The sequence below is a fragment of the Balaenoptera physalus genome (genome assembly GCF_965194825.1).
Source record: "Balaenoptera physalus genome assembly, chromosome: 7".
In the NCBI taxonomy this organism is placed as follows: domain Eukaryota; kingdom Metazoa; phylum Chordata; class Mammalia; order Artiodactyla; family Balaenopteridae; genus Balaenoptera; species Balaenoptera physalus.
In genome coordinates, this window is record NC_138886.1 from 81108675 (window position 1) to 81180763 (window position 72089).

Genomic DNA, 72089 nt, shown 5'->3' on the forward strand with positions numbered 1-72089 from the left:
GACACTCTCATTAGAGTTAGGGCCTAGCTTAACCCAGTATGAGCCCATCTTAACCCTTCCCCTAATTACATCTGCAAAGACCTTATTTCCAATTAAAGTCACATTGAGGTTCTTCTGGTAGACTTGAATTTTGGGGGGACACTATTCAACCTACAATTCCCAATGTTTTACTGGAAACCGTTAGGAAAATAAGATTCATTTAACAAACCTGCTATATTTACCTGCTTTGAGGACAAACTGCTTGAGGATCACTGCCTATTCTTCTTAGCCTTCCCTGCACCATTAGAATAGTTGTTGTGGATCCAGGAAATCTAACGTCTAATTTGAACTCCTGTCCTCATCATATAAGATAAAAAAAAAAAAAAATGATGTCCATAGAGGGGAAAAGACTTGTTTAAAGTCATGCCCATGAGCAGCAGCAGTAGATCTATAACTGAACCCATATCCTCCCCTTTCAGCCCACACTTACCTTGAGCAATTAGCATTTGGGGGTGGCATGAATTTACCTCCTCCAGGGAAGAGCAATAGTATCTATTTTTTTGGGGGGGGGCAGTGCCGTGCCGCATGCGGGTTCCCCAACCAGGGATCCAGGGATCGAACCCCTGGGCCCCCTGCACTAGGAGCGCAGAGTCTTAACCACTGGACTGCCAGGAAAGTCTCTCTCTTTTTTTTTTTTTTTTAGTATGTTTAATTAGGTAATATAACATCCCCCTTCCTCAAGAAAAAAGAAAGGTCTAATGGTGGGAACTTAAGCATGGTGATTGGCGCAATAATTCTGTGCTTCTAGCAGAAGGGCCTGGGAGCAGAGAGCTGCGGCGGTGGTAGTTAAGGATGTTTCTTGGGCAAGCAACACATTACATGGCCCAAACGGCCACTCCTCAGGCCAACGTACCCAGCACAGTGTTCTATGCATCAACAAATGGCCTTGACCCTGGAGTCAAAAGAAGCTGCATTATTTTTTCCAGTCCTCTGTCCCGGCTGTCACCAGCTAAGAAAAAAGTAGCTACGAGTAAGGGAAGTTTATTTTCTTTAAGATGGGAGTTGATCATTTGTTTTCTTCCTGTTCTTAGCACTAGGGATGTTAATTACAGCTCTGAATACTGCTTAACAAGAAACGCAGTAAACATGTGACTCTGAGCTCAGTTAATGAGTATTATTATCTTTTAAAAATTCTGATTTCGGCAATTACACACTAATCAAGAGGAGTGTTCAGATGTGAGGCTCAACCCAGGGGGAATTTAAGAGGACAGCTCATACCTGTCTTGGAGAGCTGAATCGTGAGTTTACAGTCCCATCTTGAGTTCAGTTCACACCTCTCTCTCTCTCTCTAGTGGTAGTTTAGAAACAAATTTCTCACATGTGTTTCTCTAGATTATTCTTTGGAGGAGCTGAAATGAGGGCAGGAGAACCAAGCTAACAAACTCGAACTTTCTTTTGTCTTCATCAGTAATTCCAGAATCAGAAGCCCACGTTTCTACCTTCCCAAAGCTTCCAGCCATTTCAGCACAATAGCATGAAATGAGATGTGGCTAAAAGCAAGAAACATTGAGTGTTCCTCTTCTCCCCTTTCCCCTCCACATTGTTGTCTCCCAGACACCAGCCAACTGAAAAGGAAGGAAAAAAAACACTTGGGTCATAGGATCTTACAAGATTGACCCCCCCCCAATCCTAAACCACAGGTCTTCACACCCTGACTTACTTTTCCTGGGTACCTGCTCTAGGAAATGTATAGGATCAGAGAGCCCTGGACTGGCAATCTTTAGCTTTATTAGGAACACTAATAAATTTAATAGAAAATTAATAGTTAATTAATTAAAAAAATAAATTTATTATTTTTGACTGCATTGGGTCTTTGTTGCTGCATGTGGGCTTTCTCTAGTTGCGGCGAGCGGGGGCTACTCTTCCTTGTGGTGCACGGGCTTCTTGTTGCGGTAGCTTCTCTTGCTGTGGAGCACGGGCTCTAGGTGCGCGGGCTTCAGTAGCTGTGGCTCTCGAGCTCTAGAGCGCAGGCTCAGTAGTTGTGGCACACGGGCTTAGTTGCCCCACGGCATGTGGGATCTTCCCAGACCAGGGCTCGAACCTGTGTCCCCTGCATTCGCAGGCGGATTCCTAACCACTGCACGACCAGGGAAGCCCCAGTTAATTAATTTAATGGACCAGATTAATACTAATCAACTTCGGAAGTGGCAGGCATGAGGGAACCTGGCGCATAAATGAGGTCCAAAGACTTCTGCAAAAGGACCCAAAGGATGATGGGAGGAACCAGCAGCCCATTTGGAATGAGGCATGCGCCTGAGAACAAGGAAGTTCTTTCATGGCCTGGGAGTAAGGACTGCTGGCAGGAAAGGGAGGGGCCACATAAAGTCCACAAAGCCCTTCTGTGATACACACTTTGCTGCAAAGTCTGGTTGGAAAGTGAGAGCAGGGCCAAGATTCCACAGAGGCCAGAGGTCCAGGCCAGGTCCTCCCCACATCCCGTGTCACCTTTCTCTGAGCATGTTTCATGCACATGAGTCCCGTGGTAACCCCAAACCTCAGGTTGTGAGAAGCATGTCTGTTTTAATCTGCATTTCCCAAAAATAATTTGACCATGGAGCATTTTGCAAACACCAATTACTGTTCCATGGATTGGGGAGTCTGAAAATCTCATTTTGGGAAAGGCCAATTCCAGTCCTTTTCCAAATGTAACTCTTCTCCTCTAGGAAGCCCTTTCACTTGCTTCAACTCATTCACCTCCCCCTTCCTGTTTTGCAGCCTTTGATCATATAGGTAGGTGCCTGTATGAGTCATGTTCTGAATCAGTCTCTAAGGGCAGCTGTATTCAGCTTGCCTGGCTCTGTGGCCCAGCCCTGATGGGTCTCCCAGAGATGACTGAGGAGAGTGGTGGGGTTCAGCAGTCTGCCTTTCTCTCAGCTACAGCCCCAAACAGCTTCCGGGAAGAGCATCACTCACTATGGACACTGCATCCTCCTCTTAAAGCTAGAATCTATGGTTCCAACTTCAAAAAACTGATACTGTTCCCAGGGCACTTTCACAGTCATTCTCAGGGCCCCTCCACTGAAGCAGACGGGGCCTGTCACCAACCCTGTTTTACGTAAGAGGAGCTGGTCACGTTGCTCACATCCACAGTCACTCAGAGCAAAAAGACCAGCACGCCCCCTCATCGTCAGTCTGGTTTTCTCTCCAAGTACCACACTACTTCCCCCGGGCATACCCACTCCCAACTGGACTCCAGAGCAACTGATCTTGGGCCAGGGCTGGGGGCAAGGAGCAAGTAGGTCTTAGTGTTTGTGTGTTTGCCCTTGACCTGCCTTTACCCTTGAGGGAACTCCTGTGTTCTTCTGCTCCAAGCAATCCAAGCACCCCAAGCTGCACCCCACTTCCAACCAGTCATTTGGGGCCTTTTTCCTGCTGTCTCTTGGCTATATAAACTCAAACTTTGCATTGGAATAATATTTATTTATTTTTTTTACTTGGCAAAAAGTCAAGTGCCACATTTTTAAAAACAAAATCTCAAACAATCAAACGCATTACCCATCACAGAAGAGGGTCTGGCAACAGTACAAAACATCCTACTTAAGATTTTTTATACAAGTAGGTTTAAAATGAGTTCTGTGAGAACTAAGAAATCTACAGCTTGTAGTTTAATAATAGAAAAAAATTAAGACAATTAAAAGATCTGTAGCATCCAGCATTTTGCTTAATTCCCTGTTTTATAGCACCTATTTCTCTAGGTTAGAAGATAAGAATTCTAGAACCTGTGGTGTATGCCTTGTACCACAGCAAGATAGGGTGGACCTGCTGTCTCCCCTCCCCACCAGCCCCCATCACCAAGGAGAAGACACTCTTTTTTTTTTTCAATCTCCCCACTTACTCCCAGAGCAGAGGGGGATAACTGGGAAAGCAACTTAGAAATTAGAGTGCAGGAATATGACTTCCTTTCCCCAGAATGGGCTGCTGACAGAAGCAGAGTATGTGTTTAGAATGGTGGAGGAGTTTGTGGGTGGGAACAGCTATTATCTGCAACATGATGCATAAAAAGCAAGGAGTAACTGGACATCACGGTCAGTTGCCTGCAAGTTTAAAAACCTCAGACTAAACAGACAGTTCAAGTGAGGAACAAATTACTAATCACATAGATGCTTTTACATGCACACCACTGTTGGCTGTAGGCCACCCCATCACCATCCCAGGGCTGAGACAACAGAGTGGCTCCACTGTATTAAGAAAAACAAACATTACACACAGGAAGCACTCACTACACACAGATAAATCCCCTGTTCATCCCCACCCTCCAGAACTGAACTGAATTTAGAAGACAAAAGCAAAACCCACTGGGGAGATTAGAAGAAAGGCAAAGAAGTTTCTCCCCAAAGCCAAGGGGACCGAGTATGTGAATTTTAGCAGACTTGAGGCCCCCAGCTCCAGGCCCCTGAGAAACCAGATCACGTCTTATTTGAGAGGAGGGAGAGGGAGGTTTGGATGGAGATTCTTTTTACCAAGTCCTACCAAGGCTTCTGTAGCCTCCAGAGCTGCACCTTGGATGGAGACCCTGATGTTTTGGGGGAGTGGCCATTGATTTAACCAGATGGGAAACTGAAGTGGAAGTGACACATACACAGAAATGTTCTCACCTGGGGGACACACAGATGGGAAGGCAGGTGGGAGATGGATTACTTTGGAGTCCTGGCATGAGTCCCCGGGAAGCTTTCAATCTAACTCAAAGGGTTTCCTACCGGTGATTTGTTTTCCTTTCTATTTTTACTTCCTATAATCAGTGTTGTTAGACTTTACAAAACAAGATAAAAACTAGTCCCAAAGCTGGACTCTGTGAATATAGTTGTTTCTTTTATAAATATTCTAATTACAGTAATCCTCACTCCAGATAATTTCAGTGACAAACGGTACTTGCAGGCACACAAGTTCTCACACACACACACACACACATAGAGCCCCCAAACTTTCACAGAAAGTCTGACAGCAACCATATAATTATAAAGGAGCCCTACCTCTCAAGAGTGAAGTAAGGGTGAGAATGACTATGTCAACCTAAAGAAGCCAGAGAGGGGAGACTGTGTGTCGCTTAAAGAAAAAATATAAACAGGAATTAACAACAATGTCTGGTTGAGAAGCCAGAAAGAAAAAAGATAGTAAAGTAAAATTCTGCTTACCAAAAGGGAAAAAAGGAAAAAAAAAAAAAAAGAAAACCCTTTAGATTTCTGTACAGAGGTTCTTCCTGCCAAGTGCCTAAACCATAGGCAAACTCTGGTGTTCCCACTAAAATATGAGGGACTCACACAACTGGAAAAAAATCAAAAGAAGAAATGGAAACTGAGGATGGAAGTTAGTGAATTTCTGTGCATTCTGGGAGAGACTTAGTTGCCGTTAACTCCAGAGCCCAGCGTAGTTTCCATGGAGCCCTGAAGGGAGGGGTCCTCCTGCCACGAAGAGCTTCGTTCCGGACGAGTCGTAGCAGTGCGTGTAGACAGCGTTGGGGAAGGAATCAGTGTCCGAAAAGTAACTCCTCCAGGTTTCGTCATGATTCTGTGGGAAATAAGAGACTCTGTGAGCACTCGCCGTGGGGCAGAAAAGGGAAAGAAGGGACAAGAATGCTTTCTAGGCTCCTTAAGAGGAGAGGGTCCTGTATCTATACAGGAGACTGGTGCTCACGGGAGTTGGAGCCCCATTTTTCCAAATGAACATTAGGGAGGAGCCAAGCAGGCTGAAGAATTGCTACGCAAACCTAAGGTCTTCTCAGGACTGCTGGAACCAAATGCTTTAATAATTCACTGGCAGCCTCAGTGGGAGGTTCCTCTCCTTCCAGCTCTATTTTCACCTGGGGGTTACCCTGGGCCAACCGGTGTGTCTTACTGGGCCTGTTTTCCCACAGACATGCAGACACAGAAACAAAACCAAGGGAAAGTGTCTTTCTCTGCTCCAAGGAGTGTCTCTTACTAGTGAAAAACTATGTGGTAGGAGGTGTGTCAGTGGGGGTGGGAGCGGGTGGGTAGAGTGAATACAACTTTTCTGTCACTGTCCAGTAACCATGTGAGGCACGGGCTTACTCACCAGCCAGCCTCTGCCAGTCGTTAGTTTCAGATTCTCCCCTGCTAGTCTGGGCTTGGACCCATAACAAGCTGAGCGCCTCTCTTCCAGGAACCTCTGAGCTCGGATGTCATAGAACAGCAGGGAGCCCTGCCCTGTGCCCACAGTGATGATGTGCTCATAGAAGCTCACTGACCGGATACCTGAGAGAGAGAAAAGTAAAGGGCAATCAGGTCTGCTAGCCTGAACTTCTCTGACACTGAGTTCACATGGCACCCCTAAATACCACAGCGCCTTTCCCAAGGCAGACTTAGCTCACGCACAAGCCAGAGAACCTTGATGCCACACTGCCCATCCACACACTAACAGGAACCTTCCCATAAGCCTCAGAAATACCAAATGCCTGATGATGCCCAAGATGCTTTGGGCCCAAGGCCGTAAGTACGCCCTGAACTTGCTTGCCTCCCCTCGACTCACTCTGAAGTCACCTTTCATAACTCTAACTTCTTCTCCATTATATGTTTCCAACCCGTACTGAAACTGAGGGTAATCTGCATATTTACAAATCATTACATTAACAAGGACTTTCTTGTATTTGACCTAAAACCACTACCGTGGCACTGCAAAAGGTCTTTATCTGGTATTAAGTGTGTTATGAGAGTGGCAAATGGCCTAGAACTGAAGCACTCAAAGGAGCACTGTCTCTCACCTGTGAATTTAAGACAAGTCACCTAATCACTTTGGGTCACAGGGAAAATACATCTGCTGCATCTGTGGATCAGATAAGTGCATGGGATGTGAAGATGTCTCTAAGTACAAAAGAGGTGCTCGCTAATATTTGTGAAATCAATATTTCCTTATTAGGTTTGAAAGCTACTCCTGTAACAGTAACCAAAATCTCTTAAAACTTCATTGCAGACATCATTCCGGCCAAGACTATTTATTCTTTCCCTTACTACTTTCCTTACACACATTATTCTCTCTGTTCTGAAATGTATTTCAAGAATAACTGAAAACAGATCTAAAACAATGGCCAAAACTGCAGCATCTACACGAAAATAAATACTACTTGAAAGAGAGAAGATACTGTGCCTTTTAGGATTCTCAGGATAAAGTGGCCACATTTTTGCATGAGAAGGGGGACAATGTCAGATGAAGAAGAAAACACACTCTGTTAGTTGGACAATCTGGATTCTGGTCCCTGGCTGTTCCCCCACCAACCTGTGTGGTGTTTGGCAAGTTATTTAACCAGTCTGGGTCTCAGTCTCCTCATTTATAAAATGGGGTGTAAACTGCTTCCCACAGGGTTCTTGGTAAGATGAAATGAGATGTCAGACAAAGGTATTCTGAAATCTTAAAGTACAGTACAAACGTAAGTCTCTCTTTTTATTCCTCAATGAAGAATGAGGGTGCCCTCAGAGAGAATATGCTATTAAAGATTGGGAGGCGGGGGGGCCTGAAGCCTAATTCACCCAGTGGGTAAGAACTAAACTGAATATTTTCTTCAGCTTTATTGAGGTATAATTGACATAGAATACACTGCACATACTCAAGGTATACAATTTGAAGTTTTAACATATGTATATATCCATGACACCACCACCACAATCAAAATAACATATTTATCACCCCCAAAAGTTTCCACATGCCCCTCTGTAAAATCCTCCTCACCCCACCACATCATCCCTTAGCATAAAACAATTTTATAGTTCAGGTAGGGTCCCAGCAAAAAACTACCACAAGGAGTAGGGCTCTGTGGAAGAAAAAGGAAACCACCAATACGCTGACTATTGGTTTCCATCAAAGGCTTCTGTGGCCACACATTTGTGTGCGGTGTTTGAAGCTTTGCTGCCGTATGCAGGTATTCAATCTCCCCTCTGTGTCACCAAACACCTCCACCAGGTTCCATAAAGATCACTATATTTGTTTGGAAACCAATATTGAAACTGAAGGTCAAAACCCATTCACAACGCAGCTGTAAGCCTGAGGGGCACACGGGGGCCTCTTACCACTGCCTCGCTCCCTGGAGCAGACAGACTTGACATTGTATGATGGCTGCCGTGGATCCAAGAAGGAGACATGAGCTTGGGAGCCCACTGCATACACGGACCACTCACTACCATAGGCCAGGCACACATTCTCACGGCAATACGGCAATTTGGTGGAGAGGAGCTGAAAACAGAGAGAGAAGAGATGCACCTATGGCATTACCGGAAAGCACAGGGCAGGGCATTGTTCTTAGATGCCCACCTCTGTGGGCTTTCCTCATATACCAGACAAACAAAGTCACAGACAAAAAGACATGTCCCAATTAAGGAAATAACATCCTGTTCCACCCCTACGTATGTAAGAGAAAGAAAGAATGATGATAATAAACAAGATCTAGGTACTGAAGAGGGGCCAGTTAGGGAAAAAGGTCAAGCTTGAATTAAATAATCAGAAGCAGAGAGAAAGGCCAAAAGCCACAGGCTGTTTCCAGGGATAACCCCAGGGCACTAAAGCCAAGGTCCCACTCTGTTCTCTGCCGGGAAGAGCCACTACCCTTCTCACTGATCTTCAGGTAAAGGGGCTGATTTCTGGCTACCCTCAGCCTAACTCCCCAACTGTATGGGAGTTGTACACTATAGAAAGCACACTCGTGGGACTGCTCAACCCCAGGTAACCCCAATCAGCCTTAACCCTGGATCCTTGTCATTTAGCCAATCCTCAGTGGCTACTGCACGTAAGGCACCAAGCAAGGTGCTCAAAGGCTGCTGTGACATGAAGGAAATTAATAATTCCTGGAGCTCTGCTTCCTCTTGAAAAAGAGTCTATCATAGAAGTTATAAGCAGCAAAGGCCTCTGGGACAAGAAGAGGACAAACGATCCACGGGTAGGTTTAACTTTAGGCGAAAGGTGCTTGCAAATATTGTAAATTAAATCCATATGTTACGTGATTATTTTAGAGATGATTAATCTTAGTTTAATTGATCTTCGGTTGCCAATGGTTCCTAACATTTAGGTTTTTCCTGCCCTCACAATATTGCAAATAGTCAGTAATCCATAAGCAAATACTTAAATGCATTGTGGATTGGAAGATTGCTAGTTAAAGGAGTCTCTCAGCAAGTCTTTGCAATGTGAAAGAATCACCCCCTCTGACTTTTTTTTTTTCCCCCCCAGTTCTGGACATTAGTTTAATCAGTCATTTTCACCTTCTCTGAAGAGCATAAAAATTTACTCAGTTTGCCAGTATCCCTGTCATAAAATTGCTGTAAGTTGTTCTAAATTAATTATTTCACAGGAAATAGATAGATCTCTTATTGTTGGGTAATGGAAATGCGTAGATTATCCTGTACGTGTTACTCCAATCAACTGATAACATAGTTTCTGCTGGGTTCCCTCTGACTTCTTTAAAAGATCTTTAAGAGGGGCAGGCCAGACTCAGAATTTCACGCACTGTGCAATCACATGCCCAGACCCTTGGAGAATTCGTGCTTTAGACAAGAATGAAAAAGTTCAGGGAGGATTAAAGTATTTTAACTATAAGGTGAAACTACTAAGTCATGTTCACCACACCTTAGACAGTGTATTTTCAGCCTTCCAGAGATGAAAGTAGCCATCCAGAGATACTGCTCCCAATTCCTGCAAGAGCAATGAAAAACAGGTTATACTCACAGCAACTAATATATAACAGTAAGCAGCGGAAGACCCTGAAGGTTGGGGTCCTCCCATTACTCACTCCTATCCTATGATGGTGCCAGGGGATTATCAGCCCATCATCTTACCCTACAAAATGCAGCTGTACAGCATATTAAAGCAAGGCTGCTTCTTGAGAGAACCCAAGAAGCAAGTCCTGCTTTGAACATAGACAACCATGGTTAAAAAAGCCCATACTATACAAGCATACACATGACACCCTGTTTGATAGTTAGAGCAGAGCATGCACATGAAAGACAGTTTTGTAAGTCTCAGTGTGAGAGTTTCTGTAAGCAGAGGGTCTAAGCTGGGAGAGATAAGTCTACCCCTAAGCCATAAATACGGATGAGAGATAGGAGGCGGCTAAGGGAACTAGCCCTCACATTGTGGCCTGATTCAAATTTTGGGAAAAGAGCCTTTCTTCTCTTCTGGCTCTGGGTCTCCATACTAACACTCTACTTAATAGCCCAGCAGTTTCAGATCTGACTCAAATGATTAAGTTAAGACTTGATGGCAGTGTTGAGAAGAGGCAGTAAAGAATGAAAAGAAACTGAATACAAGAGAGAAGAAAGTGACTGCATGTAGGAAAATCACACCCAAAATAGAGCACCGACAAGATCGTGTGCAAATGAGAGACAGTCAAATCAGAGTGGCCCTGGGGAAACTCTGAGAGGCTAATAGATATGAACCATCCAGAGAATACTCAGTGCAAGGGGTGGCTTTCATAATTTCAGTTATAATCTTTCTCAAGAGAGAGATTATAACTAAGCATCCCTCAGCCTTCAAGAGATGCTCTGTGGGCTCAGAACTGAGTTATGTAGTAAGCTCTGACTTGGGGAAGGAGAAGGAGAAGGAGAGTGCACCTCCCAAGACATAAGCCAAGAAGCTGAAGCAAGAGGAACAGGCGTCAGGGAACCTCTGGCAAGCTCATACCTTGTTCTTGTTGTTGAAGGCCAGAGCTCGGACCTTGCAGTTGTCAGGGTTTGTGTCCTCCTTGGGGATGTCCTTTAAGGCCTTGTGAGTGATGTGAGCATACACAGGGACCCGTGACACATTGTGCCTTGCGTCACTTTTGGTCAACACATCATCTGTCACCTCCCAGAGTCCCATAGAACCATCGCGTGAGCCTGTAGGGCAAGGAAACCACAGATGTCAAACATATCCAACTCTCCATGAGACAGTCCCACAGAAGCCAAATGGGATTTCTTAGTCTAGCTCTTTGTGCACCATGCTCACATGTGCTGAAGCTTGGCCAGGTGGCCCACACCGAAACAGAAAGCGGTATGTATTTTAATAGCCACACTAAGAGGATGATTCAACTGAGGTGTAGGAGTTAAAATATAACCTTTAAGTATAATGTAGTTGGTGGGACTTTTGAAAAGAGAGCATAATACATTTGATAAAGCTCAGTAATTTTCCAAGACAAATGCTTAGGTCACTTGGGCACGCGTGCACAGGTGATTTCTACTAGGCAATAGGGTTTGGGAACTTCCACTCTAGATCAGTGGTGCTTAATATTTTCTGAGTCATGTATCCCTCTGACAGACTTAGGAATGTTAAAGACCCCTTTCTCTAGAAAAATACACAAAAAAACCTACCTTGCACACTCAATTTCAGGGAGCTTCATGGGCCTCTTGAAGGAACCATAATCCCTGAATTAAGAATGACTGTTCTGGGCTTCCCTGGTGGCACAGTGGTTAAGAATCTGCCTGTCAAAGCAGGGGACACGGGTTCGAGCCCTGGTCCAGGAAGATCCCACATGCCGCGGAGCAACTAAGCCCGTGCGCCACAACTACTGAGCCTGCACTCTAGAGCCTGCGAGCCACAACTATGGAGCCCACGTACTGCAACTACTGAAGCCCGTGCGCCTACAGCCCGTGCTCCTCAACAAGCGAAGGCACCGCAGTGAGAAGCCCGCACACCGCAACGAAGACCCAACACAGCCAAAAATAAATAAAATAAATTTTTTAAAAATGCCTTAAGAATGACTGTTCTACATTAAGATGAATGCTTAAAAACATAAATAGTTTTCCTTAGGGAACATAATGAAGTACTTAAAAACAAGTCTGTGGTATAGTCATAAAACAGTATATCAAGAACCAATAAAAAGGGTTTCCCTGGCGGTGCAGCGGTTAAGAATCCCCCTGCCAATGCAGAGGACATGGGTTTCAGCCCTGGTCTGGGAAGATCCCACATGCCGCGGAGTAACTAAGCCCGTGCGCCAGATCTACTGAGCCTGTGCTCTAGAGCCCGTGAGCCTAGAGCCTGTGCTCCACAACAAGAGAAGCCACCACAATGAGAAGCCCCCACTTCGCCACAACTAGAGAAAGCCCACGCCCAGCAACAAAGACCCAACTCAGCCAAAAATAAATAAAAAAATAAAATAAAAGAACCAATAACAAAAATGTTTTCAAATTCCTTTCCAGTAGCATTATCTGCCAACACTCCTTTGAGACCAGAAGGTGCCCTTCTCACATTGCAAATCTCCTGAATACTTCACAGTAAAAATTGTCTAACATGGGAGAAATATCATCCAACTTGTTTGTATCATAAGGTTTGTGGACAAAGGTTCAAAGCAGAGGGCTCATCATGTGTGAAATCTAGAAAAGGGCAGAGAGAGAAGGGCACATCTAGAGAACTACATACGGTTTATAATGCAAATATAAAAAATAAAACTATACAAGTTTTATTATGAAAAATTTCAAACATATTGAAATGTTGAAAGAATTTTACAATGAATTGTATACTTACACCTATAGTCTACCATCAACATTTTCTTATACTTGGCATATCATATATCTATACATATATCCATCCCTCTGTATGATCCCATTTTAACCTACTGGTAATCCCATTTTAACAACTGAAATATGTACTGAAAAAAGACTAGCAAGATCGATTTCAAATTGTTAACAGTGACTATCTCTGGGCACAAATTGTGTAGGTAATTCTTTCCTTTTTTGTTTATTTGAATTAAAAAAATTCTTACAATAAACATATATTACTTTTACAGTAAAGAAAAAATTGTTTTAAGAACTAATCTGGCAGCAACATGAAGATCAGATTGGAGGAGACAAGACTAGAGGCAGAGAGAAAATATGGAAGGACATTGGGGTAATTCAAAAGATAGATGATGAGCACTCACGTAGACAAGATAGAGAAGAAATTGATGGATATAAGAGATGTTTTAGAAAACAGAATCAACATGGCTTGGTAATCTAAGGAGACTGAAGAGTCTTAGTTCTCTGGCTGTGCACCTAGGTGGAAGGTAGGAGAATTTACCAATATATGTCAATGGCAGGGGGAGGTGAGGTCCTGGAAGGGAGATGATGAGTTTGAATACACTGAATGTGAGGGGAATGTTCAGGGGTTGATGCTCATCATCAAGTCTGAACATTAACACTGGTTAACAAGTATTGAGCATTTTCAATATGGCAGCCACTAAGCACTATCTCATCTGATATTCCCAATGACCCTGTGAAGTATATATAATCATTATCCATGTTACAGATGAGGAAATCCAAGTCTCAAAAGCCTTAAATAACTTGCCCTCTGTGCTAATAAGTGGTAAGACCAGGATTCAAATTCAGATCTTTATTATCAGAGCCAATACTTTTTTTTTTTTTAATGCAGCAAAAACTAATGTTAATGGTACATCAAACATTCTTTTTTATAAATAATAAAACCTTGTTTATATCCAATTTAACAAGACATCTACATTGACTTAAAACTATTTGGACTTTCTTGCTGATGTGACCTCTCAGAGTATGAAATTCCTGATTTGGATGTGAACAAAGCATAACTGAAAATTCAAAAGAAACATTTTTTTTTTTTTTTTGGCCGCACCATGCAGCTTGTGGGATCTTAGTTCCCCGACCAGGGATTGAACCCAGGCCCCCTACAGTGGAAGCATGGAGTCCTAACCACTGGACCGCCAGGGAACTCCCCAAGAGAAACATTGTTCCCTGCCCTCCTGCACAGCTGAACGTTAGAACTATTTCCAACTGAGCTGCTTACTGCAAAATTTTGAGGCAGTTTCTCAATCTTTGTATAGTATAACACTCCTCCAAATTGGGCTCCTCGTTAATTGTCTCTGCACATATTAGTTTTAAAATGTATACTGGGGACTTCCCTGGTGAGCCAGTGGTTAAGAATCTGCCTTCCAATGCAGGGGACGTGGGTTCGATCCCTGGTCGGGGAACTAAGATCCCACATGCCTCAGGGCAACTAAAGCCGGGCGCTCTAGAGCTCTCGCGCCACTAGACAGCCCATGTGCTGTAACTGCTGAGAGGCCCGCGCGCCAACGAAAGATCCTGTGTGCCTCAACTAAGATCCGACACAGCCAATAAATATTAAAAAAAAAAAAAGACAGCACAGATCAGTAGCTCACACTTCCTGGGCTTCTTTCACTGTGGTTGTTCTGCCTTTGAACAAATGGGAAGGTTGAGCTGGGAGGATTTTTTTAAAATAAATAAATAAAATGCATACTGTGTTTTTACTCTCTATCTTCCATAATTGTATGTGGTGTTGTGTACCATGTAATATGTCAACAGTATGTCACACGGCAACTCCATCACTAAGGTAGGGAAGTGTACTAACTTACTTTGATGATTAGGAAACTGAAACACAGCTTCCTTCAACATGTTAACAATTTGGAGAACAGAGCATTTGAAGATTAGTACTTTTACAAAGCTGTATTTCCTCAATTTAGATGGCAAAATTATATATTAGGAACATTGATGGAAGGATTTTTGTTGTGTATGTTGATTTATAGTGATTCTACAGTTTATAAGGTGTATTCTATATCATACATAGTTAAAGTCTCAGTAGAAGATGAGAATATCACGAACATTTAGATTTTAGTTTTTCATTAAAGTATAGTTCACTTACAATATAATATTAGTTTCAGGTGTACAGCACAGTGATGCATTATTTTTATAGATTATACTCTACTTAAGGTTATTATACAATAATGACCATATTTCCCTATGCTGTACAATATATCCTTGTTGCTTATTTTATTTTTTATAAATTTATTTTATTTATTTTATTTTTGGCTGCGTTGGGTCTTCATTGCTGCACGCGGGCTTTCTCTAGTTGCAGCAAGCGGGCGCTACTCTTCGTTGCAGTGCGCAGGCTTCTCATTGTGGTGGCTTCTCTTGTTGCAGAGCATAGGCTCTAGGTGCACAGGCTTCAGTAGTTGTGGCTTACAGGTTCTAGAGTGCAGGCTCAGTAGTTGTGGCGCACGGGCTTAGGTGCTCTGCAGCATGTGGGATCTTCCCGGACCAGGGCTTGAACCTGTGTCCCCTGCATTGGCAGGTGGATGCTTAACCACTGCGCCACCAGGGAGGCCCTGTTGCTTATTTTATACACAGTACTTTGTATCTCTTAATTCCATACTTCTATCTTGCCCCCTTTCTCTCCCCCCTGATAACCACTAGTTTGTTCTCTTTATCTGTGAATCTGTTTCTGTTTTGTTATATACATTCATTTTATTATTTTTTTTGATTCCATATATAAGTAGCAAAGTGTTTGTCTTTCTCTGACTTATTTCACTAAGCATAATACCCTCTAGGTCCATCCACGTTGTTGCAAATGGCAGAAATTCATTCTTTTTTAATGGCTGAGTAATAGTCCATTGTGTATATATACCACATCTTTTTAAAAAATTTTTATTTTATATTGGAGTATAGTTGACTAACAATAGTGTGTTAGTTTCAGGTGTACAGCAAAGTGATTCAGTTGTACATATACATGTATCTATTCTCTTTCAAATTCTTTTCTCATTTAGGTTATTACAGAATGTTGAGCAGAGTTCCCTGTGCTATACAGTAGGTCCTTGTTGGTTATCTATTTTATTTTTCTATTTTATTTTTTTTAGGCCACGCCACATGGCTTGTGGGATCTTAGTTCCCTGACCAGGGATTGAACCTGTGCCCTCTGCAGTGAAACTGCAGAGTCCTAACAACTGGACCGCCAGGGAATTCCCTGGTTATCTATTCTAAACATAGCAGTGTGTATATGTCAATCCCAAACCCCCAGTCTATCCCTCCCCCGCTTCCCCCATGGTAATCATAAGTTTATTCTCTAAGTTTGTGAGTCTGTTTCTGTTTTGTAAGTAAGTTCATTTGTATGAACTTTTGTTGTTGTTGTTTTTAGATTCCACATGTAAGCAATATCATATGATATTTGTCTTTCTCTGACTTACTTCACTTAGGATGATAATCTCCAGGTCCATCCATGTTGCTGCAAATGGCATTATTTCATTCTTTTTAATGGCTAAGTAATATTCCATTGTATATATGTACCACATCTTCTTTATCCATTCATCTGTTGATAAGACACGTAGGTTGCTCCATATCTTGACTATTACATATGATGCTACTAAGAATATTGGGGTGCGTGTATTTTTTTGAATTAGGGTTTTCATTTTCTTTAGATATATATCTAGCTGTAGAATTGCTGGATCATATAGTAGTCCTATTTTTAGGGTTTTTTTTCAATTTTTTTAAATTAAAAAAAAAATTTATTTATTTGGCTGCATTGGGTCTTAGTTGCAGCACATGGGATCTTCGGTGCGGCATGCAGGATCTTTCGTTGTGGCACACGGGCGTCTCTCTAGTTGTGGCGCATGGGCTCAGTAGTTGTGGCGTGCAGGCTCTCTAGTTTGGTGCACGGGCTCTAGAGTGTGAGGGCTCAGTAGCTGTGGCATGCGGGCTTAGCACCCTGAGGCATGTGGGATCTTAGTTCCCTGACCAGGGATTGAACCCATGTCCCCTGCATCGGAAGGCAGATTCTTAATGAAGGCAAATTCTTAACTACCGGACCACCAGGGAAGTCCCTATTTTTAGTTTTTTGAGGAACGTTTATACTGTTTTTCATAATGGCCACACCAATTTACATTCCTACCAGCAGTGTACTAGGGTTCCCTTTTCTCCACATCCTCACCAACATTTGAAGACTTTTTGATGACAGCCATTCTGACAGGTGTGAAGTGATTATTATCTCACTGTGGTTTTGATTTGCATTTCTCTGATGATTAGCAATTTTGAGCATTTCCTCATGTGCCTGTTGGCCACTGTATATCTTCTTTGGAAAAATGTCTATCCAGGTTTTCTGCCCAATTTTTTTTTTTTTTTAATTTTTTATTTATTATTTATTTATTATGTTTATTTTTGGCTGTGTTGGGTCTTCGTTTCTGTGTGAGGGCTTTCTCCAGTTGCGGCGAGTGGGGGCCACTCTTCATCGCAGTGCGCGGGCCTCTCACTATCGCGGCCTCTCTTGTTGCGGAGCAGAGGCTCCAGACGCTCAGGCTCAGTAGTTGTGGCTCACGGGCCCAGTTGCTCCGCGGCATGTGGGATCTTCCCAGACCAGGGCTCGAACCCGTGTCCCCTGCATTGGCAGGCAGATTCTCAACCACTGCGCCACCAGGGAAGCCCTCTGCCCAATTTTTAATTGGGTTATTTTTTTATATTGAGTTGTATAAGCTGTTTATATATTTTGGATAACACTTATTGGTCATATCATTTGCAAACATTTTCTCCCATTCCATAGGTTGTCTTTCTGTTCTGTAGATGGTTTCCTTTGCTGTGCAAAAGCTTTTAAGTTTAATTAGGTCCCATTTGCTTAATTTTGCTCTTGTTTCTTTTGCCTTAGAAGAGAGATAATGAAAAATATTGCTACAATTTACGTCAAAGAGTGTTCTGCCTATGTTTTCTTCTAGGAGTTTTATGGTTTCCAGTCTTCCATTTAGGTCTTTAAACCATTTTGTTAGTTTTGCATATTGGTGTGAGAAAATGTTCTAATTTCACTCTTTTACATGTAGCTGTCCAGTTTTTCCAGCACCGCTCTTCATTGGAGACTGGTTTTTCTCCATAGTATATTCTTTGTCATAGATTTATTGACCAGAAGTGTTTGGGTTTACTTCTGGGCTCTCTGTTCTGTCCCATGGATCTGTCCCAGAGGCTGCTCTTCGCTGCGGTACGTGGGCACCTTATTGTGGTGGTTTCTCTTGTTGCCAAGCACGGGCTCTTGGCACGCGGGCTCTAGAGTGCAGGCTCAGCAGTTGTGGCGCATGGGCCTAGTTGCTCCGCAGCATGTGGGATCTTCCCAGACCAGGGCTCGAACCCATGTCCCTTGCATTGGCAGATGGATTCTTAACCACTGTGCCACCAGGGAAGTCTTACCATGCTGTTTTGATGAGCAAAGCTTTGTAGTTTAGTCTGAAGTCAGGGAGCATGCTATCTCTAGCTTTGTTCTTTTTTTCCTCAAGATTGCTCTGGCAATTTGGGGTCTTTTGTGATTCCATATAAATTTTAGGACTGTTTGTTCTAGTTCTATGAAAAAAGTCATGTGTATTTTGATAAGGATGGCATTAAATCTGTAGATTGCTTAGGGAAATACAGACATTTTAACAATATTAATTCCTCCAATCCAAGAACATGGGATATCTTTCCATTCCTTTGTATCATCTTCAATTTCCTTCATAAATGTTTTACATTTTCAGAATATAGGTCTTTCACTCAGAGCCAATATTCTTTTTCCTTTTTAAATTGAAATATAGCTGATTTACAATATTATATTAGTTTCAGGTGTACAGCAAAGTAACTCAGTATTTTTGCAGATTATATTCCATTATAGGTTATTACAAGATACTGGGTATAATTCCCTGTGCAGCAGTCCCCAACTGCTGGGACTAGGGACCGGTTTCACGGAAGACAATTTTGCCATGGACCAGGGCGTGGGGGGGTGGGGAGTGGAGATGGTTCAGGCAGTAATGTGAGCATTGGGGAGCGATGGGGAACGGCAGATGAAGCTCTGCTCGCTCACCCACAGCTCACCTCCTGCTGTGTGGCCCAGTTCCTAACAGGCCACGGACCGGTAGCAGTCCGCAGTCTGGGGGTTGGTGACCCCTGCTATACAGTATATCCATGCTGCTAATCTATTTTACATATAGTAGTTTATATTGGTTAATCCCATACTCCTAATTTGTCCTTCCCCCCTCCCTCTCCCCTTTGGTAACCACAGCTTTGTATTCTATATCTGTGAGTCTCTTCCTGTTTTAGAGACAATATTCTTAAAACCTGCTATACTGTTCACAAAATGTAGACTTGGAAGCTATCAGCCTGAAAACATAGAATACTCACAGCCTATATGAAAAAAGAGAAGGGAAGCTCCCAGAAAAAGCCACGTCCTGGCTCCTAACAACCACACTTAGTGCAAGTTACTGTCATACAGATGGTCCCTATAGAGGTGACATGATTCAGCCTTTGCCTTCAAGGAGCTCTCATTTCTTGGGGACACAAACGACAGGGAATCCAAAAGCTTCTGAACCACTACTGAATAATTCTGAACTGTGACTATGCTTGTCCATTAGATTTATTTTCCCTCCTGGCTGCTTTCTATTGCCTTGCAAAGAATCCAAAGAAGAAACATTTATGTCCCCTTAGCTTTGTTCGTAGCAGTTCTAAGCATGGGCTTTGAACTCAGAGCTGGATTCAGATCCTGAGTCCACCTCTCACCATCTGTGTAGCCTTTGGCAAATTATAACTTCTCAGAATCTACATTTTCTCATTTGTGAAATGAGGCTAATAATGCAAACCTTCTAGGACTGTTCTGAGGATTCTATGAGATAACACACATGAAATACTTAATTTAGCAACTCTTACAATTTTTTTTAAAATTTGGGAATCTGGAATGGGGGATTATATTTTTACATATAGGTACCCAGCAAAACTGGTTGGCGCTCTGAGCTTACTTTCTAGGCTGCTGTGGGTATTCAGAAAGCATCTGAGTATCTCTAGGTTATCTTCTCTACACTCATTTCCATGTATTTTTTCTGACTGTTCTACCACTGGGAGAGAAATTCCCCCAATCCTATATAGCTTTATCAACACTATGTAGTTGTACAGAAAATGATAGTTGCTCCTAATACTTTGCAGAGCACACCAACTTTTCCAAAAGCACTTTCACAACTATTGTCTCAGTGAAGCCCCACAAAAATGTTGAGGCTAACATGCCAATACACAGGCTCTTTGGAACAAGGCAGAGTATGAATAATAAGTGTGCTAGTACTTCCACTTTCCAGATCAGGAATATACAAGGGGAATGACTTATCCAAGGTCACGTGGTAAGTCAGGAGAAAGAGTATTAGAAACAAGGTTTCCTGGCCCCTGCCTGATGGTCTGTTTACTGGGCTATTTCCAATCACACTACTCTCCTTCTTCAACTTTTAGCTTCCCTCCCTCCCTGCCACACCGGAACTCCCTACAAAAGGGCAATTTTACCAGATACCGCCATAGTGTCACTGATCCATGCAATGGAAAAGATCCAGTCCTTGTGTCCATCCTTCAAGAGGAGGGAGTGACAGGTACAGAGAGAGAAAAAAAAAGGAAAAAAAGAAATCAGTAAAATAAGGATTACCATGTACACCCCTGAAAAGCTTACGAGTCTGACTGAAAATATCTTTGTAAAAATTACAATTCTGATCTCTGGTGATTTCAACCCAAATGGCATGATCCCACAATTTTTAACTTCTGTCTTGAGAACCTCAAAGCTGGAATGAAACTGGCATTCTTGCGGACAATAAACATGGCCGGTGGACACACAGCTCTAGCATTCTCTCTCTGGATGTTCTACTTGTGGCTCCTATGCACAATTACCCACCTCTCATCCCTCCAACACACCTCCTGGCACTCTCCCCTTGCTTCCTGGGACTACAGCTACAACTGACCTCTATGCTGTTCCATCTGTCTGGCACTCTCTTCCTCCAGACATCAGTATGGCTTACACCCTCATTTCCTTTAAGTCTCCCTGCTCAAATGTCATTCTTATCAAAGAGGCCCTCCCAACTATCCTCTGAAATAGCATTCTCCACCATGCTCTCTCCCTTTAGCCTGCCTTTACTCTTCTCCATGGCACTCATCACACTCTGACATACTGCTGGTACATTTTTGTTGGTTTATATGCCTCCCTTCACCTGACTGTAGGCTTCAAGAGGGTAGGGGCTTTGTCTGTTTTATTCACTGCTATGTCCCCAGTGTCTGAAACAGTGACCGGCCATAGAAGGCTCAAAAAATAGTTGCTGAATGAATAACTTAATAAACGCTTCTGACTATGGGCAGTAGGAGATGTGTAAACACTGTGATGTGGACTCAAACACCAACCCACCGCTGATGGCCTCTGAGGTGTACTGCTCGCCTCTTTATCAAACACACCCTCTGTCAACATCTCTGATACTCCCTGTGGTGAGTGGAATACCAACTCTCAAATCTCCATCCCCATACCTCACCATTACGCACCCCCAACCCAAGTCCGCAGAAGTCAACAGAAAACTGTCCCTTCCTGGGGGGCTTGTGGGATGAGGACTGGGCTCTGTTAAAAAACAAGGCTACCTCTAACTACAATTACTGGGGAGACTTACATCTCCCACACACACAGGATCTAGTGTAGGCAGCCGGTAGATGGCAAGGCTGTTGGGGTTGTCTCCTCCGGTGGCTAACAGTGTTCTAGAGGGATTCAGCTCGATAGCATGGATACCACAGCCCTGCTGTGTCACACCGCCAGGCTCCCGGTCCTTCAGAATGGGGATCTTGGTGATCTGGCTTGTCTGGACATCCACTACAAACAGCTACAAGAGAAAAGGGATAAAGAAGCTGAACGCAGTTTCTCTTCAGCGTGGCTAACGCTGGGTACAAACATCCATTCATTCACTCAGTTACCCATCAAACATTTAATTAATGTCTACTATGTTAGACCCTGGGCATTATTAAACGCATGGTCAGGGCGACACTAGTCAAATGAAACACGTAAATAAGAAAACATAACAGAGATAGATATAATATGCTACATAAACACAGAAGAGGAAGAAGTAAATTCTGCCTGGGATTCAAAGATGGCTTCAAAGAGGATTATGGATCTAATGAACCTGATGAAAGGTTTTCTACCAATTCAAGCATATTTTATATAACTTTTTTTTTTTTTTTTTTTTTTACTATTTATTTTATTTCTTTATTTTCCTCATTTTTTTTGGCTGCGTTGGGTGTTAGTTGCGGCACACAGGATCCTTGCTGAGGCATGCCAGATCTTTTCGTTATGGAGCGTAGTCTGCTCGGGTTTCTCTCTAGTTGTGGTGAGCGGGCTCCAGAGCACGTGGGCTCTGTAGTTTGTGGCACGTGGGCTCTCTCGTTGAGGCGTGTGATCTCGCTAGTTGTGGCACGCAGGCTTAGCTGCCCTGTGGCATGCGGGATCTTAGTTTCCCGACCAGGGATCGAACCTGTGTCCCCTGCGTTAGAAGGCGGATTCTTTTTCTGTTTTGTTTTTTAAAGATTTTTTTAAAAATTTATTTATTTTATTTATTTTATTTTTGACTGCATTGTGTCTTCCTTGCTGAGTGCGGGCTTTCTCTAGTTGCGGTGAGCGGGGGCTCTTCGTTGCAGTGCGTGGGCTTCTCACTGCAGTGGAGAAGGTGGATTCTTTACCACTGGACCACCAGGGAAGTCCCTATATAACTAATTCTTATCTAACCATGCATAGAAACTTATAAACAAAACACATCACAACCACTATTAGACATACCTATAAACATTACCACATTTGCAAGAGTGACCTGAGACATGACAAGGTAAGAGATATTCATATCTCACTGCTTATCTATCACACACACATTCTGTTTTGTGCCACCATGCCTTTGCTCATGCTGCTGCTTCTGCCTGAAATGCTCTTATCCATTTCTGTACCAAACTAAACCCCTTTCACTCTCCAAAATTCAACTCAGAGAAATACTTTATGGAAAAGATCAGTCTTAGACAAAGGGCATTCCCAGTGGAGTCTTTTTTTAAAAAAAATATTTATTTATTTATTTAGGGTGCGCTGGGTCTTAGTTGCGGCAGGCAGTCTCCTTAGTTATGGCTCGCAAGCTCCTTAGTTGCGGCACATGAGCTCCTTAGTTGTGGCAGGCGGGCTCCTTAGTTGTGGCACATGAACTCTTAGTTGCGGCATGCATGTGGGATCTAGTTCCCTTACCAGGGATTGAACCCGGGCCCCCTGCATTGGGAGTGCAGTCTTAACCACTGTGCCACCAGGGAAGTCCCTGGAGTCTATTATTATTAAACTCTTTATGTGATTCAATGATTCATTTATTCACTCACTGATTCAGCACCAACTAAATGCCAAGAATTGTTCTAGGTGCTAGAAATATAACTACTAGGAATGATCTCTGCTCTCATATACCTTATAGTCTAGGTAGTTCATTTAAAATCTTATCAGCAATTCTCAGAGTGAAGCCAAATCATGTCATATCTTTGTATAAAGTAGCCTACTGCTTGCACAGGAAGATCTATGAAAGGAGAAAGTATGTAAGCCTTAAATTTAAAATAGAAAAAGGAAAGGAAGAATAGCTAGAACAAGACCGCCAGGTAGAGACTGAGGAAAAATTTTAAAAGGGAAGGTGGAGAGAGGGGAATCACTCCCGAATCTGTAAGCCCTGACAACTACTTAAGGCAGAACCCCTGCCTAACAGGCACAGTCACTGATGTGTCTGACAGGCATTTTTATTTTATTTTTTATTTTTTTTGACAGGCATTTTTAAACTCAATGTGTCTAAAACAAATACTCTTCCTCCCCAAATTGCTCATTTCATCTAATGTCACCAAAATCTGCCTGGTCACACAAGCCTGGGATTCATCCTAGACTCCTTCTCCTCCCTCATTCCCATCATCCCAACTAGTCCTGCCAAACTATCTCCTAAATATTCTTACAGTTGGCTCCTTCCTCTCCATCCTCTCTCCTCTAGACAACTGCAACTGGTCTTTGTGCTTTCAGGCAAGGTCACCATCAAAACTATTCTCCATACTATAATCATTCATCTTCATAAAAATGGAAATCCTCCCATGTCAATTAAAAAATATCTAATGGTTCCCCTTTATCTAAATTCAAGCCCCTTAGCATGGCATCAAGACTCTTCTCAATGTGGCCCCTACCTATCTCTCTAGTTTCAAATCCTGCCATGGACCTTATACTCTAGAAAGAACTGCTTATTAATTATTACTCACACAAAACTCTTCAGTGAAATATAATTATTTTGTTTCATGCTCATGCTGTTCACAATGCCAGAAATGCTTTCTCCTACTCTTTTCTTTACCTGGCCATCATGTCCTTACCTTTCATGACTCAGTTCAGACATGTCCTCTATGAATATTCCTTAATGTCCAGGCTGGTTAAGTTCCTCTCTTGTAGGCTCCCAAGACAGCCCTCTACCCACAATACTTAGATCTTATCACAGTTTCAAAATCTTTACTTGTCTCGGGCTTCCCTGGTGGCTCAATGGTTAAGAATCCGCCTACCAACACAGGGGACATGGGTTCGAGCCCTGGTCAGAGAAGATCCCACACGCCGCGGAACAACTAAGCCTGTGCGCCACAACTACTGAGCCTGTGCTCTAGAGCCTGCAAGCCACAACTACTGAGCCCAAGTGCTGCAACTACTGAAGCCTGCGTGCCTAGAGCCCATGCTTTGCAACAAGAGAAGCCACCGCAATGAGAAGCCCGCACACCACAACAAAGACCCAACACAGTCAAAATAAATAAATTAAAAAAAAAAAATTCTTTACTTGTCTCTCTTCTCCATTAAGCTAATAATGTCCTTCCAATTCCAAGAGCAGGGGGTTTACCCTATTTGGTTCTATTCTCCTGCCCCAACCATGCAGAGCTACATAGTAAGCGCTTACAGTAACCACCTTTCAGGGGGTCTGCCCAATGATGTTAGGGGGCTCCAACATCCCTGCACTCAGAGTGGGGGCCTGTAGCTGAGTTTGATACAGTCCAGATTTCCAGATCACAGCACTGTCCTGGGGTGGCCTCCTGGCTCAAGGAGAACCAGTCCAGAGGCTAGACTGGACCGGGTCATTCAAATTCTCTCAGCAATATGGAACTGGCTGCTGGCACTAAACCAAACTGTCTGCGTGGCCATTTTCTACCAAAGCCAGTCCCCAGAGAAAAGGAAACAGAAGACAGGAAGCATGGACATCCCTGGTTCCTAGGGGCTTTCCAACTCCTAGTTGTTTTTCTGAGATCCAGGGATACTTCCTGCTCTTCAGGTTTGCAAGCTAGCCCTTCCAATAAATGTGAGTGGATTTCTTACCCTTTTAAACAAACAATCTCTAACCAACACAGCCCCTCAAATGTTTAATAAAGCAAAATGTACTGCCCACTTACACTTTTGTGTTGTGTGGTGCAATGCAACCATAATATATTAGCTTCTAGATCAGTGATTCTCCAACTGATTACTATACAATATAATATAATACAATAACCTGGGGAATTTTCTTTTTTTAAAAATACTACAAAACAAACACAACTCCCAGGGACTTCCCTGATGGTCCAGTGGTTAAGACTCCATGCTCCCATTGCAGGGGGCCCGGGTTCGATCCCTGGTCAGGGAACTGGATCCTGCATGTCACAACTAAGAGCTCGCATGCCGCAACTAAGAGCCGGCACAGCCAAATAAATAATAAATAAATATTTAAAAACAATTCCCAGGCCCTACCCTAAAACTCCTCCAATTAGAAAGTTCTGAGTTTGGGGCCAGTAAAAGTGAATTTTTTTTCAAGGATCTCCAGGTGAATCTAATGACTGCCCAGGTTTAACAATCACTGATCTAGAGCCTTGCTATTCAGAGGAGTATCTGGAAGCTTGTTAGAAACAAAGAATCTCAGGCCTTCACCCTAGACCTATTAAATCAGCATCTGGAGTTTCTCAAGATCTCCAAGTACACTGAAGTTTGAGAAGCACTGATGTAGAGAGAATCTGCTCTGTACACTAAGGACGATGCATTTGATAAGACACAACCCTATGCCTTAAAACAGGGCTCCATTTCTGCCACCCAGAAAAGGTGAAGAGAAAAGGCTTCATCTATTCATGTCCAAGAAAGTCTTAAGCCCAACCTCTCCAGTTTTGGACTTGGGAGAGACCTAGGTTTGAATTCCATTGGTTACTTAGTAGCTATGAGATCTTGATCAAGTCACTTTCACCTTTCTGAATCTTGTTTCTTATCTATAAAACTTGAATAATATTATTTATCTAATAGGGTTGCTAGGAGGTCTAATAAAATGTAAAGTATCTAGCACAGGGCTCAGCACAGAATAGTAACAAGTACTAGCTAATAGTAACATTCTATTCTAATGTTTGTTTCATTCAGTAGGTTATAAGAAAGGCTTCTACACTAGATGAAAAAGATTTCATACAAGGGAAATGCAAACAGCTGGCTCTGTAGAGGCCCGGGAAAACAAGAGTTTACCCCCAACCTCACCCTCATCCCTGCAGAGGAATGACTAAGCACCATGTGAAGGATAGCGCCTTTTTGCTTTTTCAAAGAAAGGAACAGGGATGTGGATGGAGTGCCACAGACGATCTCCCCAAGCTGTCTGACAAAGGGTCAAGGCTTCATACAGCTCCTGTAACATTTCCCAGAATGAGGCTGCTCCACATTACCCTACTGGGATCCCTGCCAGAAACCAGCAGCACGGCAAGGTAAGCTTGAGGCTTAATGGCTCCCTGCACCTTACAAGTCAGGACAGAGGGAAAAAAGAGAGCAAAGGCCTTACAATCAGGAAGATTGTAAGATTAGTGAGTACACCTCTAAATGCATGTATTTGCATATAGACATATGCAATTGTGTGTACAGAAAGTCAAGGTGGCTGAATAAAACGGGGGGAGGGGAGATTCCCAAAGTATCAAAGAGTGTTTTAGATGGAGGTTAATGGAGAAAGGAAAGCAAATCCACATAGGTCGCACAGACAGGATGACTATACCAAGTCAGATGGTAAAAGGCAAGAGGGCAGCTTAAGTATGGGAAAGGGAGGATAATTGAAATCAAGCAGAGGAATACATTTTCTCTCCCAAACGGAGATGGGGAGGAGCAAAGGAGAGAGCCAAGATCCAGAAACACAACAGAAAATGGTTAGACAAAATGTATCAAAAATTAAAAATGTGTAAACTCTGCAATTTCAATTTTAGAAATTTATGATAAGGAAATAATGACAGGTGAACAATTTTAATTACAGTGAATTTTATTTATTTATTTATTTATTTATTTATTTATTTATTTGGCCCCGCTGTGCAGCACACGGGATCTTAGTTACCTGACCAGGGACTAAACCGGTGCCCCCTATAACAGAAGCACAGAGTCTTAACTACTGAACTGCCAGGGAAATCCCAAATTACAGTGAATTTTAAACTAGTGAAACACCACAGGGGATTGGAAATATCCACACAATGGATTATTATACAGCCTTTAAGAATGATGGAGTAGAGGATATTTATTAACATGGAAAGTTGGTCATGCTATGTTATTAAATGAATACCCTCCCTTTTAAAAACATGAGTCCAGGGACTTCCCTGGTGGCTCAGTGGTGAAGATTCCCAATGCAGGGGGCCTAGGTTCGATCCCTGGTCAGGGAACTAGATCCCACATGTATGCCTCAGCTAAGAGTTCGCATGCCACGGAGCCGGCGAGCTGCAACAAGGAGCCCGTGAGCCACAACTAAGGAGCCTGCCTGCTGCAACTAAGGAGCCCATGTGCCGCAACTAAGGAGCCTGCCTGCCACAACTAAAACCCAGTGCAACCAAATAAATATTAAAAAATAATAATAAATAAAAATAAAAATGCATCCAGGAATGTTGATTTTTTTTTCCTCAGGGAACACATATGATGTGCATAATTAAAAGATAAAAGAAAAGGACCACAGGCCCTGAAATGAGCTGCACTTACTCAGGACTCCAATGATGTCCAGGAGAATCAGGCATTCTGTCCAGCCCATCTCTAAAAGCTTGCTGCCTACTCACCTGCATCCTGCTGTGCAGGAGACAGGGGTATGGCCGAGATCAATAAGCTGCTTGAACAATATCAAGACTCTATAGCTATAAATATTTTAGACTGTTCAGGAGCTAGAAGAGTTGTCATATCTAGAAAGTTGAGTCACTGTTTCTATTGCAAGTCTATTAAAGGAAAGACCCATGTGGTTGTTTAAAGTAAAATAACATTTTTGGGGTCCAAATTACAAAAGTAACACATCATAAACTTGTAAAACATAGAAAAGGGGAAATTAGAAAATGAACACCATCACTACCTACTACCACTTGGTGTATTTTTTTCAGGTCCTTCACTATATACCCAGTCACATGCATACATATTTTTCTCCATTTATAAAAATGTGACCTCATACATATTATTTTATATCTTTTAATACCTTTTCAAATTAATCTATATACCTTTAAATAATTTTTAATGGCTTTAAGGTGATTCGCTGCATGGGTATGCTAGAATTTATCGAACACATTCCCTGTTATCGAACATTTATGCTGTATCCAAATTTTCAGTAATGCAAAACACACTGCAGTGAACATTCTTGTATCTAAATCCAGGTGCCTGTGCTATGCTAAGATCTCTTACTCTTTCAATTGTGAATCTAAGCTGCTCCTCCAAAAGATGGCTATAGGGCTGGCTTGCTGAAATCAGCAATGGTACTTCGTGTTAGGTCCTGAGTTCTGATATTTTCCCACTAGAATCATGATTTTGTGGGAGGAGGACCATATTAGGATTTACAATTATCCTGAATTTAAGTAACATAATAATTCTTTTTTTGGGGGGGGGGCACGCAGCTTGCAGGATCTTAGTTCCCCAACCAGCGACTGAGCCCAGGTCCTCAGCAATGAAAGCATAGAGTCCTAACCACTGGATCACCAGGGAATTCCCAGTAACATAATTCTTTACAAGTGTTATAGTTAACAAGTCCAGTAAACTGATTCTTAACCCGATTTTGGAGGGCTCTGTTGAAAATGGAATAAGTCCTGAGAGTCAGCTTTGGCAAGACACCTAAGATTTTGCCTGGTATCTGCCAAAGTCACCAAGTGAAGAGCCTCTGACAGTACACCACAGAGGTTTAACTACCTCAATCACCTTGACAAACATTTGGTAAAAAATTTCTCTTAGGTTGTAAAATCAGAACTCAACTGGGTGTTGCCTTTATCTAAATACAAAGCCCATGTCCTACTTCCAAGTGATATACGAGCCAATCAGAGAATAGAAGGATAAACAAAAGAATTGGTCAACTAGCCTGATTTTACACAGATCCTCATTTCTTCCTATGGAAGATGAAAATTAATTCCTATAGTACTGAAGGATACTAATAGTTAATGTATAGATTATTCAGAAGAAAACAAGATATTCTCAGCTTTTTGCTCCCCAGAGCATTTCAAGGCATAAGACCTCCTACTCAGAATTAACAGGAAGCCTTATCTCTAAACTGCAAACTACTGGAGAGCAGATTGTCATTACACACTAATTAATTATCTAGTATATTAAGAGATTATAAACTTTTAATAATAACAGTGTTAAAACAATAACATAATCCCTATTCTCTCATTCTTACTTCCTGAGCCTTACAGCACAAAGACTTAATGATAATATGATTATGTATCTGCCCACTGAAAAGGAAGAACTCTCTCCAGGTGTTATCTGGAACTCCAAAAAACTTCTGTGACTTGAGAGGGGAAATTCCTTTTGCCGTATATCCTACCACTGTATTTCCAAGCTCTTTCTTTACACTCTTTCCCTAGAGAGGAGGTATACTACGTGACTGCTCAATCTTTGTCAGCAAACAAGACAAGCACTGAATGGCAACCTGGCAAGGCCACTTTCACCATTGCTTTAGGCTAAGAAAAAACATCTAGCTGAAGTAACATTTTTTTTTTAAATTATAGAGTTTATTGACAATACTTTATCTACAATACTGGAAATAAAAAATGCAAGGAAGATTGCTCAGAATCCTATCCCTCGGGACTTCCCTGGTGGTCCAGTGATTAAGAATCCACCTTCCAATGCAGGGGACTCTGGTTCCATCCCTGGTCAGGAAACTAAGATCCCACATGCCGCGGGGCGACTAAGCTCGCACGCTGCAAATACTGAGCCCGTGTGCCACAACTACAGAGCCCATGTGCCCTGGAGCCCCTGCACCACAACCAGAGAGAAGCCCACGTGCTGCAACAAAGAGCCCGCACACCACAACGAAAGATCTTGTGTGCCACAACTAAGACACGACACAGCCAAAAAAAAAAAAAAAAAAAATCCTATCCCTCTTTTCAAGTCTGTTTTTCATTTGTCAAGTTCCTGTTCAGTCCTTAATCACATGCATGTATAATGGTGCATAGCTATAATCAGCAAAGAGAGAATTCTGTACCTCATTACATTTAACATATCAAAAGCTCTGCATGTTATTACAGTCTTCACAATTATGTCAATACCTCCATATTATCATGCAGATTTGATTTACCATAAATTACTTAAGTATTCTATTGTTAACATTTTGATAAAATAGCTTCCAATAATTATTTTGTTAAAAAAGACTTCTCTCTTCCTTTGGATAATTTCCAAAGTATGAAAATATTAGGTCAAAGGGTATAATACTTATTAGGCTCTTCATTCAACAAACAATACACCCCAGGTATTTGAAACATAATGCCAAATTACTTTCAAAAAAGGGTTTTAGTGGCAATAAATATATGACCTGTTCCACCACATCCTTATCAGAACTGGTTAACACTTTAATTTGTATACAGAAAAATATTTTGCTTTTATCTATATCCCTTTTATGATGAAATTAACTATAATTTCCTAATTGTACTTTTTCTTATATAAATTATATCTAAATGAATTATTTTTAAATGTTTAAGCTCCTTGGGATGTGACTTACATACAGAAAATAACCAATTTACAGGGTAGAAAAATGGTCACTTCTTATCTTATCTTATGTATCTGAATTTGGCCAGAAATACACCTAAAGGTTAGAACCATCAAACTACTGTTACCACTTCCTCCTCCACCGCCATTAATTACATCAACAATTTACTAAGTACATGGTCTAGGCACCGAGCTAACCAACATCTTATTAATCTTCTTCATGACTGAGCTAGGCAGATACTACTCACTCCATTATTATTATTATTTTTTTAATATGTATTTATTTACTTATTTGGCTGCACTGGGTCTTAGTTGAGGCACGTGGGATCTTCGTTGCCACATGTAGGATCTTCGTTGTGGCATGCGGACTCTTAGTTGCGGCATGCATGTGGGATCTAGCTCCCTGACGAGGGATCAAACCCGGGCCCCCTGCATTGGGAGTGTGGAGTCTTAACCACTGGACCACCAGGGAAGTCCCCACTCCATTTATTTTAAAGGTGAAAGAAAGGCTACGGAGAAATTACTTGGCTTGTCCAAGGGTACAAAGCTAGTAAGAAATGGAGCCCAGATTCAACCCATGAATCTCTGAATCCAAATACACAATACAAAATGACTTAAACTTGTTGATATTTCTGACTTAAGTTTACTATAACTCTTCCAGTAAAGAGACCAAAAAATTGGAAAGTAATGACTTAAGCTAAGATCTGACCTAAAAAAAGAATGGGCAGGGGCTTCCCTGGTGGCGCAGTGGTTAAGAATCTGCCTGCCAATGTAGGGGACAGGGGTTCGAGCCCTGGGCCGGGAAGATCCCACATGCTGTGGAGCAACTAAGCCCGTGTGCCACAACTACTGAGTCTGCGTTCTACAGCCCACAAGCCACACTACTGAAGCCCGCATGCCACAACTACTGAAACCCGTGTGCCACAACTACTGAAGCCTGTGCGCCTAGAGCCCGTGCTCCACAACAAGGGAAGCCACCACAATGAGAAGCCCGTGCACCGCAATGAAGAGTAGCCCCCGCTCGCTGCTACTTGAGAAAGCCCACGCGCAGCAATGAAAACCCAACGCAGCCACAAAAAAAAAAAAGAATGGGCAAATTTCTTGCTTTGTCTGTTGAGACCAGAACTGGCATATAAGGAAAATAATTATTTGTCAAGGGCTTCCTCAAAGTGCAGAAATAAGATTTGATTACACACTACTGGTTGCTGAACAGATATTAACCAAGATGCCTACAAGGAAATTCTTCCAGATCCATTAAAAATGATGTCCCACCTATGCCCTGAGTGTGGTTTAGAAAATACAAGGAGGATTCAAATGAATGGTCTAGATTTAATAAGGTGACAAAAAAATTATTGCTATACAGCATAAAGTCTAAGCCAGTGGTTCATCTAAAAATTGCCTGAGAGCTTGTTTAAAATTCCAATTCCTAGGTTTCACGGAAGGAAAAATCCTAAACCAGTACTGGAGTGGGGACCAGGAAACTTGCATTTTAAACACATACCTCAAGTGATTGTGATGCAGACAGTTCCTGAGTCATGCTTAGGAAACAAAGGCCTAAGCAATCAGAAATCAAATATACATCAATTTAGAAGAAGGTGGACTGGCAAAAGAAGACTAAAGGAAGAGCCCAAGGAAAACAGGAACCAAATCAAGTAACCAGACTAACTAACTCATTACTAACTTTCAGCAGGTAGTTAGCCTGCCAGGCACCGCCCAGCAAACCTCTGCTCTCAGCTACCCAGGTTTCCCCATCCTCCAAGTCTACAGGGCTGCAGGAACAGGCCATAAATTCACCAAGGGCCATGCTGCGAAGCATGTGACTCAATTCTCCAGATGAGAAAGGTGATCAACAGGATTATTCATTATTAAAGGCTAGACATGAGTCAGAAGGAAAAGAAAAAAAAAGTTATCCACAGGAGATTCAGTTAGTCTTGTCAACCAAATCCCCAGCGACTTGAGTCACTCTCCCTTGTTTCTGCCCAGCATCAGCCAAATGGGTCTATCCAGAGTCGCTCAACATTCCTTGTATATTCCTGACTCTGCTATGGAATGGACATCCTTGCTTCCTTCCCATCGTTGAAGCCTCTTCCTCCTCTAGGAAATCCTCTCTGAATACCCTAGCTAGGAATGACTTCCTCCCGGGAGCACTCCTGGTTGGCGCTTCTAATGAGGCATCTATGTTGTTATTAACTTTGCACGCAGCTATGTATTGTATCCCAGCCAAGCTAAGCAGAGGTCAGGCAGTCCTCTGCCATTAGGGTTATTGCAGTGAAAGTTTGAGGAGTACTTGGCATAACATAAAGAATTCTGACAAGGAATAAGGAAAATTAGGACCCAAACTTAACTCATTATAGAATCTCAGGCAAATAACTTTTCTCCCTTTGGGTCTGTTTCTTCAACTCTAAAAGAAAAAGTGGAGGCCAGCGGTCACAGTCCCTTCCAGCTCTGTCTGAGATTTGCTTCTATATCACTGCAACCCCACATGAAGCAGTGTCTTGCCATACATGGGAGAAACTCAATAAATGGTTATAAATTTAGTAAAAGCAGACACAAACCACAAAGTTGTCCCACTACATTCTAGCCAATGAAATGCAGAAATATTACTCCATTTCTTCTCACATTCGAAAACTGTCCTGATGAAAACATCCCCACCTAACATGTGAGAGGGACTGATGGCCTCCAAGGATCCAAAGGCATATAAGGGCATTCAAGTGGAATCAGCAGTTTAAGAAGCTGAATGTTGGGACTTCCCTGGTGGCGCAGTGGTTAAGAATCCACCTGCCAACGCAGGGGACATGGATTCGAGCCCTGGTCCGGGAAGATCCCACATGCTGTGGACCAACTAAGCCCGTGCGCCACAACTACTAAGCCTGCACTCTAAAGCCCGCGAGCCACAGCTACTGAGCCCGTGTGCCTAGAGCCCGTGCTCTGCAACAAGAGAAGCCACCGCAATGAGAAGCCCATGCACCGCAATGAAGAGTAGCCCCCACTTGCCACAACTAGAGAAAGCCCACGCGCAGCAATGAAGACCCAACGCAGCCAGAAATAAATTAATTAATTAAAAAAAAAAAAAAAAGAAGCCGAATGTTGCAGTCCAACCATAATCCTGGATTGAACCCATTTGCCAATTTTGGGTCAGTTTCTTCCTTTTATCTCCTAGACCAGGAAATATATGAAGAATCCTGCTTAAGGTCAAGCTAAAAAGCAATACTCCTAGATATCACCAGGAAAAACTCTCATTCATCATGAACCAGAACCGGGCACTGCTCCCATTCCAAAAGAAAAAACGTTCATGTGTCAGCTTGAGAAGACCTTTTTCTCTGACTGTAATGTCTGTCAAGGATCCTGCTAGAAAAAAAAAGCCTGGAGCGCAAGAGTCACTATGTTACTCCTATGCTCATTCTCCAACGTCCCAAGCTTCCAACAGACTATACCTGAAATAAAGGGCTCAGATCACTTAAGAGAAAAACTGCCCGCCTCAAGCTCTGAGGTGGTTGTCAACTGTGGGCACAATGTTTGAAAATGCATGCATGTGTGCCTGCGTGTACACGTGCATGTGCCTGACTGTCACAATAACTGAGGGTGCAGGGTAGAGGGGGACTGCTGGCATCTATGGAGCAGAAGCCAAGAATGTGGTATCTCCAGCAATATGAGGTAAAGTCCCAGAGAAGGAAGAAACCACCAAAACACCATCAACATTCTTGTTGAGAAAAGCTGCCCTAAAATTCTTGAATCCTTCCACAGGACTGCTGTTCAGGCCCTAACCTTTTTTTTTAATTTTTAAATTTTTATCGAAGTATATAGCTAATTTACAATATTATATTCATTTCAGGTGTACAACATAATGATTCAAAATTTTTATGGCTTATACTCCATTTAAAGTTGTTATAAAATATTGGCTATATTCCCTGTGTTGTACAATATATCCTTGTAGCTTATTTATTTTATACATAGTAGTTGGTATCTCTTAATCCCCTACTTGTATCTTGCCCCTCCCCCCTTCCCTCTCCCCACTGGAAACCACTAGTTTATTCTTTGTATCTGTGAGTCAGTTTCCGTTTTGTATATACATTCCTTTTATTTTTTAAATTCCACATATAAGTGATAACATACAGTATTTGTCTTTCTCTAACTTATTACACTAAGCATAATACCCTCCAGGTCCACCCATGTTGTCACAAATGGCAAAATTTCATTTTTTACGGTTGAGGAGTATTCCACTGTTGTCTGCAAGTGTATGTATATATATGTATGTATATCTTGGCAATTGTAATAATGCTGCTATGAACATTAGGGTGCACGTTATCTTTTTTTTTTTTTTTTTTTTTTTTTTTTGCACGTTATCTTTTTGAATTAGAGTTTTTGCTTTCTTTTTCTTTGGATATATACCCAGGAGTGGAATTGCTGGATCATATAGTAGTTCTATTTTTAGTTTTTTGAGGAACCTCCATGCTGTTTTCCATAGTGGCTGCACCAATTTACATTCCCACCAACAGCATACAAGGGGTCTCTTTTCTCCACATCCTCACCAACATTTGTTGTTTGTGGTCTTTTTGATAATAGCCATTCTAAGAGGTGTGAAGTGATACCTCACTGTGGTTTTGATTTGCATTTCTCTGATGACTAGGGATACTGAGCATTTTTTCATGTGCCTGTTGGTCATGTGTATGTCTTCTTTGAAAAAGTGTCTATTCAGGCCTTCTGCCCAATTTTTTTTTTTAATAAATTTATTTATTTATTTTATTTATTTTGTTTTTGGCTGCATTGGATCTTTGTTGCTGTGCGCGGGCTTTCTCTATTTGCGGCGACCGGGGCCTACTCTTCATTGCAGTGCGTGGGCTTCTCATTGCGGTGGCTTCTCTTGTTGTGGAGCATGAGCTCCAGGTGCGCGGGCTTCAGTAGTTGTGGCACACGGGCTCAGTAGTTGTGGCTCGTGGGCTCTAGAGTGCAGGCTCAGTAGCTGTGGTGCATGGGCTTAGCTGCTCCGCTGCATGTGGGATCTTCCCGGACCAGGGCTCGAACCCGTGTCCCCTGCATTGGCAGGCGGATTCTTAACCACCGCGCCACCAGAGAAGCCCCCTGCCCAATTTTTAATCAGGTTGTTTGTTCTTCTGATATTGAGTTGTATAAACTGTTTACATATTTGGGGTATTAACCCCTTATTGTTTATATCACTTGCGAATATTTTCTCTCATTCAGTATGTTGTCTTCTCATTTTGTGGATGCTTTCGTTTGCTGTGCAAAAGGTTTTAATTGGGTCCCATTTGCTTATTATGCTTTTTTTCTTTTCCCTTAGGAGATATACCAAAAAAATACTGCTATGATTTATGTCAGAGTTTTCTGCCTATATTTTCTTCTAGGTGTTTGATGGTTTCCAATCTTAAACTTAGGACTTTAATCCATTTTGAGTTTATTTTTGTACATGGTATGAGAAAATGTTCTAATGTCATTCTTTTACAAGTAGCTGTCCAGTTTTCCCAGCACCAATTTTCATTGAAGAGACTGTCCTCTGTCCATTGTATATTCCTGTCTCTCGTGCTATAGATTAACTGATCATAAGTACATGGGTCACGCCCTAACATTCTTGACCATTAATTCCCTCACATACAGAGGGTGACTAAAGTCTGCAACACACTACATGAAACAGGACTCCTGGAGCCCATACCTGCGTTAATCCAAGCAAGGCCTTCTCAAGATGAAGACAAGTCAGAAAAGGGCAGCCAACTCTAGCACCATCACATATAAGAGGCATAAACTTATTCCTACTGCTCCTCTTCCTAAAGCCTTATAACATCAATTAACTTGACATAGTACTTTAGACTTTTTGAAGCATTTACACAATGATTTTCAATCTACAAACACTTCTGCACATGTGCCCAGCAGAATGAACTTGCCAAGACAGCAATTCTATCACTTCCACATCTAAAATCTTCCTCTCAAAAGAGTCAAATATTCTCAAAATAAGATAAAGACTAATTCTGGGATAACTGTGAACATTTCTTACTAGACAAAGAATAACCATATGCCATTTAAAAAACTAAAACCTAACTAGTAGGCTAATATCCTAACTACAAAATATAGAAGGATCATACAGATAAGAATGCTGTTGACAAAGGATTAATCTCTAAAATATATAAACAGCTTATGCAGCTCAATATTAAAAAAACAAACAACCCTGTCAAAAAATGGGCAGAGGGCTTCCCTGGTGGCACAGTGGTTAAGAACCTGCCTGCCAATACAGGGGACATGGGTTTCAGACCTGGTCCAGGAAGATCCCACATGCCGTGGAGCAACTAAGCCCATGCACCGCAACTACTGAGCCTGCACTCTAGAGCCCTCGAGCCACAACTACTGAAGCCCGCGTGCCTAGAGCCTGTGCTCCACAACAAGAGAAGCCACCACAATGAGAAGCCCCCACACCACAATGAAGAGCAGCCCCCGCTCGCCGCAACTAGAGAGAGCCGGAGCACAGCAACGAAGACCCAACGCAGCCATAAATAAATAAATTAAAAAAAAAAAAAAATACTGTCGTTAAAAAAAAAAAAAAAAATCCAGTCAGAAAAAAACTCCCACATTTTTCCTGTTTGTTTCTGTGTGTCTCAAATTGAGTTTCATATTCTGCTTTTATGATTTCAGGAATTTGAATATGTAAACTCAAGTTTATAATATTATAGCTATTTTCTCAACCCTGGTAACTACTATTCCACCCCACCCCCAAAACTAGGCTTCTCCAAGTGCTTCTTCCTCTCATCTGGCAGCAAATTGCAGCCCAAGCCTCACCTTGTCTGCTTCATTGTGATCTACCAAGCCTACCTGTGAAGTCAGCAGTATACCTCTGACCACTACTTTGGGAGTTGGTGAGAAAGATAAAAGCAGCTCTGGCAACAGGAGTTAGCCTGGTACTATCACTTAGGCTTTGGGGTCTTGCTGAAAATAATTCCACAGGAGATTTTCCTGTGAAAATCCTATTTACTTAAGCCTTTCCCCAAATCACCCTTGTAAATCCTTTCTAACACCCTCTTACTGAGTGGCTTCATGGTTCCCTGTGGTGGAGGTTCACCCTAGCTGCAAGGAGCAATTTTATCTATTATAGGTGAGTGAGTCCCTGAAAGTCAAAAAATGGAAAATAAGAGTTCATGTCTAAAATTAAAAACCTCGACTCTGCACACATTATCACTCTGCCTATCACCATCCTTCCCAAACCAACCCCTCTCAAAATATCCACTTTCTTGAATTGTTTTTGGTACTCTCCTGGTTTTCCTCTGACCTCCCTGCTCCCCCTGTAGCAGATCTTCCTGCACCATAAATGTAGGTGTTCTCCAAGGTTCTGTTCTTAACCTCTCTGTCAATATCAATGGTTCTTACCCATTTTTGGCTCACAATACTCCCTCCGAAAATGTAATGAAATCTATGGACTGCTCCCCTACACCACCCTCCCATATCATGCTCAGAAAATATACATCTAATGATATTTTTGCAATTTTAGGGAAGGTTTATGGAACCCGAGAGTGACTTCTCTACCCTCTCTCCATGGTAATAGAACAATTTTAATAATCCCTTATACATATGTGAATCCTAAACCACTAACTTCTATCTTTACCCCCTCTCAAACTTCAACTGATTGAAAGCACAAAACTAAACATTTTCTCTTCAAATGTTTTTTTGTTTCAAACGTTCTTCTGGCAAGCTTCTCTTATTTAGCTTTTCTGTATGGCTCTGTATATAACCTGAGTTTGTAACACTAAACCGGGAAAATATACCTACCCATCCTGGTTCCCAAACCCATACTTCAATTAAGGTTATGCTACCTCTCCTTCTTTAAATAATTTAGTAAAAATATGAGTGTTGTAATGTTGTTAATGATTAAAACATAGGCTGGGGAATTCCCTGGCAGTTCAGTGGTTAGGACTCCGAGCTTCCAATGCAGGGGGCATGGGTTCGATCCCTGGTCGGGGAACTAAGATCCTGCAAGCTGTGTGGTGTGGCAAAAAAAAAAAAGCAAAAAAAATAGGCTAGCAATCTTACTTCTGTGCTTATAAGGCCCAGGGAATTCAGAGAGGTTGAATGGACTGCCCCTAGTTTGAGTGTTAGCCCATAGCACAGGGAAATTCCCACCCCACCAATCAAGCTACAGAATAATTTACAAAACCTCTACTGCTTTTTTCACAGAGGATGACCCACTGCCTCAGCAAATGTTTCTATACTATAGCCCCAAGTCAGTTAACTTGGAAATGGCCTAACTTTTCAGCATCTGTGTACACTTAGTTAAACGCTCATAAATACCAACAGCAGCCAAGACAAAAAGCGCTTCTAACCTGCAGATACATATTAAAAGATTATTTTAGAATATAAATAGTTGTGGTATACCTTTCCTACTGAATACATTTAAATCATTTCACTGATGGTAAAATTTCAATACATCAAAACTTAATTTACTATTGAGAATCCAACATGAACTCCTCCCTCCCCAAACTCTTCAGATATTATCCAAAGATAGTGCTAACTATTTAAGTAATTTTCCTTTTAAACTGAGGGAAGTCCCAGGGAGTGCCAAGAGCATTGGAAAAGGCTTTGGATTCATTATCACCACTACTATTTCTGAACAAGTAAGATATTGCTAACTTGAAATATTTCCCAAGATGTATACAGCTACCTTCTCAGCACTCGCATTTTACAGATGGGAAAACAAAGGCACAGATAAGAGAATCATTTGCCAAATATCACAAAGTTCAGAGAAGAACACTGTTCTTGGTTCCCAATTTTGGTTCTGAAAGCTAAGCAAAGAAAAACACTAATTATAAAAAGAAAAGAAAGCAAGACTCCACTTAAACACTTTAAGTCATGAGGAAACAGGAAGACAGAAAGAGGCACGTATCAAGAGTAGGTTATTACTCAACATTATTCTCACCTTCAAAAGAGGGTCAATAAATTCAAGAAGCAGGAGACTACGACGATTAATTCAGTTCAAAATTCAGCAACATTTGCTGGGCAAAACACTATGATGGTTTGTATGGGTATGGGGTGTGAAATGAATTCCTCTAAATGGAAGACTCTTTCTACTCCAAGTGACAACGATGACAGTTCTCTTAAACCAAGAGTAGTGACCTGAGAGACTAGGAAAAGGAAGTTTTGTAGGAGCTTGCCACCACTATTTAGTTTTGAAAGGCTTCTTTATAACAAGCAACCGTCAACAAAAGAGGAAATGAAAGCTTGGCCTCAACCACCATGGTATTATATCGTTCCTTAAAACTCATGTTTAAATCTTTGCCTATGTCCTTTATAAACAAATACTTCTCCTAGTACTTAAGACTTTCTTGATCTAGAGCCATCTTCTCTTTCAATTAATCCAAGATGTGTTTCTGTCCAGGGTAAATTCGCCCAGCCATTATGACATTTCTTGTGTATTCACCCAGGGTGAGGTGAAAACAGAGAGCAGCTGGACCTACATCTGATCTTTTCTCACATGTTAATCAGAATCACTTCCCAGGGCTTCCCTGGTGGTGCAGTGGTTAAGAATCCACCTGCCAATGCAGGGGACACGGGTTCAAGCCCTGGTCCGGGAAGATCCCACATGCCGCAGAGCAACTAATCCCATGAGCCACAACTACTGAGCCCGTGTGCCACAACTACGGAAGCCCGTGTGCCTACAGCCCGTGCTCCGCAACAAGAGAAGCCACCGCAATGAGAAGCCTGTGCACCACAATGAAAGAGTAGCCCCCATGAGCCACAACTAGAGAAAGCCCGCGCACAGCAACAAAGACCCAAAGCAGCCAAAAATAAATAAATAAATTTATTAAAAAAAAAAAAAAAAGATCACTTTCCACCTGCAGGCCCTGTCTTTTCTCACTTGCCATTCCTCTGACATCATGCTATTTGTGCTCTTCTGTTCCAATCATATCCACAATATCCAATCATGGATTGACATTTTATCCATGCCTTTAATTGTTCTGGTTAAATTTACTGATAAAATTTCCCCTTCATTCACTTATAACTATCTTCTAAGTCATTCTACGTAAAAATACTCTGTTACTCATGTCATATTCAATTTTTCTTGCTACTGAATCCTTTTCAGAAGGCTACTTTGCAAAGACCAAACATTTATTGGGTTGGCCAAAATGTTTGTTTGGGTCTTTCATAAAATCTTATGGAAAAACCCGAATGAACGTTTTGGCCAACCCAATACATCCTGAACTATACCACCGAACATACGTCCCTGCCCTTTCTTATAGGAAATACATCTTTAGATTCTATCCTCTGAAAAGAGAGTGTTTGTCTTATTCCTATCTTTAGCCAAGTACGAGTTTAAATACTTCTACATATGCCCTTAGCCTAGCAGACAACACCTAGGTTTTCACTATCCTGTATCCTGAATGATGCCCAGACCATCATTCTTTCCTCTGAGCCCTCTGACTTAAAAGACAACATAAAAACAGGGGGGGGAGGAAATCAAAAAGCAGTGGCATATCCATATGGCAAGAGGCCTAAAGAAATAGACTCCTCTGAAGATTTACCAGAAAAGAAATGTGGAAGTGGGAAAAGGAATAGAAAAGAGAAGAAGTCATGAACAGATAGGAGGGAATGGAAAGGAGAATAAGGCAATCTCCTCCCCCAAAGAACTGATGGGGAAAACCAGCAGTGAGAGATTCTAGGGCATGTGGAGCCATATATCCAGAACTAGGAGAAAGTTCACATCCACCCAGAAACTTACCGTGTTGCATTTTGTGCCACACACCACTTGCCTATGATTCAGCCACTGAGATGCAAACACTTTATTAAGGGTCCCCAGGTGAAACTCTCTCTCCTTCAGGAGGCTGGGAAGTTGCTGTGCTGCATAAGCATGCAACACTCGAGAGTAGTTGGTTTCATTCTGTAGCCTGACTTCTCGGTTCTTCAGGTAGTGCACTAAGGATCTCTTCACTGGGGGGAGTCTTTTCCTTTTGTGAAGTGAGTGATCCCAGCCAAACTGTGGAAAGCAAAATTAGAAATCACTGCTTTGGCTACCTTTGTCAGAATAAGGGATCCTACTGTATTAGAGAAATCACTAAGAACTCATCCTGCAGGATTTACATACAACAGAAACACAAATACAATGGAACAGGAAAGTCAATCTAGAAGTCCAGTTTAACTCTTCCAACATTGAAAAGATGCTGCTCCTAGTGATACCTATGGAAAACAAGGGCTGAAAGAGAAAGGAAGGAAAGCAGAAAAGAGTATGAAAGGTTTACTAAGGCCTTTTATAAGTGAAGGATTCAGGTACCTTAAAGCTATCCTTGATAGAGAAGGGAGTGAAGGGCCAAGAGATTAACATACAGACCTGGGCTGCATCTCTAATGGGCCCCCTTCTCCCTCTCAGCCTGTACTCCCCGTGGAGCATGGACGGTGCAACCCAAGGAGCCCAACTGGGGTCCCAGGTCTTTCAGGGATGCCCTATCAGTGGCCGCCTTCCTGTGACCAGGTCCACGCTCCAAGCAGTTACAGAATTCCAAAAATCAAACACCAACGGGGTGGGAGGCACGGGAAATCTGAGTCTGAAGAGACCCAGAGAGCAGGACAGGAGTGATACCTGGAAACTGCTGTTTCATCTAGGGGTCCAAGTGCCAAAAGGCCCAGCTCAGAGCTTGGCTATCCAAAGGGAGGCTCATTCCCATATGAGAGACACAATCATTTCCCCTTCCCCAGGCCACAGGAAGGCGGACTTCACTGTCTCTCCCGGTATCTTACGGGAGGTTTTGTTCCCGATTCTCCTCGACTTCGGTTTCCCTTCCTCAGAAACCCAGTTTGTTTTCTCCTCAAGCCCCGTTCCCGGCTGCAGGCCTCCCCGGAATATGTCTCGTTTTCACGTGCCCCTTTAGCTCCTCACCCCTGCGCCCTATCTGCTTTCCAGTGAACTCCTGCGGGCCCAGCCCGGATCCTACTGACCAGGGCTCCGCTCTTCACCCGTCCCCCGTCCCCCCAAGACCTTGGACCTCGTTCCGGTTCCCTGATTTGCTAACCCTATCCTCTGGGTGCCTCGGCCTTATCACCCGGGGCCCGGCCTCTCAGCCCTCACCTGTGGGCCCTGAGCGTCGCTCCCAGCTCCCGGCGAGGCGGGTGCTTTCCGCTTCCTGCTAACTGCTTTCCGGGCCATAGTGGGCAGCGCCGCCGCGGCCCCGCAGCCACATGGGGCGGGGGAAGCGAGCGGGAGCAAGACGGCAGGTCATATACTGGGCCCCGGAGCCGCGCACCGTAGTGCGCCCGGTCCGGAAAATGGCCCGGACCCCGGGAGGCAGTAGAAAAAAAGGGAGGCAAGCAGAAGGGAAGGAGGGAGGGAGGGAGGGAGGACCAGGGCGGGAAAGGGAAGGGGAAGGGGAAGGGGAGACAGGAACCCGAAGCTTTCCGACGACCAAGTCTGGTAAGGACGGCGAGCGACTGGAACCAAAACACCCTCTCCCTCTAGCCCGCGCGCCGTCATCCTCGCGCAGTCGCACTTCGTAGCGCGTCGCCACGGAGATGCAGTGCGAAGAGAAGGGCAGGGTTTAGGGCTCGCTGTAGAGTTCGCGGCAGTTGCTCAGCGGCCGCCAGCCCTTTTTCAACGGCCGTTTGACTGCCGCTGGAGGTGGGCGACCTGGGGGCAAAGGAATCTGGGTTCTGGCCCCCGACCTCGGAGCCCCACCCGCCCATCCGCAGGCACCCGGAAGTGAGGGCGATTACCCTCGCTCGGGGAAGGAATCCCTCCCAACACGCCTTTACCCCGCAGTCACCGCTGGTTATCTCCCTTTGATCACTGCACGTTTCCCCAAACCTGTGAAACCGAGCCCTGGCGCCAAGGGCTGGACACTGTGAGAGGAGGCATTAACTTCCTTTTCCCAACCCGCAAGGTGGTGTCCGACTCGAAATCCACGCCAGCATGTCCAGACTTTCACACTTTAGAGAACCTGCCCTGCCCGGTACAGTCAGCCCAGGTTCCCCCAACACCAGCCCCAGGGCCTCAGGCCACCCTCTCCCCACTCCTGGGGAGCTCTCAGGCTTCATTTTCCACTCAGTCTTCTCCCTCCGCTGGCCTCCTCCCCCCACCTGACCCTCTGTGCTGCCCTAATCGCAGCAGCCCCTCAGTCACCTCTTCCTTAGCTGCTGCGTGGGACCTCGCCTCCCTTTAGAGTCCTGTGACCTGCCGGCCACACTGTCTTTTGTGCTCTATGAAATAGGCCTCCCTCCGTAATTTATGTTTCTTAAGTCTTCCATGCAGTCCTAAGGTGAGGACTAGAACAGGGGACTGCTACTGCCTGCCTCTTCCTTGGGGCCCAGGTTACGTCTCCATCAGGGCAGATTGGGTGAAATTCTGAACCACAAAGAGAGGAGCCTTTAACTTGTCAGTCCAATTAGGGCTGTCATTGGTCACCAGACAAGGGGGCTTCTTCAGGATCACCCTCGCCTCCATTTTCAGAAGATTCTGTATGGATTTGTGTGCCAGCTCCCACCTTTCCTCGGGCAAAGAAATCCTTTGAGGAAGCAGGAAGCTTTTCCTTGGGGCTGACGGCCCTCAGGCTGTAGTGCCCAGTTACCCACTGATCCCTTCAGGCTTCAGGCCTCATACCTCCAGGGAGCTCTGTTGGCCCATCTGAAGTTCTGCCTACGAGAAGATTTGGATTTGTTTTCCAAGCCGAACCAAAGACCAGATTGAGATAGTGTCCTCCGCCATCCCAAGTCAGCACTGCCACTAACCCCTAATGCCACCTTGGGAAAGGCAGCCCCGTCTTACTTGGTCAGGCCTATCCCTTCAGAGACATACATGCAATGAGTGGGTCAGTAGTGGGTCAGCTTCCTTTTTTGAGCCTGTTGTTCCAATTCTGTCTTGCCTCACAATGCCCTGGATGACCCAGGAGCTCACTGGACAAGAGTCTGGAATTCCTTTGAGAATCTCTAGGTTTTTGTTGGGCTGCGCTTGGATCTTGGTCTCCTCTGCCAGTGTCACAGGCTGTAGGTTCATCCTCGAGGTTGGTGCACTTCCTCTTGACATCCCAGGAACTATCTCCGAATGCACCTTCCAGCAGAGCTCACCATTTCTGTGGAAATAAAATAGAATGAAGATTTATTTGAAAGTTTAAAAGTTTACAATTGTTTTTTTTTTTTAATTAATTAATTAATTAATTTTTGGCTGCGTTGGGTCTTCATTGCTGCACGCAGGCTCCCTCTAGCTGTGGCGAGCAGGGCTACTCTTCATCGCGGTGCGCGGGCCTCTCACTGCGGTGGCCTCTCTCGTTGCGGAGCACGAGCTCTAGGCGCACGGGCCTCAGCAGTTGTGGCACGTGGGCTCAGTAGTTGTGACTCACGGGCTCTAGAGCACAGGGTCAGTAGCTGTGGCGCACAGGCTTAGTTGCTCAGCAGCATGTGGGATCCTCCCGGACCAGGGCCCGAACCCGTGTCCCCCGCATCGGCAGGCGGACTCTCAACCACTGCGCCACCAGGGAAGTCCCTACAATTGTTTTTAAAAGACTGATAATATGAACTATTGGTGAGGAGGTAGAATGACTGGAACTCATACATTGCTAGTGGGTGTGTAAATTGGTACAAACAATTTGGAAGAAATCTATGGCAGTACCTACCAAAGCTAAACATGTGTACCTTGTGACAGAGCAGTTCTACTTCTGGTTGTAAACCCAAAAGAAATGAGTGTTTATGTCCACCAAAAGGCATTTACAAAAATATTCATAGCAACTTTATTCATAATAGCCCTAAACTGGAAATAGTTCAAATGTCAATCAATGGTAAAAAAGATAAACTGGGGTTCCCATGACCTCTTCAGGTGCGATAATTTGCCGTAATTGGTCACTGAACTCGGAAATAAATACTATTACTGGTTTATTATAAAGGATTTTAAAAAGGATACAAATAAACAGCCAGATGAAGAGGTACATACGGTGAGGTCTGGAAGGGTCCTGAGCGTGGGAACTTCTGTCCCCATGGAGTTTGGGGTGTGCTACTGTCGTGGCACGTGGATATGTCCACCAACTTGGAAGCTCTCCAAACCCTATAGTTTAGGGTTTATATGGAGGTTCCATTATATAGGCATGATTGATTAAATCATTAGCCATTGATTAACTCAATCCCCTGTTCCTCTCCCCTTCCTGGTGGTTAAGAGGGTGGGGCTGAAAGTTCCAATGTTCTAATCACAAGGTTGGTTCCCCTGGCAAATAGCCGCCATCCTAAAGTTACCTAGGGGCCCAGCTTGAGTCACCCCATTAACATAAACTCAAGTATGGTTGAAAGGGACTTATTACGAATAATAAGAGCTGCTCCTCTAACCATTATCACTTGGGAAAAGAGTTTTAGGAGCTCTTGTGTCATGATCAAATGTATATATTTCTTATATCACAATATCACAGTAATAGAAGTCAGAATAGTCATTATTCTTGGTGGTTACTAGCTGGGAAGAGAACCCAAGGAGGCTTCTGGTGTGCTGGAAATTTCTATATCTTGACCTTGGTGGTGATTATACTAGTGTATACATATGTAAAATTTCATCAAGCTGTACATTTAAGATTTGTGCAGTTTATGTAATTATACCTCAATATAAAGAAACATTCTATGGGAATTCCCTGGTGCTTCAGTGGTTAGGGCTACGTGCTTCCACTGTAGGGGGCACAGGTTCGATCCCTAGTCGGGAAACTAAGATCCTGCATGCCACACGTAACGGCCAAAAATTAAATAAATAAATAAATAAACATTCTAGGGGCTTCCCTGGTGGCGCAGTGGTTAAGAATCCGCCTGCCAATGCAAGGGACACGGGTTCGATCCCTGGTCTGGGAAGATCCCACATGCCGTGGAGCAACTAAGCCCGTGCGCCACAACTACTGAGCCTGCGCTCTAGAGCCTGCGAGCCACAACTACTGAAGTCCGCTCACCTAGAGCCGGTGCTCTGCAACAAGAGACGCCCCCGCAATGAGAAGCCCGCTCACCGCAACTAGAGAAAGCCCGCTCGCAGTAATGAAGACCCAACGCAGCCAAAAATAAAATAAATTTTAAAAATAAATTAATTAATTAAAAAAAAATTAAACATTCTAAATTCTTTCACCTGGGTTCCTCCTCTGTACTTTATAAGAGACAATCAGGCTAGGAGGGGGAAAAATTTTAAAACCATACTGTAGGCTGAAATGAACCTGAGAGGACATTGAATTCATCACTTTGCCCTCAGCTCTACAAACAAAACAAAAATACTCTCCAGACATATGAAAACCTGGGAATCACCTTTATCTCTCCCAATTCTTTTTTTTTTTAATTTTTGTTATTGTTATTTTAAAATTTATTTATTTAATTTATTTATTTTTGGCTCTTTTGGGTCTTCGTCGCTGTGCACAGGCTTTCTCTAGTTGGGGCGAGCGGGGGCTACTCTTCATTGTGGTGCGCAGGCTTCCCATTGCGGTGGCTTCTCTTGTTGAGGAGCACGGGCTCTAGGCACTCGGGCTTCAGTAGTTGTGGCTCACGGGCTCTAGAGCGCAGGCTCAGTAGTTGTGGCGCACGGGCTTAGTTGCTCCATGGCATGTGGGATCTTCCCAGACCAGGGCTCAAACCCATGTCCTCTGCATTGGCAGGCGGATTCCTAACCACTGTGCCACCAGGGAAGTCCTCTCCCAATTCTTGTACCCTCTTCTTTCATACACTCACACATCTATTCCATCACCAAGTCCTAATTATTTTACCTTATTAGTATCTTGAGTCAATTCACATCTCTTCATTACCCTAGTCCAAGTCTGTCACCTATTGGTCCCACCATTTGTGAAGGTCTCCTAGAAGAACTACCAGCATCCACTCTGACCTCTTTTGTTATTCTGTTCTGCATTCTGCAGATACTTATCTTTTTTAATGCAAATTTGAACAAGTCATCCCCATTCTCACCTCCAGGTTAACTTTCTTCAAGGTCTTTCTCTTGTTCTTTGGATAAAGATAAAATCCTTAATCTGGCCTATAAGACCCTGTATGGAGCTTCCCTGGTGGTGCAGTGGTTAAGAATCTGCCTGCCAATGCAGGGGACACGGGTTCGAGCCCTGGTCTGGGAAGATCCCACATGCCGCAGAGCAACTAAGCCCGTGCGCCACAACTACTGAGCCTGAGCTCTAGAGCCCGTGAGCCACAACTACTGAGCCCACGTGCCACAACTACTGAAGCCTGCGCGCCTAGAGCCCGTGCTCCGCAACAAGAGAAGCCACAACAATGAGAAGCCCGCGCACCACAACGAAGAGTAGCCCCCACTCACCACAACTAGAGAAAGCCCGTGCGCAGCAACGAAGACCCAACGCAGCCAAAAATAAATAAATAAATAAATTTATTAAAAAAAAAAAAAAAAAAAAAGACCCTGTATGACCTGGTTCCTAACTTGACTCCAGCCACATCTCATACCATAGTCTTCCCCCTTCCTCAGGTCTGGCCATACTGGCCCTCTTTCAATCCTTCCTAACCAAAATGCTCCCTCCTGCCACAGGGCCTGTGCACAGCTTTACCTCTATTTGGTTCACTCTTTTTGCCTTTTTGCTGTTGTAATACTTAGTCATTCTTTGGATCTCAGTTTAAACATTACTTCCTCGGGAAAGCGTTCCCTGGCCTCCTTGACTAGTAATCCTTCCCCTCCCCATTATCAGTTTCATAGCACCATACACTTCTCCTTTGTAGCACTTAACACAATTAAAATTTTACATTTATTTGTATGATTATTTGATTAATGTCTGTCTCCTCCACTAGAATATAAGCTCCTCAAGAACAGGGACTATGGTTATTTTTGCTACCATTATATCTCTAGTGCCTAGCACATGCTAGCACTCAACAAATATTTGTTGAATAAATGGATAAATTAATGAATGAATGCAATTTGAAACTTCCTCCCAAGATTAAGAAAAGTGTCTCTGGTTTGTCCATTCATTCCCACATCTAATAAGAATCATTCATTCTTAGTAAATAACTTCTTGGACTTGAGAATCACCTTTTCTGTGACTGGTCCCCTCCTACCATCACTCATCTTTCAACCTGGCTAAGATACTCTTCTTCTGTGCCCTCACAGAAAATTTTCATGGTTAATTTGTCACACTGTATTGTAATGGTCTGTTTTCTCTCCCACTATGTCTGTCTCTCCCACTAGCTTGAGAGCTATTCAAGCAAAGGACACCCTTATTCACCTCCACATCCCTAGTGCGTGGGAAGGCACCTAGCATATTTGATGTATTCCCTAGATGTTGCATGATTGAATGAAGAGTAAGTCAAATGTATGTTTTACAAAGTGCTCTAGGTATGTTCATGGTGGTGTTAATAGTAGGCATAGGGAAGAGACTGTGATGAGAGTAATGCTACAATAACTTGCTTCCAGAATCTTGGGTAAATCTATTTATTTATTTAAGGTAGATTTTTTTCCTAATTAAAAAATAATATGTGCTCAAAGTATAAACTTGGAAAGCAAGAAAGGAAAAAAAAAGACAAAAAATAAATTGCCCATAATTCCAGCCTCCAGATAACAACTGTTTACATCTTGATGTGTGATCTTCCAATTCTTCTTTTGTATGTAACTGTATCTGTGTCTATATATCCATATATAATTCTTTTAAAAGATTATTTCAAACTATACTATTTTATATACTTAAATAAAAAACTAAACAATTCCCATCTCCTTCACTTCAACCCCTCCAAATCAGTCCTTGTAACCATTCCATCACAATGCAATATGCTGTAGGAAGCCCATCAATGGGTGGGGGACCCAAGACCTGCTAACCTCTTACCTTCTCTTTGTCTTGGTCTTGCCGGGAAGAATAAATAACAAGAAATACTATAAAATACTTTGGACAAATTGAATTGTGTTATATACGCTTAGTAACAGTAATTCCTCTTGTTTATTTGCATAGATTCCTTGGAACAAACAAAGCAGATGTTGCTACGACACACTTCCCTTAATGTGTTCGAGCTAATTAACTATCCTTGCTGGCAAATGGCTCAGGAGGAAAGCATTTCTGTTAGGAAAAGTACTTGGAATTTTAATTCATACAAACCATAATAAAACATAGTAAAAAAAGAGACCTGGAAGACATAGGAACATGAACTGGCACAGATGGTAAGTGCTTAATAACTGCTCTTTTGTGATGTAAAAATGTTAGAAGTCTCCAAGGCATGTGAATGGTAATTGTTTCACCCCTGTGGAAATTTTTTCAGATCCTGGGGCATAGATTATTAAAGATGGAAGATATTATAAAGATAGCTCATCTCATTAAACTCATACTTTTATAGAAAACTGAAGCCAAAAAAGTCAAGTCACGTAGGCAGATAGCCCATGAGTGAGAAATGGAACTCAGGATCTCTGCCATTTTTTCAACTCTGCCATGTTAAATATCTGGGCCCAGTTGAACTTGTAATTGGTATTTATTTTAGTATTTTCCTAGTATTCTTATGTTTTCGCTTTATTCAGAACCTGAAATATTTTAGCCAGAATATCAACTACTTTGAGACCAGAAATTCTGTTTCTGCATTTTATGTATAATTTGACACACACTGATAGAATTTGTAAATACAGACAATTTCTAACCATTTAGGAATTGAAATAGCGTTTAAATTATCCAGGTTCCTTGTTTTCTCTTCCTCTTTACCCTTAAACAATCTCACTTTTATTTGTAATCTCAATAAGATAAGAAAGAAAAAGAAGAGATGAAACTTTTCCACTTAAAAACTCAGTAATTTATTTGGAAAAAGATAAGCAAAAAATGTCTCATTAAAAAATACATTTCACAGTGTCATTCTACCTCCTTCATACTTTTCCCAAATGCCTAATTGGGAGTTAAATATAAATGTAAGAATTTTAAAAGAATATTATGTACAATTTTATTGAAGTATCTTTTACCAGCTATATCTGTTGTCTCAAATTCAAGGAAATCTTGGCATAAAAACAAACACGTAGGCATCAGTTACTGATAGAAAAGTAGGGCTTCCCTGGTGGCGCAGTGGTTGAGAATCCACCTGCCAGTGCAGGGGACATGGATTCGAGCCCCTGGCGGGGAAGATCCCACATGCCACGGAGCAAATAAGCCCCTGCGCCACAACTACTGAGCCTGTGCTCTAGAGCCTGTGAGCCACAACTACTGAAGCCCGTGCGCCTAGAGCCCGTGCTCTGCAATGAGAAGCCACTGCAATAAACCCACGCACTGCAACAAAGAATAGACCCCGCTCGCTGCAACTGGAGAAAGCCCACGTGCAGCAGTGAACACCCAACACAGCCAAAAATAAATAAATAAAATAAGTAAATTTATAAAAAAAAAAAAAAGTAAAATGACATACAAAGTGGAGCAAGGATTCTCTTATCATTAGGCAATTACATAATAACATTTTTGTTCTGATAACAAAAATAGCAAATTTCCAGAAAATAATTAAAAAATAATTACCAAGGGCTTCCCTGGTGGTGCAGTGGTTAAGAGTCCGCCTGCCAATGCAGAGGACACGGGTTCGAACCCTGATCCGGGAAGATCCCACATGCTGCGGAGCAACTAAGTCCGTGCGCCACAACTACTGAGCCTGCACTCTAGAGCCTGCGAGCCTAGAGCCCGTGCTCCGCAACGAGAGAAGCCACAGCAGTGAGAAGCCCACGCACCCCAACGAAGAGTAGCCCCCCCACTCGCCACAAGTAGAGAAAGCCTGCACACAGCAACGAAGACCCAACGTAGCCAAAAATAAAAATGATTTAAAAAAAAAAAATCTTAAAAAAAAAACATTACCAAGAAATAAATGAAATAAATATTTTTTTATTTCCTTCCATCTATGGGTGTGTTTATTTTTTGAAATAAAATTGCAGACATAAATTTCCCCTATTCTTTCTTTCTTTATTCTTCTTTTTTTTTTTTTTTAATTTTTTGTCTGCAACACGGTGCATGTGGGATCTTGGTTCCCCAACCAGGGATCAAACCTGTGCCCCCTGCACTGGAAGTGAGGAGTCTTAACCACTGGACCGCCAAGGAAGCCCCATCTCCTATTCTTCAAATTTAACATAATATTATGAGAACTTCCCCATGTTATTTATATATTTTCTGAAAACATCGTTTTTAATGCTGAAAAATAATTGAACGAAAGAATATATCATACTTTAACTCTTTAATTATTGTTGGATTTTGTTTTATTTATTATTTTTATTATTTTTGGCCACGTGGCTTGCAGGATCTTAGTTCCCTGACCAGGGATCAAATCCATGCCCCATGCAGTGAAAGCGCGGAGTCCTAACCACTGGACGGCCAAGGAATTCCCTATTGTTGGATTTTAGGCTGTGTATCTGGCAGAGTTCTCTAGAGGAAAAGAACCAGAGGATATATGTATATATTTATATATAATATAAGGATATTAATATTATATATGTATATATACATATATATCTCAGAAGGAGAGAAAGAGGGAGAGAGAGATATTAGAGAGAGATTTATTTCAGAGAACTGGCTTACGTGATTGTGGAGGCTGGCAAGTCCTAAATCTGCAGGGCAAGCTGGAAACGCTCAGGCAAGAGTTGATATGGCAGTCTGGAGGCAGAAATTCTTCCTCAGGGAAATCTGTTTTCCTCTTAAGGGCTTTCAAATGACTGAATGAGGCCCACCCACATTATCAAGGGTAAGCTTCATTACTTAAAATCAACTGATTGTAGAATTGAAAAATTTTTTTTCCGGTTTTATTGAAACATAATTGACATATAACCTTATGGTAAGTTTAAGGTGTACAACATGATGACTTGATATACATAAATACTGCAAAATGATTATGTGAAAAATAGGAAAAATATATATTGATCTCTGCCTCTAGTTCCTGGCACAGAGCTCCTAAAACCCTGTAATTTCCTAAGTGATAAGAGCACTAGGAACATCTTTTGTTCTAATAGTCTTTGATCCTGTTTCCTGACAGGTTTCCTAAATCCCTTGGAATTTTCTGGGTGATAGCAATGTCTTTTGTTTTAATGAGGTGACTCTTGGTTGGCTCCTGGGGGGAGGCTAGTCACCAGAAAGACCAAGCCATGATTAGAAGCATGGAATTCTCATTCCCACCTCCAATTCTCCAGAGGAGGGAATGAAGCTAATAATTGATCATGCTTACCATGATGAGACTGCCATAAAAATCCCAATACTATAGTGTTCAGGGGACTTCAGGTTGGTGAACACATCCATACACTGGGAGGGCGACACACTCCCAACTCTACAGGGACAGAAGCTCTTGTGCTCAGGCCTCTCCCATACCACCTTGATGTATCTCTTCATCTGGCTGTTTATCTGTATTCTTTATCATATCCTTTGTTATATAATAATTGTAAGTGTAAGCATTACCCTGAGTTCTGAGAGCTGTTCCCGCAAATAATCAAATCCAAGGCAGTGGAGGCCATGGAAACCCCCAATTTGTATCCAAGTCGAACAGAAGTTGTGGGTAACCTGGTGACCTACTACTTGTGATTCGCATCTGAAGTAGGGGGCAGTTTGAGGGACTGAGCCCTTAACCTGTGGGATCTGACACTATAGTGTCAGAATTGAGTTAATTGCTTGTTAGGAAAAAAAAAAAACCCAGGAGGAAGACTGCAGTTTTCTTTATAGATTACCACAATTAAGTTAAGGTTAACTAACACATCCATCACCTCACATAGTTACCTTTCTTTATGTGTGATGAGAACTTTTAAGATTTACTATCTTAGTAACTTTCAACTGTACAACACAGTATTGTTAACTAAGTAGAATATTGGCCATATCTACAAAATACCTCCACAGCAACACCTAGACTAATGTTTGATTAAATAACTGCACTACAGCCTAGCCAAGTTGACACATAAAACTAATCATCCCAGTCCACCCCTTGTCAACTTGACACCTATACTTAACGCCTTAAGCTATACTTAATCTCCAGATAAGGACAATAACAAAATCATACTTTTGCCTAGCATAATACAACTATCCTGCATACAACCAAAAATACACCAACTCTTTCCCCAGAAGAGGACACAAAATCTCTGGGTGATGTTCACTCTTCTCTTTGATATCCTGTAACTGAAATACTTTGGTGTAAAGGTAACTTCATTAATGCATCTTATGTTATATGATAGGAGGATAAGAGAGGGAAGAAACAAAGATATTTGATACACATCACCAACATATTCAGAACAAAAAAGGGAAGAATTATGCATAAGCTTACAGTCTTCTCCTTGTTTCTGCAACTGGTCATGTGGTCATAGCTAATAGCTTCTTCCAATACCCATTCCATGCTCCCTTTGCCCTCAGCAAGCACCTCAGCTGGTTGTGGTATTTTGTGGTAGGAGGAGTTAAACCTTGATTCCTGAAGAGTCTGGGTCATAAGTAGTCCTGCCTGGATTGGGTTGTTGTAGTTTTCCATAGGCTTTAATTACAGGGCCTGGTAATACTAAGAGACTCCCTAAGAGATCACCCGTATTCCAGATGTAATCTTCCATAACTCCACTGTATAGTAGCAGACCAACTTTCCCTTGGTAATCAGGATCAATCGTCCCAGCCAGTATAGTAACTCCCTTCTTTGCCTGTTGATTGGAGGCATGAGGAGCTCAAATTAGCCAGGTGGCAGTCTTAACTTTGGTTCAATGGAATCGTTGTATCTCCCAGCAGATGCATTCTTCCCTTTGGAACTAAGATTTCTAGACAAGCAGAGCATTAGGTCATGGGGACAGAAAGCAAACATTTTGCTAGTAGATGACTAGGTATAACAGTGAGGGTGCCACTCCTATTTCCACCCCTTGATTCCTGGACCTATGAATATTGGATATTGAAGAAACAGCACTAAATATTAGATGCTGATTTAGAGAACATGCAGGCTCCTGGAGAAATCTTTGTGCATATCTCTGATTTCATGGGATAAATTCCCAGAAGTAAGGGTACAAAGTCAATGGGTATAAGCATTTTTAAGGCTCTTGATAGATTATGTCCCATTGCCCTTCAGAAAGTTCATGTCAGAGTTTGCACCCTTTAGCAGCATGAGTATTATCTATTTCAAAGCATTGTTATCATCACTGCTACTGCATATTATCATTGTCAACTACTTTGAATAAACTGTTCTCAGAAGAGCTTTCTGTTGAGGAGGTAAATCAAAAATCTATAGCCAACATGGGCCAGATTTTTTTAGGTATAGTACATTGATAGAGAAAGACCGGCAAGGTCTTTCCGGCAGGAAAATTGCTGCACTTGTTGGAAAATTGCTGCAATTATGATAAAGAAATTTCTGAAGCTACCTTACCTTCTATTTAATATCATCACCTCCAACCTCATTAGAGCAGGCAGCACTCATTCTGTTTGCTGGTGGCCAATAAAAAAATGATCATACAAAAGCTAGCTTTGTGACTGGAAAGACCCATTTATAGGTGAAAAAAACTAGTTTCCGATGAAGTAGGCAGTTCAAGTGTATCTTGCAGAACGGAATGAACAGGGAATTGGAACTGGAACAAGGATCCTTGTGTCTATTCTCATTTCTATATATCTGCCTAATTGATCATTGATGTTTGTTTGTTTTTGTTGTTGTTTGTTTGTTTTGCTGTAACACACAGCAGCATGCGGGATGTTAGTTCCTTGACCAGGGATCAAATCTGTGCCCCCTGCAGTGGGAGCACAGAGGTTTAACCACTGGATTGCCAGGGAAGTGCTGATCATAGAGTTTTAAAACACCAAACTTAAGGGTCTGGAAGCAGAAAAGGCAGCTGGAAATCTGTTCATGTAGGGTAACATGGATTAAAAGTGCCCTACTCAAAGTTTTAACATAGTACAAATTTTTCATAATATTAACAATTCATTTTTATTTTCAAGTGTTATTGATAATAGTATTCTGGGTTTTTTTTAAAAAGAAATGGATAATAAAACATTTATGGATATAGAGCAGTCTCCCCTTATCCACAGGGTATATGTTCCAAGACCCCCAGAGGATGACTGAACTGTGGATAGTACTGAACCCTATATATACTATGTTTTTTTCCTGTACATCCATACTTATGCTAAAGTTTAATTTATAAATTAGGCACCGGAAGAGATAAACAAGAATAATAATAAAATAGAACAATTATAACAACATACTATAATAAAAATTATGTGAATGTGGTCTCTCTCAAAATATCTGATTGTATATATTTAATGCCTTTTCCATCTCAACTAAGCACTTATCACATACTATGGCCATAACTTTTGAACTTAACATAGGGCCACCTAAATACATAAAGCAAATATTAACACAAGTAAAGGGAGAAATTGACAGTAACACAATAATAGTAGGGAACTTTTTTAAAAAAGTATTTATTGGGCTTCGCTGGTGGTGCAGTGGTTGAGAATCCACCTGCCAATGCAGAGGACATGGGTTCGAGCCCTGGTCTGGGAAGATGCCGCATGCCGCGGAGCAACTAAGCCTGTGCGCCACAACTACTGAGCCTGCACTCTAGAGCCCGTGAGCCACAACTATTGAGCCTGCGTGCCACGACTACTGAAGCCCACATGCCTAGAGCCCGTGCTCTGCAACAAGAGAAGCCACTGCAATGAGAAGCCCACACACCACAACAAAGAGTAGCCCCTGCTCTCCGCAACTAGAGAAAGCATGCATGCAGCAACAAAGACCCAATGCAGCCAAAAATAAATAAATAAAATAAATAAATTTTTTTAAAAAGTATTTATTTATTTGGTTGCACTGGGTCTTAGTTGTGGCAGGCAGCCTCCTTAGTTGAGGCTCACAGACTCCCTAGTTGCGACACACAGACTCCTTAGTTGTGGCATGCGTGTGGGAGCTAGTTCCCTGACCAGGGATCAAACCTGGGTCCCCTGCATTGGGAGCAGGGAGTCTTATCCACTGAGCCACCAGGGAAGTCCCAAGAGTAGGGGACTTTAACACCCCACTTACATCAATGGACAGATTATCCAGACAGAAAATCAATAAGATTTTTTTGGCCTTAAATGACACATTAAACCAGATGGACTTAATATATTATAGAGACCTATATATAGACCATTCCATCCAAAAGCATCAGAAAGCACAACACATTCTTTTCAAGTGAACATGGAACATTTTCCAGAATTGATCACATGCCAAGCCACAAAACAAGTCTCAATAAATTTAAAAAGATAGAAATCATATCAAGGATCTTTTCTGACCCAATAGTATGAAAATAGAAATCAACTGTAATAAAGAAACTGCAAAAAACACAATAACATGGAGGCTAAACAATATACTACTAAACAACCAATAGGTCACTGAAGAAATCAAAGAAGAAATTTAAAAATACCTGGAAACAAATGAAAATGGATGACCTAAAATCTATGGGAGGCAGCAAAAGCAATTCTAAGAGGGAAGTTTATAGTGATACAAGCCTACCTCAGGAAACAAGAAAAATCTCAAATAAACAATATAACCTTACACCTAAAGGAACTAGAAAGAGAAGAACAAATAAAACCCAAAGTAGAAGGAAAGAAACCATAAATATCAGAGCAGAAATAAATGAAATAGAGACAAAAAAATAATAGAAAAGATTAAAAACCTAGGAACTGGTTCTTTGAAGAGATAAACAAAATTGATAAACCTCTAGCCAGACTGGACCCAAATCAGTAAAACTGAAATGAAAGAGAAGTTGCAACTGACACCATATAAATACAAAGGATCATAAGAGATTACTACAATTATAAGCCAATAAAATGGACAACCTAGAAGAAATGGATAAATTCCTAGAAACAATCTTCCAAGATTGAATCAGGGGCTTCCCTGGTGGCGCAGTGGTTAAGAATCCACCTGCCAATGCAGGGAACACAGGTTCGAGCCCTGGTCCGGGAAGATCCCACATGCCGCGGAGCAACTAAGCCCGCGCACCACAACTACTGAGCCTGTGCTCTAGAGCCTGCGAGCCACAACTACTGAGCCCTCATGCTGTAACTACTGAAGCCCGCGTGCCTAGAGCCCATGCTCTGCAACAAGAGAAGCCACCACAATGAGAAGCCCACACACCACAACAAAGAGTAGCCCCCGCTCGCCTCAACTAAAGAAGGGCTGCATGCAGCAACAAAGACCCAAGGCAGCCAAAAGTAAATAAATAAAATAAATAAATTTATTTTTTAAAAAAAGATTGAATCAGGAAGAAATACAAAATATGAACAGACCAATTACCAGTAATGAAACTGAATCAGAAAAAAAAAAAACCCTCCCAACAAACAAAAGAACAGGACCAGATGGCTTCACAAGTGAATTCTACCAAACATTTAAAGAAGAGTTAACACCTATTCTTATCAAATTATTCTAAAAAACTGAAGATGAAATAACACTTCTGAACTCATTCTATGAGGCCAGCATCACCTGGTATCAAAACTAAAGACACTACACAAAAAGATAATTTCAGGCTAATGTCACTCATGAACATAGATGCAAAAATCCTCATTAAAAATCAGCAAATTGAATTCAACAATACACTGAAAGGATCGTGCACCATAATCAAGTGAGATTTATCCCAGGGATGTGATATCTGCAAATCAGTCAATATCTGCAAATCAGTCAATATGATATATCACATTAACTAACTGAAGAATCAAAATCATACGATTATCTCAATAGAGGCAGAAAAAGATTTTGACAAAATTCAACATCCATTTATGATAATAACTCTCAACAGAGGGGGTATAGAGGGAATATACCACAACACAATAAAGGTCATATATGACAAACCTACAGCTAGTAGCATACTCAATGGTGAAAAGCTGAAAGCATTTCCTCTAAGGTCACAAACAAGACAAGAGTGCCCACTTTTGCCTCTTTCATTTAACATAATATTGGAAGTCCTAGCCACAGCAATCAGAGAAGAGAAAGAAACAGAAAGAATCCAAATTGGAGAAGACAAAGAAATAAAATAAATCCAAATGGAAATGAAGAAGTATAACTGTCAGTGCTTGCAGATGATGTGATACTCTATATAGAAAATCCTAAAGACACCACCAAAAAACTATCAGAACGAATAAATGAATTCAGTAAAGTTGCAGCATACAAAATTAATATACAGAAATCAGTTGCATTTCTATACACTAACAACAAATTATCAGAAAGAGAAATTAAGAAAACGATTCCATTTACTATCACATCAAAAAGAATAAAACACCTAGGAATAAATCTAACTAAGGATGTAAAAGACCTGTACTCAGAAAACGATAGGACATCAATGAAGGAAATTAAAGAAGACACAAACAAATGGAAAAATACACGATGCTCATGGATTGGAAGAATTAATATTGTTATAATGACCATATTACCAAAGGCAATCTACAGATTCAGTGCAATCCTTATTGAAATACTGATGGCATATTTCACAGAACTAGAACAAATAATTCTAAAATTTGTTTGGAAACACAAAAGATTCCAGATAGCCAAAACAATCTTGAGAAAGAACAGAGCTAGAGGAATCATGCTCCCTGACTTCAGACTATAAAACAAACCCACAGTAATCAAAACAGTATGGTACTGACACAAAGACAGATAGATCAATGGAACAGAAAAGAGAGCCCAGAAATGAACCCATACTTATATGGGCAATTAATCTATGACAAAGGAGGCAGGGATGTACAATGGGAAAAAGAGAGCCTTTTCAGTAAATAGTGTTGGGAAAACTGTACAGTTATGTGGAAAAGAATCAAACTGGACTACTCTCTCACACTATGAACAAAAATAAATTCAAAGTGGATTAAAGACTTAAATGTAAGACCTGACACCATAAAACTTCTAGAGGAAAACATAGGCAGTATGCTCTTTGACAACAGTCTTAGTAATGTTTTTTTGGATATGTCTCCTCAGGCAAGGGAAATAAAATAAGAAATAAACAAATGGGACTACAACAAGCTTAAAAGCTTTTGTCCAGTGAAAGAAACTATCAACAAAGCAAAAAGGCAGCCAACTAAATGGGAAAATATATTTGTAAATAATATATCTGATAAGAGTTTAATATCCAAAATATACAAAGAATTCATACCACTCAACATCACAAAAACAATCTGATTAAAAAATAGGCAGAGGACCCAAATAGGCATTTTTTTTCCAAAGAAGACATATGGATGGTCAACAGATACATAAAAATATGGTCAACATCACTAATCATCAGGGAAATGAAAATCAAAACCACAATGAGATACTGCCTCACATGTGTCAGATGGATATTGTCAAAAAGATAATAAATAGTAAGTGTCGGTGAGGATGTGGAGAAAAGAGAACCCTCATGTGCTGTTAGTGGGAATGTAAATTGGTACAGCCACTATGGAAAATAGTATGGAGGTACCTCAAAAACTTAAAAATAGAAACACCATATATTCCAGGAATTCCACTTGGGTATTTTCCCAAAGAAAATAAAAACACTAACTCTAAAAGATATTAGCATCTTACGTTCATTGCAGCATTATTTACAATAGCCAAGATGTGGAAGCAACCTAGGTATCCATCAATGGATGAATGGATAAAGAGATGTGATGTATGTACACACACACACACACACACACACACACACACACACACACAATGGAATAGTACTCAGCCATAAAAAAGAATAAAATTTTGCCATTTGTGACAACATGGATGGACGTAGAGGGTATTACGCTTAGTGAAATGAGTCAGACAAAGAAAAATATTGTATGATTTCACTTACATGTGGAATCTAAAAAACAAAACAATGAACAAACATACCAATACAGGAACAGACTCATAGATACAGAGAACAAACAGGTGGTTGACAGAGGGGAGGAGGGTTGGGGAATGAGTGAAATAGGTGAGGGAGATTAAGAGGTACAATCTTTCAGTTATAAAATAAGTAAGTCATGGGGATGTAATGTACAGCATACAGAATATAGTCAGTAATATTGTAATAACTTTGTATGGTGACAGATAGTAATGATTTCTCACGGTGATCATTTCGTAATGTATAAAAATATTGAATCACCATGCTGTACACCTGAAATTAATGTATTATTGTAAGTCAATTGTACTTAAAAAAGACACACACAGAAGACACACGACACTCACCATACACACCCCACACACAAGACAGCAACACACAAACACAGCACATAAGACAGACACCACATACTCACAACACACACAAGAAACACATACACACCACACACAATACACACAAGACATACAGCACATCACTCAACACACAGAACACACATCACATACGTACACACAATACACAAGACACACACACACAAACATAACACACACATACAACAAAGAAGCTGTTGCTTTCTGGCTGTATCACACCTCTCTACCAGCTTAGAGGCCTCCAAGGAGCCCTAAATCATGACAGTAACTAGTTGAAATTGTACCACCATTATCTTGAGTTACCTTATCTTTAAAAGAAAATGTCCTAATAAGCTTTTGATCCAACGTGGAGGACCTGTAATTTGGAACAAGTAAATTCATCTGTCTTTTTCTTTGGAAAAAGTAAAAAGAACAATATTTTTTTTAAATTTATTTATTATTTTTTGGCTGCATTGGGTCTTTGTTGCTGCGCACAGCTTTCTCTAGTTGCAGTGAGAGGGGGCTAATCTTCGTTGTGGTGCATGAGCTTCTCATTGCGGTGGCTTCTCTTGTTGTGGAGCATGGGCTCTAGGCACGCGGGCTTCAGTAGTTGTGGCACGCAGGCTCAGTAGTTGTGGCTCGCGGGCTCTAGAGCGCAGGCTCAGTAGTTGTGGTGCACAAGCTTAGTTGCTCCGTGGCATGTGGGATCTTCCTGGACCAGGGCTTGAACCCATGTCCCCTGCATTGGCAGGCGGATTCTTAACTACTAAGCCATGAGGGAAGTCCCAAGAACAATCTTGAAAAGACTTTAACTATGCTTTAAGATCTGTAAGTATGCTTTGGATCCTCAAAGGAATAAAGAAAGAATAATAAATTGAATAAAGCATAAAGAAGAATAAAATATTGTGAAATTAAAACAGGCAAAAATAAAACATGAACAGGTATATATAAAATCAATCAATTTAATTAGTAAGTACTGTGGTGGTTTTAATAATGTCCACAAATTATTTGACATGTCTCCCTCCAGGAGGTAGAGCTTAATTTCCTTCTTCTTGAGTGTAGGCTGGGCTTAGTGGCTCACTTCTGGGGCACATAGTATGGAAAGGGAAAAACAGTAACTTTACAGTAGAAGGACTGGGCAGATACCACCTTAGCCAAGTGATCAGGGTTAAATTCAATAATATTGACAGACTGATATTATAAACTCCCTGATGTGATGTGATGAGATGAGCACTTCACGCCTATGGTAGTCTTCCCCAAAATCTATAACCCTAGTTTAATAATGAGAAAACATCAGAAAAAACTAAATTAAAGGACATTCTACTACACGTCTGTCCAGTACTCTTCAAAAGCGCTGAGGTTAAAAAAAAAAAAAAGCGCTGAGGTTGTGAGAGACAAGGAAAGACTGAGAAACTGTCACAGACTGGAGGAGACTAAGGGGACTTGACTACTGGATGTAATGTGATATCTTGGAGTGGATTCTGAACATATAAAGGACATTAGTGAAAAAACTGAGGAAATCTGAATAAAGTTAATAACATTGTATCAATGTTAGTTTCTTACATTCTGACATGATAAATGTATCATGGTTATGTGAGATGTTACCATTAGGGGGAGCGGGGTGAAGAATACACAGGAAATCTCTATATGATCTCATAATTCTTCTGTAAATATAAAATTATTTCAAAATGGAAAGTTTAAAAAATATAAACAAATGAATCAATTAGAAATCCTTAAAAGGATTTCCTTAAATGGAGAAGTACAGTTATGGAGGTGGGGGGAACCCTCAATAAACAAGATACACAATTTTAAATAGACACAGTCAAAGGAGACTTAGTGAATTGGAATATTGTTCTGTGGAATTCACCTAGAGGATGGCACACAAAGATAAGGTATAGTAAAAAGACATGGAGGATAGAAGGGGCATCAGTGAAAAAATGGCAAAGTATGGGTTCTGTCTCCAGAAACTCTGAAAAGACTTGGCAAAAACTGTCTCAATCTCACCAGAACTTTGGGAGATAGTCAAAAGTTTAAAGCAACTAAATGCTAAAAGTTTAGCAAATAAATGCTAACCCAGGAGGAAGGCCACTGAAACACAGCAGGAGATCTTTGTGATGTTTTATCTTACCCTAGCCCCACCGTCCTCCCTGCTCACTGGTACAGCGGCAGTCTTAAAGATGGCAGGCAATGTTCCTGGTGTGGGTGCCTGCTTCTGGAAGAAGCAGAGTGGACCTTGTTCCAAAGGAATAGAGTTTGTCTTTTTGACTTGACTGGGGTTTCCCCAAAGGACTGATGCAAAGGGCTTTCTTTTGTTTCACTTAACCTGGAACTCTATCAGGGCAGAGAAGCTACACAGAGGACTTTCCCTAAAAACACTGAAAGGCAAATGAACAAACTAGCACCTGCCTGGGCAAAAAATAATAGTTGGGGCAAACAACAGACACACCAAAATCCTGGGAGGAAAATCCCGGAGGTGATATTTGGGGAGGGGAGGGAATAAGGGCTTTGAAAGTTTCCTGTATATATTGGAGAATCTAGAAAGCCATATACATGCGAAGGGAAGGACACATGCTTAGAGAAGAACTGAGATGACGGTACACGTTCACCTCTGGCCTCTGGCTTTCAGGGCGAGCAGAAAGTGGAGGTTAAGCTGGGGTTGCAAACAACCTGGCTAAGCATGGGAGTGATCCAACATAGATCACTGCAAAGACTTGGAGATATATTTTTTTCCTTTTCTGCTTTGTTTTTTCTTCCTTCTTTCTTTTCCTCCAAGAATGTAAGGACCTCTCCCTGTAAACCACAATAAAGAAATATGGTTATGTAGGAGAAGTTACTTGCTTTTAGAAAATAAACACTCAAGTACTTAGGGGTTTCTAACTTTCCAACATTCTAATGATATTTCCAACTTACTCTCAAGAGGTTCAGAAAAGAGAAGCAGGTTTGCTAATTTAGTAATCATTTCTTAGGCCCTTCTGTGTGATGGGTGTGGTGGATAGCAGAGATCTGACTTGGACTTCATCCCTGTCCTCCAGGAACTCATAGACTAGTAGAGGAATCCATCTACCTAAAATGCCAGACAGTCTAAGGGCTGTATGATGTGTGAAAGGACCATGGGAGCTCAACAGAGGGAGAGGAACAGGAATGGCTTCTTAAAAGAGGTCACATAAGCTAATTCTTGAAGGATGTAGAGTGTTTCAAGGGAGACAGATGGGTAGAAGCTGGCTTTGTTTGGAGGGGTGAAGGAGAGTGACTGCTAATTGTTCCCCAATATCCCCATCTTTCAGTTAGTAATGAATTCTCCCTAAGTTTAGCTGGGTGCTTGGCAGTCAGCTATAATACATTTTTAACCTCTCTTACAGCTGGCTATGACAATGTGACTACATTCTGGCCAAAAGGGAAGTGAGCCAAAGCGATGCTGGCAACCGCCAGGTCACACCTTTAACAGGAAGCTGCATGCCTTTCTCATCCTCTCTTTGGGATATAATAATGGTGAGTCAACATTGACCCTGTGGATGAGTGTATTCCCATGGGTGGAGTAACAAGATGGCTAGAACTGAGTCCCAGGATGACCTTGGGGAACAGTGTTTCTGATCAGCCCTGCGCAGTCTACTAGTTCAGAGTTTTCCCCGGGAGAGAAACAGAACTTCTACCTTGATTAAGCCACGGATATTTTTGTCTCCATCTAGTCAGTATCCTAACTAATAAAAGCAGGAAGAAGAGAAGAAAGGCAATGAGGATATGAAACATACTTAGAAAGACAAACTCTCACTTTTTCCTTTCTTCTTTCTTTTTTTTCCTTCCCTTCCCCTCTTCTAATCTATCCTTTGTTTCCTACAGTTATGCATAAATGTATATACACACACAAACACACATTTTCTCTTCCATATCCCCTTGGTTCCAGATTTTTAGCTCTAGACATATCAACAGATTCACATCTTCTATGTTCTTCTTGCTTAATCTAGCCACCAGTGAAACAGCTCTAAGTATGGAAACCATTTCCTTCCTCAGAGGCTCCCCACAGAGCACAGTGAGGCAGTAGGCATCTGGCCAAGCAGTGGACAGGACGTCTTCTTGGTCACAGTGGGCAGAGGGTATTGCTTTCTTTGTACAAATCGATTTGTAGGGAATAGAGGAACCGTATTTTTCCTGGGAAGCTTTCTCTTTTTCCATAAAAGGGTGTTTTGAGGAAGTCTTCAATGTGGGAATCACATTGTTCCCCTTATGTTCCCCTTTTCCAATCAAAATGTCTAACTTCTCTCTGTTACTTTACAGAGTATTGTAAGTATTGTTTTGGTCTTCTCAGTATCCATGCTTTTGGTAACAGAATCCTGTTTTTACTTTCAATTTCAGGTCATGGGGTTTGGCCTGGGGCTGACCCAGTCATTTGACCCTAAGATTGCATACGTAATCCAGTTCTGGTCAAAGCTGGAGGTATTGGGAAAAAGGCTTTCATAATGCTGGTGTTACTACACTAGAAGAGTATAAGGCTGGAGCTGCTGGGATCAGTTTGCCATGGGGGGAGGCTAACTAAAAATAAAGTCAAGGAAAACAGAACTGAGGAAAACAGAACCAAGGGATAAAAGCCAAGCCTGATAACTTTGTCTGGGAACCTGCTGCAGTTTAAGTAGAGTTTCTGTCACTTGCGACCAAACAAGTCTTGACAATCCACAGGGCATATCAAAAACATCTGTCTAAGTGACACTTTGGCAGATGTTATGCCTACCCAGATGTTTCTTTTTAAAAAATTGACTTATGTTCCATCCTATTCCAGAAAGTATTGTTGGTCCCTTCTAGTAAGAAGATCCCTCCTTTGTGTTCTGTCCATTTTGCTGTGTAGGAAAAGGAGCACCAACTGGAATTTAGGGTTCTTAATCCCACCTCCACCACTTCCTAACAGTAAGACTCTGAACAAATCAAGGGAATACATCTGAACCTTGGTTTCCTTATTTGTCAAATTGATGTATGATTATACACACGTTATTGACTTATACTGTGGATCACATAAGATCACATATATAAATTATAAAATGCTTTAAACATGTTAAGAATTATTATCAAGTGGACTTTCAGGATCTAGGGAATCCTTCCTTTCCATAGCCTGATTGTGTTGTGAAATTTGGGGTAGAGTAGAAAGGCCACATCATCCTCCAAATATTCTGCCATTTACACTTTCCTTATGAGAGTGTCTATTTTCCCACATCCCAGCCAACACTCAGTATTATCAATTTTTAAAATATTTGCTAGTCTGAAAAAAGCAGCTAATTGCTACATTTGAGCCTTGTGAATGGTGCTTTCCAGGCAGCTGGAGATATTTTTAAAAATCTTCCAAACCAGCATCCTAAAATCTGCACAAAGAGCAGAGCAGCAACTGCTTTTCTCCTGCCCTAGTACCAGCTGACTGTTCAGCATGGTAGTTAGATAAAATAGTTGGCCAGAGGCTTTTACAGGCTGTTGTGGCAGCAGAAAAGGACACCTTCACTTCTGCCTCATTTGTTGTGTGAATGAGCGAACACACACCCTCAGTGAACCTGCTAAATCATGGCCCAATGATCCACATCTCTTCAAATCCATTTCGGTCCCTGCTTGGTAACTTCTGAAATCATTCAGTTCAACTTTGTTCTCCCAGGAGTAAGTATCTGGGATGAGGGACCTATTCATACATTTAAAATATAAAAGAATGATTAGGGGAAAAGATGGATAAAATAATATTCTATTCTATTTTATAACTCTTTATGCTTTTCAAAACACTATCACAGCACCATTCTGCTTAAGCCTTTCAAAAACCCTGAGAAATAGACAATATCATCTCCATTCTACAAAGGAGGAATTTGAGGCTCAGAGAGGTAAGGAAAGTTGCAGAAGCAACACAGTGAATTATGGCAGAGGCAGGACTAAAACCGTATCAACTGCCACCCAATCCAACAGTCTTTCCCCTATATCACACTGTTAGGGACACTGTTCACCTTCTGTAGTGGTGAGATCAATACTCACAAAGCCCCATCACAGTCTAGGAAGTTCATTCTAGGAACAGGTAGCTCTGTTAAGGGCATCTGTCCCTCTGGTTCTTTGTAAAGCCCCTTCTCCTTGGCCAGAGCCAAGAGGTACCTCTTACACTAGATCCTGTACACCTGTCACCATCAATGTGTAGTCAGAGCTAGTGACAAAGGGTTCACTCATCCTTCACGACTAGTTAAGGATGGGGTCAAAATCAAGCAGTAATCACTATCCCAGGCTCCCAGGTCAAGTTGTAACATTACTGAGGATGTTGATAATGAAGTTTTTCTACTATTAATGGGAATTCAGCTGAAACAATCAGCAAGAACCTACAAGAGAGAAATTTCTGGCCTCAGCCAAGAGATTATATTTCAGCCAATTCTCCTAATTATATGAGCCGGATGGGAGAGGGTGGGGGCTAGAGGAAGAGACAAAGGATGAAACATGATTCAGGAAATTGTAAAAGAGGAGGATGAGAAACCCTAGTGCTTCTGGGAAGGAATGCCAAGATGTACCCCTTTGCCCAAGCGATTCAAAGAGCCTTTCACCCTCCTCTCTCTCTCCTTTCCTTCCTTCCTCCCTCATTCCTTTCCTTCCTTTCTTTTTCTTTTTCTTTTTAATTTTCTTTTTAGCAGTCTGGCTGTACAGGGATTAAAAAATGCTGGGGATTTAATTTCTCTAATTACTTGGAAGACCATCTGTGCCCTGCTTTGACACATAAGCCCCTGCTCTGGTGAAGGGACTGCCTGCTAATCTGGCCAGTCCTCCTCTTCTCCAGCCTTCCTTACTCCCCATTCCCTACCATCTGGCTATGGGATCACTTTTGTCAGAGAGTAGGTCTGGGAGATGGAGCTCTAGGCAGAAATCCTTCCCATCCAGCTGTGCCCCAATACCCTGGGCATTGGCAAACATCAGGGGACCGTTTGACATCCTCCCACTCTTGGCCACCAACCAATATCCAAGAGCTGCATCTGGGTGGAAACCTACTCTGGCTGAAGGGGTGTTTTTCTCCTCTCTCCACAGAGACTTCTGCACCTTTATCTCCCTTTTGCAGACCTGACTTAAGTTGAAGCCTGAGTCATCAGGGTGAGCAAGGAAATATCTTTTCTACACTCAAATGCAGGTTAATGACATTACAGCAGAATTCTAGAAACGATAGTATATTGATCTGGTTAAAATTGATTCTCTATAATGAAAATCATGAGCAAAAATGAATTTTTCAGATTCCTGTTTACCATTTAGAATGACACTGATTGTGGGCTGTTTGGGAAGAGGAGAAAGTTGGTTTAAATTATTGCTTTTTTTTTTTTTTTTTTTTTGCCATTGAGCAGCAAACTCCTTTCAACTTCATCTACTCCTCCTTACTCTCCCAAGAATATGGGAAAGAAAGAAAATAGAGCTAAAGATGAGGGCAAGAGGAGTAGAAAATGAAGTTTCCTCAAAGGGTGGCCCACTTTTCTTAACAACTTCTCTTTCTTGTTATCTCACTGTTCACTCTACCCAGCCATTTCTGCGACTGATCTGCAGCCTACCTCCCCATGCCCAGCCTTCCGGAGCCCCCTTCTTTACTTGAATAAGCCCAGCCCCTTGGTCCAGAGCTTGGTTCAGGGCTGGTCCCGGCACAAAGTCCATTATGTGCGACCTTGCTTTTCCCTCTGTCTGGGTTTTACAGAAACTTCATACTGTTTCTTTTACAGAAACTTCATCCTGTTTCCGAGTGTGATGTGCCCAGGGAATCAGCTGTGAGCTCAAGCGGTTCGAGCCCTGGTCCAGGAAGATCCCACGTGCCGTGCGGAGCCTGTTTTCGAGGAACCACCATAGTGTTTTCCATCGTGGCTGTACCAACTTACATTCCCACCAACAGTGTGGAACAGTTCCCATTTCTCCACACCCTCTCCAGCATTTGTTATTGTAAACTTTTTTTAAAATAAATTTATTTATTTATTTATTGACTGCCTTGGGTCTTCGTTGCTGCGCGCGGGCTTTCTCTAGTTGCCGCGAGTGGGGGCTACTCTTTGTTGCAGTGCGCCGGCTTCTCACTGCGGTGGCTTCTCTTGCTGCGGAGCGCAGGCTCAGTAGTTGTGGTGCACGGGCTTAGTTGCTCTGCGACACGTGGGATCTTCCTGGACCAGAGCTCGAACCCGTATCCCCTGCGTCAGCAGTTGGATTCTTAACCACTGCGGGAAGTGGTTCTTAACCATTCTTAACCACATCAGGGAAGTCCCAAAGCTGTACAGTTTTAAACTTGTAGTTTCTTGGGAGAGAAACTAAGGCACCTGTGCCCTTTAGGGCCTGAGCTGCTCCATCAGCCTGGCTAAACTTTCCCTGGATCTTCAGGGGTGGACAGTCTTCTGCGTCCCAAGAGCAGTAAATTGACATCACTTCACGCATCCATCTCCGTCTTCATCCTAGGCAGGGCTCCTTACTCCATACACCCTCCCCTCCCTCCAGAGAGTCTGGGAAACACAGGACCCTACCATCTGCAGGCAGCCTCAGAAAGTCCCACCCGCTCTGTCCGGCCTTCCTTCCCCCACAATCCACAGCCCCAGCCCTCTTTTCCTTCATCTCACAGCCTGTCTCACAGAAAAGTGACAAGCCTTTCCATTCTAAATTTGAGATCCAGCCTTGGTCCAGCTCCAGGACTTAAGCTGTCACCACATGGACTGTGCCAGCTACCCCTCCCTCAACTCCAGACCAGAGATTCCAGCTGCCTATATGTCGTCTCTACTTTGGGACCTCAGAAAGAACAGGTCCACAGTCCAGCTCCTCATTTCTCCCTGAAGTCTGCTGCCCGCACTGGTTTCTCCATCTCAACTCTTGCAGATGTTCAGACAAAACAAAACAAAATAGACAAAAAACACCAAATCTTGGTTGTCCTTCCCTCGATTTATCAGGAGTCTTATTACTAATATTCCTCCTCTTGCCTCTGCTCTGGTCTAGAGACCAGCGTCATTCTTTGGAGTCTATGGTGGTAGCCTCCTCACAGGTCTTTGCCTCACCCTCATCACCCACTTCTCTGTTCCCCCCTAAGCAGCCGTTGAAATACATTAAAACCACAACCTAGATCATGTTCTCTTTTATTCACAAGCCTCCAAGTCTCCCCAAATACCCAGACTGACAGTCCAAATGCTCAGGTTGCTATGGTAGGTGTGACCCCTCCTCACACTCTCTGATCCCTGCAGACAGGAGTCACACCCCAGGTTTGTGAATGCTTCTGGCTCAGGTGCACCTCCAAGGCTTTACAGGCTCTGGTCCTTTGGCCTGTCATACCCTTCCACACTTCATCACCCTGCCTGTCAGAAATGGGGACCCCACCCATGAACGCCCAATGTTTTAGCCACAGAGACCTGAACTTCAGTCATCTAAGCAGGAGGCCTTCATTTGGGACTTTAAGATTTGCATGGGGTTCAGGCAGGTGGGGGCCGGGAGAACACACACCCACAAGGGCCGGGGCCACAGGAACCTGTGGGCAGAGCTGGGCTTGCAGTAATAAAGTGATAAACTACGGAGACTGGCTCCTGTGTGATGGGAAGGACCCCTCCTCTTGCTCTCCTACTCCAGCTACCTCCAGTGGCCCCAGAGATCTGGAGCCTCTGAAACGGTGAATGTAATCAAAAGCAACCAAAACATCGCCACATTAAAGCCTTTCTTAGAACATAGTAAGCATATGAAAAACGGCTAATATTATGTATTTCATTACACCATGCTTTTTTTTTTTCTTCATCTTCTAATCAATGACAGAAGAAACAAAGGAAATAGGAGGTCACTCACTTCCAAGAGAGCCCTGGATGCTCTGCAAACCTGTTAGCTAAGATATCCAAGCTACTCAGGACACCCAGAGCAAGTAATTACTTCTTTCTACTGTTGGGAAAACTGAGAAGGAGTAGAAATTTAATCTTCTACCCAGTGGAATAGCATGCTGTGACAGAAGGAGCATGGGTTTTGAAAGTAGGGTTTTGACCTGAGTTCAAATGCTGTTTATGCTGCCTAATTGCTTCATGATGTTGGACAAATTCCATCACATCTTTGAGTCTTTCTGAGAGATATTAATACCTATCACACGGGGTTATTGTGAGGAGTAAACAAGATGATGTATTTGTATGCCCAGCACATCTAAGTAGTGGTGGAATCTATTGCTTTTGCCAGTTCCAGTATTTAATTTCCCTTATTCTAGTAGCATATTTTGATTTTTCTTTGGAGAGCTCCCTTTCCCCCACTGCACACTCTAATGGTGGATCTGGCAGTCAAGGTGCCCTTCTGCCCAGGACAAGTGGGCTTATGACCCAACTTAGGCTAGCCAGACCCTTGATTCCCGTAATGTGAACCCTTTGCAGAGTGAAACAGAGATGAAAAATGTTTGGATTTGATGCTTCCCAGGTGTCATCTAGATCCTTGGAGCCACCTGGTTCTTGTCTTTTCTAAGGCCTGGTGGTCCAGCTGTTCTTTCAAGATTGTGAGCACCCCATGCCCTTCCAATGACTTCCTTTTTCTGTATCATATTAGCCAGAGACAGCTTCTGTTACTAGCAGCCTTGGAACCCTAATTGCTGCCCAGATGTTAGGTAAATGTTAGTTCTCTCTTATCTGCTTACCTCCTCCCAGCAATCCCCCATACTCTCATGTCCTCCTCACATACAGAATATTCCAGTGTTTCAGGAGAACCTAAACAGTGGACTTCTGTTGTACTTAGGCTGGAATTAGGTCTAGACCATTAATTCAGTTGATGTTACCAATCCATCAGCAATTCTTATCAGTTCTACATTTAAAACCTGCAGGATCTGATCACCTTCAACTCTTTACTACTTCACTAGCGTAAGCTACCATCATCTCTCGCCAAGACTACTGTAATCATTTCCTAACTGCTCTCCATGTTCTCATTCTTGCCCATTATGATCCATTCACCACCTGGAAGCCAATGTGATCTTTTAAAATTATAAGTCAGATCATGCCACATCCAGCTCTCAACTTTCCAATGATTTCCCATCACGTTTTGAATAGGACCAAAGTCTTTCCATGACCTTACAAGACTCTGTATGATCTGGCTCCTGGCCACTTCTTCGATCTCATTCCCTTCCACTCTCATCCTTGCTTACTGCTCTTCACCAACACTGGCCTTGTGCCCTTTGAACATGCCAAGCTTGTTCTTATATTTGACCTTTGCACCTGCTGTTCCCTAAGTGTCCCCCTTCTCATGAATTTGCATGGTCCTCTGCTCTCTGTCTCACACAGAGTGGATGCACAAAAGATAGATACTTGTTGAATTAATGAATGGATAGAGTTCTGATATATCAATAAAATGGAATACTCTGAAACTGTTGGAAAAGAATAAGGTAGAATGTGCTAATTGGAATGACCTCTAAGATATAATGTAAAGTAATAAAAAAGAAAGAAAAAATATACAGTACATTGTGTGTAATAGGCTTCCTCCTGGTAAAAAGATGTACTTTCGGAAATTTACATAAGAAATTGATAACATCACTCTACTATCTACGAGGGAGACTTTTCACTGCATATCCTTTTGTTCTACTTAATTTTTAAAATCATATTCATGATAAAATTGCTTCTTCAATAAAAACTAGTAATTACAAAAATTAGTAGTGAACTAGAGAAAAGAAAATATTTAATAAACCTAGGACAGAAATTGTTATAATT

The 72089-nt window shown here is 42.1% G+C and overlaps 1 protein-coding gene across 1 annotated transcript; it reads right to left on the reverse strand.

The window, feature by feature from the left end:
• Positions 1-3444: 3444 nt before the first annotated feature.
• DCAF12 (DDB1 and CUL4 associated factor 12) lies at positions 3445-43106 on the reverse strand. Its single transcript, XM_082467598.1, has 9 exons — positions 42503-43106; positions 41162-41416; positions 21143-21349; positions 20007-20067; positions 10654-10847; positions 9601-9666; positions 8055-8217; positions 6070-6248; positions 3445-5544 (listed from the first exon to the last, which is right to left on the reverse strand). The coding sequence occupies exons 1-9, from the start codon at positions 42578-42580 to the stop codon at positions 5386-5388; spliced, it is 1362 nt and encodes a 453-aa protein (XP_082323724.1). The 5' UTR covers positions 42581-43106; the 3' UTR covers positions 3445-5385.
• Positions 43107-72089: the final 28983 nt, after the last annotated feature.

Excerpts from the sequence above, each read along its gene's own strand:
- DCAF12 (XM_082467598.1), bottom strand. The coding sequence starts at position 42,580 with ATGGCCCGGAAAGCAGTTAGCAGGAAGCGGAAAGCACCCGCCTCGCCG. Across the intron at positions 6,249-8,054 it reads CTCCAGGGAGCGAGGCAGTG|GTATCCGGTCAGTGAGCTTC; the intron begins GTAAGAGGCCCC and ends TCTCTCTCTCAG. Across the intron at positions 5,545-6,069 it reads CGACTGGCAGAGGCTGGCTG|AATCATGACGAAACCTGGAG; the intron begins GTGAGTAAGCCC and ends TATTTCCCACAG.